Consider the following 72,089-nt stretch of genomic DNA (forward strand, 5'->3'; position numbering starts at 1 on the left):
GACAAGTGATTTTGCATTAAAAAATATTAAATTAAAATTGCACTTATAACGTAGAAGGTAACTATAAAATCGACATAATTACATTATATTATGTTATTAATTAACAGCTATAGATTTTGTTGAATTAGATATATTTTATTTATAATACAGGGTTGCAATAGTCTACAGTGGTAGAATAAATATGTCACAGGGTTACATTATTCTTAAAAAAATCTAAAATTATAGGCATAGACTTTTCAATCAGTTATTTTTTTTATCTCAATAGTTACTAAACTAAATATTAAGATATAGAAATAGTTCTGATCTATATTGGTACCTATTTTTTTAAACTATTTTGACATAGTTCATGTCATGACCAAGTGTATCTTAAATGTATAACTGTATATGTAACTGCCGTCTATATATAAGTACTCGTATATATATGTAACTTATGCTGGTTTAATCCATGGTAGCTATTTATACTAGTATATAAAAAATTGTATTAAACCCCCTGAAAATGAAGACATAGTTTTGAGTTTAAAACTATTTTATTGTTGATATTCTAAGATGTAATAATTGATTAAATTGTTTATCTAACTATAGTTAAATTAAAGAACATATAATAAATACTAATTGAAATAATAGCTGAATTGTATGAGATTAAATATATTATGTAACTACATACTAAATATAAGTACATAACTAACACCTATCAAAAATAATAATTATAATACTAAATAATGTATAATTATAGTAATTAATATTTATTTGAATAATCAATAGATAATAATTATAAATTATTGACTTATCTGCAATAAAAATAAGCGAATTTCTAGAACTTTAAAACCGAATTTTACATTTAACTTTCCATAATATAACTATATTTTTTAATGTTTATATAAACAAAATATATAGATCCACTTCAACGATTCATATTTTTATAACCTTTTTTATTTAATATAAAATATATGTGTAATCTCTTAGAACCCTTTTGACAACTAGTCAATATACTATATAAACAATATAAAAGAAACAAAAACTCTTAGAGATAAGATTAACAAATTAATCGTATTAATGCACTACTCATAGACGTTATTGTCAATTTATTTGAGTTAAATAATATTTAGTCTGTCATAGAAAGCAAAAAGGAACATTTAAACGCACACCGTTCAAACATTATAATGCATTTTGAATCAAAACAAGAAGTTTATGTGAATAACGAACAACTAATTTCTAAAGTTGGTAGTAACAATGTCGATATCATCAGGGAATGGTTATCGAAGCAACTCCATTTACCAAAAATATCAGGTACTCGTAATTTGTAAGAATTTAATTTAAAATTATAAATTACCTGTAAGTGATCAATTACAAAATTCTAGACCTGTAATTTAATTTAACGGATATTGTTAACAATATATATTTTTAAATATGTTTAATTAGATATAAATTATGGATATTAAATACTATTAAAATATTTACAAGTATTATTAGATAGTAACATAATATTAAATCTTCGAAAAAAATAATTAAATTAAGGTTAAAATAAAACGAAGCATAAGATTTATATCATAGGTATAAACATTATATGAAATTTTAAAACTGTATACAACAAAAAAAAAAAAAACAAAAGATCTCATTTCACTTAAAATTTCAAAAACCAATATTGTAATTTATTTTAATCATCAACTTCAATGTAATAAATAATAATATTTAATAATAACACATTTTTATTGAGTAATATTTTAAAACAGTAAAGTTATAAGTACCTATATCGTATTTACCTGAAATTTATTGCTACCATATCGTATTGTTTAATGTTTTTAAAACATATTTGTATTTAATATTTTTTTTTTTTAATTGATATAATTAATGGAAAGCGCAGAAGTTACTCTTCTGTAAAGTAGGTATATAATATTGTACCTTCTCATTTGAGTACGTCACTATAACGATCGGGTCAAAATAAAATTTAACGATATTAATTGTATACGAAAAAATATGTACACATTGCTAATGGTAATTTATTCTTATTTTTTCTTGAACTAAATTTCGCTATAATAACGAATTGCATGTCATCATTCATTACATTTAAATCAAATTTAAATAGATAAATTAAAAACCGTATTTGTAAATATCGCTTTAAAAAATATTTTAGTTCTCAAATGAATAAAAACATAATATTAACAAAAATTATAAATAAAAAATATAAGAACACAAATAATTATTAACAACATTGAATAAAAATGCCGTGTAAAATAACAAAAAATACATTTTATACAGGTATATGCATGAAACGTACAAATAAATAAATAAATAATATATATAATAATACATTTTAAAAATATTATTGTATCAAAATATTTATGCAGACAAGCAATTGGTGATATTTTTGAACTGCTGTCAGTGTAATCTGGAAGCGACAAAAAAAATGATAGACGCATATTATACTATGAGAACTCACAATCCCGACATGTTTCACAATAGGAAGATTTCTGAACTTGAGAAAACTTTCAACATATTGTAAGAACCTGAACCATTGTAGTGCTACTTAACTAGTCTCATACATCTGTGCATTTACCAAAAATACAAAAATAGTATTGTATCGTTTTCATGATTGCAGTTATTTTCACAAAATGCCGTTGCTACCAGATGGCTCCCGAGCGGGATTTTCGCGTCTGCGAGACTTCAACTCTAATCTTTTTAACACATTAGATACTATACGGCTTGTATTCGCAATGTATGACATATGCATCGATGAGGATCCGCTAGCGCCCGGATGGAAATTCGTAATGGACATGACTGGATTCTCAGTTGGTCATTTGACTAAGCTGACCAATTTAACTCTGATGAGAAAATGCTTGGCCTACGTGCAAGTAATCATAAATTAATATTAAATAATAAATTAATTCGAATAAAAATGCAGTAAAACCTGTGTAATATGGAACCTGAATAACGTGGAAACCTGACTTTTATGGAAAAATGTTACGGTCCCGGCGAACCTAATGTAGTTTTAAATACATCGTTCCCTGAATAAAATGGAACCTGTTTAACGTGGAAATGGAAACAATATTTTGTCATGAACCTGTATATAATGGAAATATGTACATGTACTATTTTAAAATTATCAGTCAATGAATATAATCTATAACAATTATATAGATTATTTCGTTGCAATAAGTTTATTTTATCGATAAGTGTCGTAGTAGTGTTCTGACGTATATATATATATATATATGAAATAAATAAATTAATAATAAATAATAAATTACATTTGATAAAGATCTATCGGGAAAATTTTTTTTTTACAATCTGTATTAAATGGAAACCTGTCTAAAATGGAAAAAATATCCGGTCCCAACGGTTTCCATATTACACAGGTTTTACTGTACATGATATTATATCCATATAGAAATTATTAGTAATATATTCAAACTTCACATTTGGTACCTTTTTTTTTTTAATTAGGACACTATGAAATTGTTTCGCCAATTCTGTCTATAAATAACAGAAAATAAATTATTTAAACACTTCTATGGGGAGTTTCTCAAGTGCGTCCGAAATAAGGTATCACCCAAGTGCGCAAGTACCAAGAAAAAAGGTCATATTTTTTATATAACCCTAGTGCGTTCCGGTTCATTTAGAGTTACCCAGGGTGCACCATGAGGAGTTAAACTGGCTTACACCCCAAAAATATTTTTTGATTCTTATTTATAATAATTATATATTTTATTTTAGTTTACACCCTCAAATTATGACAAGTGTACAAATTATTTTTAAAAGTTTTTTTTTATTTATTTATTTTCATTAACCGTTATAAAAGTTAAAATGCAATTTTCCCATCGTTTCCAATACTCCACCACCATAGCTTTAAAAATAAAGTATTATAGTTGTATATATTTTAAACTAACATATTCAATCATTGTCGAATAACTCAAACTTGTATCTTAAAAGGTTTATTTGATAATTTTATCTTATATCTATAGCTGTGGACCGAGGACGCACTCGGGCTATGAAATAGGTAAAAATTAAAAAGGGACGCACTTGGAATATCGGCCCTCTTTTATGTATACATATTATGAATTTTAAAATAAATAAACTTACGACATGCGACCACAGCCAAAACTGATACAAATCGAACTTCAAATATTATATTTAATTGAGTACCAGCTATATTACCAAATTATAAAATAATATATTTTTTTTCTAACATAACAGTTTATAGTCTTAATAGCTTGGAATTATTTTTTATATTACAAACACTTACACTAGTAGCTTAAGCTAAAGGGATGGGTTGATTGGAGGCTCGTAACTACTCCTGAAATAATGAAATTGATATTCCTATAATACGTACGAGTGTACGACCTACCGAGCGAAAATCGAGTTTAGAATACGACCTACCTCTGACAATTATTTATATACGAAATAAATACGGGCAACCTAATCCACTCATGCTTGTTTATCTTTATAATTTTATATGGTAACGTTCTACTAACAGGCAAAATACAATTTTTTTAATTTTTTAAATGATATACAAAAAGTATATTACCAAACATAATTTACAATAAAATAATTGTATGACATTTTTTGTTTTTATTGGTGTTTTGTTGACTGACTGAATATAATCTGTGATAATAAAATAATCTAATTTTATAATTTTTAATTTGACTATTTTTAAACTAATTATTAGTCCGATATGTTATATACTAAACGAAAACGCTAAAATGGTTTTAAAAAATGTCAACTTAGTTTTATGAATATCTTAAATTATGTGATATTTAAAATTGGTAAAGCATGCAATTCTGGATTCAATCTCGGTATAACCCACGTTTAATTGGTAAACCTATAAGTACATACCGTATTACAAGAACTTAGATACGATATACTTAAGCTCTTCAGATATTTTTTGTAAATCAAAAAATAGTTTATTTAATTAACTTGAAAATATTATTTTTGTAGACGGCTCTGCCAATGCGTTTAACAGCCATCATCATGATAAACGCTCCACCATTGACTAACCAATTGATGATGTTTTTAAAACCATTAATGCACAAAGACTTGTATTCACTGGTAAGATTTAATTACAATATTTAAGAGGAAACCACCATTCTAGGAATTAATTATTAGTTATTACATTTGTTTCTGAGATATCATAGAAAATCCGTCAATGATAATTGTTAAAAATGATTGGAACTTGATTATAAAGATAGATTCACTTATGAACTATTTGCTTATTTTAAAAATAATAACATTTTTTTTGGTCATTTTATATCATTTTCTATAGAGTTTATAATTTATGATGACATTGATGACTGAAAAAAATGTATCAAAAACAATTTAATATATACTACAATACGATGCATTTAATTTAATAAACAAGCTACATTATAGTTTAGCTCTGTAATAAAATCATTTTCCAGTTATTATTTACTATAAATATTTATATATATATATTTTTTTTTATGTTCATATTTGACAGACACAGATAACAAAACCTATGTCCGCTTTGATTTTTTTGAGGAAATATTATTTTAATGTCAAACGACAATATTATCTACTAATTAAATACTAATTTTAATTGCAGATTTCAATACACTCAGTGAGTGACATGGACAGTGTTTACCAATCTATTCCGAAAGAATACTTTGCCAGCGATATTGGTGGAAAAGCCCCTTCTTTTGAAGCCCAAAAAGGTATAAGCATGATACCTATACAGAGGTAGGCTGGTTAAGGTGACGGAGAGCAATCGCCTCCCCGGCCCTCGATGATGTCATAGCTATTAATACAAATTGTATAAATAATAAAACCTAGCCATTTGTTTACTTATAAGATTATAAAAATGATAATTGAAAGCACAAGAATTGTGCAATAATGCTGACGCGGGTTTTTAAATTCTAAGAATTCTGTAAATCGAATATTACACTATTGCTGATAAGTGGCGCGCTTGTTATGCTCGTTATATAAAATAAATAATATACATACTTTCATATTTCATGAGAAGTGTTCGAGTCGTTCGAAGTAATACTTCAAGTAAAATGTACTCTACACTACAGAATGAAAATATATTATGCTATCGTACATTCAAACACGTACCTATTCAAGATTCAAGCGTAATAATGACTAATAGTTCACCGCATAGTGTAATGATCGTTGACACTTTTAAATCTTCATAAAATCATAAATATTCTATGGTGCTGAGCAAATTGTTGATTTAATAATTTTGTGCTTAAATGAAGATTGCACTATGAATATTGTTCTAGTTTATTTAATAGTTTAAAGTGTAAAAATAATTGAATTGTCAATTGATATGTCTATTAACTAAAAAAATAAAATATGATATTAGGTAATAGCCAATAGGTTCAGTTAACTACCCGAACCTGTTGATATCCAGTCCGTCCCTCTACCTATAAATACATATATTTAATTACCTATTATATCATCTCTACAGTTCATGCATGAGCATAAAAAATAAGATTAAACTTGAAAACAAAAAATTCTATGTAGGTACCTACATTTTAAAAAGCATACTCTATAAAAGATACATATTTAAATTTAAAATATATGTATTGTACGGACGATATGAAGACATAGATTTTGCAAAAAACTAATTGAAAAAAAAATAAATAATTTCAATGTTTACTAGAATATATTATATTATTATAATAATATTGTTTTATACACAACAAATAATTCATAGACATTTTTACAACTTACCAACTTTTTTTGCAGTGTCCAATATCTCGTTATTCGGCTATAAATGCAAAATAATTGGTACAAAATAAATAATCGATTTTGTTTTTAAATGTTTTTCAGAAGAATCACTGGAACGTTTTAAGACATACGAGAGTTTTTTTGAAGACGACGAGAAATTCAATCGTGTAGACGAAAACAAGCGGATCGATAAGAATAATCAATGTAATTCGTTAGATTATGGACTTGAAGGATCGTTTAAAAAATTAGAATTGGATTAAGAACTATAGTTTTTTTTTTTTTTTTTAAACAAATTTATAATATTGTATCTAATTTATCTGTATAATATGATAAATATAAGTACCTATCTAAATTTTTTTTTTTGCAAATTCATTTATTATACACATTTTATTTTAATAAATACGTCACAACGGCACTATCATAATGATAATAATATGCTGTAATATAAATTAGGTTTATTGATATTCAATTTTTTTCTAAGATTGAAATGATTAAATAATGATCTATATTGACTAAAATTCAACTATCACTGATTATTTACTCCGTCACTCAATAAAATAATATTCACAGAATCCAATGATGTTATCTGCAATACGATGACGTGGGTACCTATGTAATATTTTTCAACTTATAACATTATACGGTCCCTAACCTAATAATAAATATTTATATAAATATACACTCGTTAAAATATATTTAATATATTATATTATATACACATAATAATCTATATATTTATGTCTATTTCCCGGTGAGGAGGAAAAAATTATCCCCCTCCTACCACTAAAACAATTTCACCAATGATGATAATAATAAAATCAATTTCTTTAACACCGACATACTGTTAGTTAGGAAACGAAAATCGTGTACTACAACGCTACCTATTGGCAAAAAACATGATGCTTAAATTTAGTTTTGAAGTTTAAATATCGGTGTTAGATGACGCTACTATTATCTTTTGGTGGTAATCATAGCTGTAAAAAAATACTATCTGATAGTGCTGAACATTCAAAACCTTAATGCATTGTATTTTTTAACGGACGACATCGGTCGTTGCTACCATCTTGAATCTATATAATTTCAAGTCACAACTTGTTTTGGAATCTTGATAGTTGATTCCAACGTTTTGAACGTTTCGTCGGTTATCCAAAAATAAATCTATTTCGACGGACAATAATTAATAATTATAGATATTAGACCATAATATATTTCAATAAATAATAAGTTTGTTGTAAAATGTCAATTTTCTCCGGGCTCGATTAAACGATTGAAAAAAACACGTTTTTATTCAATTTTTTTGTTTATCCTCAATTTACATCAGATCATTGTCCATTTATTTGTAGTTGACGTCCCTAGTTCCTTTCCAGAACGATCCTATTTTGAATTATTTGAATCATTCACTTATATGCCTACACATATCTTGCAAAAATTGTAATTATATCCTAGTACACCATCGTGATTTTTATCTTGTTATTCACATGTGAGTACATAAAACACAATTTTTACTAAGATCTCTAAATCCAATTAATAATTTTATTTCATTAGACAGTTTTATTATATTTCTTCATTGTATTGTTTGTTAGTTTTTTTTTTTGCTAACAAAGTAGGTACCAGTTTAACTTTATTTTTTACTCCGTAGCAAAAAGTAACAGTTTTATTTTTGACGGATTTCTACATTCATTGAAGAATGTCTCAATTCACTTTTGTCAATGATATTAAAAGTGCCATAAGAATGGATGAGCCGATCACCAGTGGTCCAGCTCCACGATGGATGAAGAAAAACACGGAATCAAGGTATGTATTGTATATATGTAGGCTTTAAGAAATGTATTTTATATGTTTTTGTTCAACTATGTTTGCTCTCATAGTTTTTCAAATACGTCAAGAAAAACTAATGATTTAATGTCTGTTAAGAAGACTCCATCAAAAACACCTAATAAATCAAAATCACCAGGTTAGTACCCAATGTTATTAATAATTATAACTTGCATCTATGTCACTGTGATTATCAAAATTAATTTTTTGTATAAACTTAAAACTATTATCATATACAGTAATTTGATTTATATTATTAATATTAATAATTATTTATAATATCAATTGCTTTTATATTTATCTGTCTATTATAAGTAATTCACAGCGTTGTTAAAATTAACCATTAAAAATGAGTAAAAATCATCTAAATAGATTTTTCAAAAGAAATAAATTAAAACCTCGAAAATTAAATGTTAACTCTCCAGAATTATCAATTACTAAAAGTAATAAAAATATATTTACTGTCATACAAGGTAAGGAATGATAATATTGCAAGTTTGCTCATATTCCTAATTATGTTTCATATTAAATTAGAGTAGGTAGGTATATATAATTTGAATGTAACATATTAATAAATTATATAATTTTAAATATGGGCACATCATATCATTAGGTATTTATTATAATTGACTAATTTACCTTGAGTGATTTAAGTTAAGATATTCTTAAACAAATATTGATTTTTTTTTTTAACAATATTTTAAATATTAATATATTATATTTGTACACTATACCTATGTGAGAAAAATAATTATATTTATAAATATTTTAACTTAATAACAATCTATAATCAATTATATGCATTAAAAATATTTGTTTGAATAGCTTCAAGATCAGCAACAAACACACCAGCTAAACCTAAAACACCTGGTGGTGACAGATTCATTCCTTCTCGAATGTCTACAAATTTTGACATAAGTAATTTTAAAGTAAATCACAATTATGTATTATATATTTAAATATATTTAAGATTTTTTTATCTTAACAAGTTACTTAATTCTGTTCTGGTAGATGAACCAAGAAAATGAAAACCTTGACTTAAGTCCGACTCAATCAGACTATAGAAAAGCTATGTCAGAGAATCTCCATGGTTGTGATATAAATAATGTTCGTGTTCTATCCTATCAGAACAAAGCTCCAGCTCCTCCAGATGTATGATAATTAAAAGCTTATTATATGCATAATTATATAATTAATTATTATTTTAGGGTTATCAAAATGCTTTAAAAGTAGTTTATAGTCAATCCAAGACTCCAATGAATATACGAGGAGCAACTCGTTATATACCACATGCACCGGACCGTATTTTAGATGCTCCTGAAATTGTTGATGATTATTGTACAGTATTTCATTAACTGTATCCATAACACTGTAGATAACATTTTAATTTTTACAGACCTAAATTTAATTGACTGGAGTTTTTCCAACATATTGGCTGTTGCCTTAGGCACAAGTGTATATCTTTGGAACGCTGACACAGGAGACATTGATCAACTGTTAGATTTAGAAGGTGCAGACTATGTTACTTCTCTAAATTGGGTACCCAATGGAAATCTTTTAAGTGTTGGAACTGCTTTAGGACCTGTACAAGTATGTGAAATACTTGCTTTTGAACATAGTATGATATTAAACTAGTATTATTTATTGATTTAGTTATGGGATGCATCACAGACAAAACGTCTGCGTATAATGAATAGTCACAGTTCAAGAGTGGGTGCTATGTCTTGGAACAGTCATATACTAACTACAGGTTGCAGAAATGGAGAACTTGTTCACAACGATGTCAGACAGAGAGAACACATTGTTAGTACAATTCAATCCCACACTCAAGAAGTATGTACCAATTCTTATTGAATATATTTTAAATATTTGATCTTGATGTCATATGACATTAAGTATTTAACCTAAATCTATTTTGGTTTCCTGTAGGTTTGTGGTCTTAAATGGTCAACTGATGGCCGTTATTTAGCCAGTGGAGGCAATGATAACTTGCTTAATGTGTACAGTGGCTTACCAGGCCAAACAACTTATCAATCTGAACCAATATACAGTTTCAGGTAATATTTTACACCTTTATAACATTTATTTTATTGTATTTGTAACAAATTGGTTATTGGGTACACATACGCATTGTATTATTAAAAATAAATATTGGGATATTTAGAAATTTTAACAAAAAACAATATATACATTTTCCACGTGTTTACTCTAGTCAACATCAAGCTGCCGTTAAAGCATTGGACTGGTGTCCATGGCAAACCAATGTATTAGCCAGTGGCGGTGGCACAGCTGACCGAACTATCAGATTTTGGAATTGCAATAATGGCCAATGTATCAATTCGGTCAATGCCAACTCACAGGTATGCGCTATTCTGTGGTCAAAAACGTACAGAGAATTGGTATCGGCACATGGTTTTGCAAACAACCAACTTACAATTTGGAAATATCCTTCACTATCCAAGGTGAGTTAATTGATAGTAAAAATTATCTGCATTAAGTATCATTGATTTTTTTATCTTTTTATTTGGTTTTTTTTTTTAAAATTCTATTTCCAAGGTTGCTGAACTCACTGGACATACAAATCGTATTCTGAATTTGGCCATGTCACCAGATGGTTCAACAGTACTCTCAGCTGGTGCAGATGAGACCCTGCGAATGTGGAAATGCTTTTTGCCAGATCCAAACAAAAAGAAAGAACAGAAACATTCTTTTAGACCCACTATATTGGGTCCAGGCCTAAGATAAATATTTTGTTTTATTCTTTCATCTTTGTTAATTATATTTATGTACAATATTTCTGTCAAATTTTTTACTCACGCAATTTAAACTTTTAATTTTATTTAAACAAGACTTTGTAATACTTTTACTCGCATGTGTATATAGATAAACAGATTTTTTTATAAATATTTTCTTTTTGTGTAATATTTTAAACAAGTATTTTTATTATAAGATGAAATGTATTTTCAGAATTAGTGCATAAATTGACTACAAGAATTAATATACTAATACATTTTACATCATAACTTTAATCACTTATAATAATAAACAAGTCTTTGGCTATTTTATTTTTATGTGTGAAATAATATATAATAACAGCATAGTTATATTTAAACTTAAGTAATATTGTAAGTTAACATAAAGGAATAACAAAAATATAAATAGAAGTTAAGTTACAAACAAAAACACATTTAAAATAATGATAAAAAAAAAAAAGAGTAATAATTCGGTTGGTTAGTAATGAGCCGTAAATACGTAATTTCAACTATTTATTATTTAACTAATATTCAAATCTGAATAAGTACAATCCAATGTTTTAAACTAACGTTCTACGGCTAAAAATCCAACACAACCATTTATTTTGTGGTTTGACAAAAGAAATTTTACAAAAATAATTCTCAAAACAAACAACCGCAACAACTACGTGCACTTAGAGATGAGATGTAGATACCTGACTAGTATTTTGTTATGATAAAAATTGTACTGTGACAATTTTTAATTATAAAGATGATTTAAGTTTATAAAAATGACTAGACATATTAAACATGTGTGTTGATTTATCAAAACATCAAGTACAAATGGACTTTAGAGGTAATAATGTAATATAAAATTTTCAATAAAATTGACTCATCTCTAAGTTAACAAATCAAACTACACTGTGAGTTGTATACTAAGATATGAAAAACAATGCCTAAAGTATGTAAAAAAAAAAAAAAAAGTTTAGTGCTAAGATGATTAGATTAATAATGATTGTTAACAAAAATAGCCATCAGTCAGATTGAATTGAAATCAGTAAGTTGCATATCAAAAATAGCATGTTTAGATTAGAGATAACAAATTTTTTTATTTATTTAATTCAATTAAAATTAAAGAAGAAAAATTAACTAGGAAAATCTGACTAATGACTTCACAGTAAATATGTTACAATAAATAACAATTCCTATTACATTCATTCATGTAATATAACCTACAAGTAATTAACAGTAAACACAACAAAAGTTACATCATTAATACATAATATAATAGTATGATAATAGATTGACTAAAATACAATAGAATATATTGTTTTTTTTTTTTTTTATTGAATATTTTTGTCGTTTTAAAATTACCCTGCTGTAATTTACTTATATATAAATATAAAGGCTCGATAGGATGAGCCCTCATATATTAAGCTCCTCTTTTAAGGCACTGTTTACAGTAATTTTATACTTAAGAAACACATTTAAACTTGACTTATTATTAATAATAATTTTTTTTTTAAATGATAATAAAAAATAAAACAAAAAAAGATAAAGATCCACACTTTAAAAACTATAAGTGTTTAAGTCCTTAAAGCTACAAATGTGGGTAAAATAATCTACACAATACTGCCCAGTATTTTCAAAAACAACTAAAGGGAGAAAAATATTAGATAATAATGATAGTGAAAATACCAGTTACACTGAATTACAATTTGATGAATGGTCAATTTGTGTTTGAAGGCTATGGATCATTGACATCAATTTGGCGTTTTCAATGAAAAGTTCTTTAACAATCATATCAGCACTTATGAGTTGTTTTTTCTAAAAAAAAAAAAAAAACAATGTCAATAGATTATTTTTTTTATAAATATGTCTTTAATTGTGATTATAGAAAAAAATATATATGACACGACACTAACTTGTTCATTTCTCATTTGAATTTGTTCTTCAAGTTTATCTTGCGATGACCGCAATAATTTGTGTACCATATCAATCTTTGACTGATGCTCGTTCCATATGGCTAAATTTACATAGATAATCAAATCATTGTACACTCAATAAAACAAAATAAATTATAAAGCAAACAAATTATTATGAGGTACTATGGGTTAAACCAGTGGTCTCCAAACTACGGCCCCCGAATAAGTTTTCACCAGCCCGCCAAATAACGGAAAATATTCTAAAAATATATATACCTAGTTTTCATAGTCGTTATCGCGCACACGAGCAATTATCAGCTGTATTAGCTGTAATTTATAAATTATATACGAAAATTAAATGTATTCATACATTTTGGCCCGCTAAGAGCTTTTTTTATTTTATGTAGCCCTCGGATAAAAAAAGTTTGGAAACCCCTGGGTTAAACAACAAAATATTTACATCATAATCTCATTGAAAAAAAATAAATAATTTTTTATGGTCCACTTAGACCATAGATTCTTAACCTTTTCTGGTCCATGGATCCTTTAGAAGTACAATCCCCACCAAAATTTTTTTATATATATATATATAATTATATATATAAATGCGGGAAAAGCATTATTATTGTTATTTTAAAAATGCTATCGAAAAAAATGTATTTCTAGATGGACCCCGAGTAACCATCTACGGACCCCCAAGGGGTCCATGGAACCTCTGGTTAAGAACCTGACTTAGACTGAAGTATTTAAATAAATTCTGAATTCATTATTATGATCAAAGGATTCACAATCCCTTTCACTCAATTGTTTAATGTTTTTCCTTTAGGACATTTTTTTTAAAGTAAGTTTTCTATAGTTAAGACTAAAATGTATTAAGTAATATTACAAAAAATTTTTCGAAACATTTAACATATTTCAAGTTATTTTTGAATAAAAAACAAATATACAATTAAAATGTTGAAAAATAAAGATGCTACTAATTTTGCATTTTTAAACCATATGTGGCACTCAAATAAAATATTTTTATAGATTTCTTTTTTTTAAGTAGCTAAATATTTGATCTAATTCCAGATTTTTATTTCTTTGGGCTGGTAAATCTTGAGTAACTGTAAAACATTTAATATTAGTTCAACGTCTCTCCCTAATTGGCTATTAATCATTTAATATATAATTTTATAAAATAAATAAAATGTCTAATTTCAATTTAGAATATTTCATAACATGTTTGTTGCGGCTCAATTTTGTATACATATACTCCAGTGCTGGTCAAATTTACAGTATTTATTTTTATGATGCCCATTAGAAAAATAGAAAATTTGAGGTACAGATTGCACACACACATACAGAAATATACACTGAACAATGCTGACAAATAAAAAAATTAAAACGCAATGCTGACCAAATTGAATATAGTAAAAAATAAATGTAAAAATGACATTTTAAAGCGTATAAAATAAAATGTGTCAATCAAAGATGCTATTTTATAATAAGTATAAACTTTAAATTATTATAAAAAAAAAAAAAACCGTCAATACATTACAAAATTATGTGTAATAATTATTAAAAGAACCCAACACAATAGCATTACCATAATAAATTTGTTTTACTAACCATTAGTCAACTTTTGATGTCTGGCCTGTTCATCAAGTAGTCTTTGTTCAAGTTCTTTGCACTTCCTAGCATCTATGGATACCTGATTTACTTGATTAATTTCTTTTCGCATGAAGAAATCTTTATGAGTATTCTGAAACACAATATTAGTTTTCAATACAAGTGACACCATATTATAAATTATTAACCTAATATGTTAATCTATCAGTTTAGCTAAATTTGAGTTATAAGTTATAACAAATGACGTACAGACAAATTTATTTGTTTATTATAATAATGTATACTCCATTTTAAAAGAAAAGATATATTAGGTGATGAATAGTTTCAATCTGGCAGCATGCATCATCCATATAATAGTATAAGTAGTAGTCGACGGAAGAGGAAAAGTTAACAGAAATGTTGTATTTTCTTATAGAATGGAGTATATTATGCTATAGTCGGCGACACAAAAACTGGCGGGTGGCCGCCATCGTACACTGGACCTCACCCAGCCTGTAGACAGTGGTTCTCATTTTACTAATAATTTATCCATTTGTATTTTAATGTAAGTAGGTAAAGTATGTGTTTATTTTTGTATATTAAACTGAACATTTTAAGAACAATACGTAATATTATTATTTTTAATAACTGTAGAATATTGTTTATGTTAATAATAAATAATAAAAAAAAATTGTATATGAATACAAAATAATTGAAAAAGCGGGCAAATGGTTTAATGACCACTATCACGAAAAATCCGTTAGGATTGTTACGGTCACCCATCAGTTTTCATGTCGCCGACTATAATATCTTAGAAGTAATGGTTCTAAAGCATTACACTTTATTTGATACATGAAAATGTAAATAATTTGAATGATATACATAATTGTAATTTTTCAAAAACGAATAAATATACTTTTAGCAGCTGTTTCATAAAAAGTTAACTACTTCATTAATATGGTATGAAATTGATCTGTAAATATAGAAATTGACAATGGGACAAGTGTATACTACATAAAATATGTAAGATTTAAATAATGTTAAAATGTAACACAAGAGCAAAAATCAAAATATTTTAGTATTAAGCATCAACTGTATCTACTTACTGAAAGGACATTAAGATATTCTTGTAATTGCAATATTTCATTTTTAAGTGCACTCCTTCGCTGTAACAAACTTCGGCATTCCATGCCTAATTTTTCACGATTTTTTTTTAAATCAAATTGCTTGTTTTTAAATTCACTATTTGACTAAATATTAAAATAAAATACAAATAAATATAAATTGGAAATCATTTATTAAATATTGAAAAATAAACATACTTTCAAATTGTTGTGGCATTTCTCACATTCTTCTTTAAATTGACAGTTAGGAACTTCGCGGTCAACTTTTTCAACTGGAATAACAATTTGAGATTTCAATTTTTCATTTTCAATTTTGAGCTTTTCCATTTCTTCTTCAATTTTTACACAATAGCTGGAAAATTCTTGTTGAATACAATTGATCTATGAAAATAACATAAATAATTTGAGTAAAAATGTTGGTAAAAAATATTTAGAAAAAATAATTACTTGTTCTTCAAGTTCGACATTTTCATCAATTGAAGGTAATTTATTAATAGTAGTATCTTCTAACATATCACTGTACTCTTTAATCTTGACTTCTAGATTATTCAATTTTTCTTCACTAACTTTTTTCTCCTATATAAACATTTAATTTTAATTTTTTTTTTTTTTTTTAAATACAAATTTGATAAAAAAGTTATAAGCATTGACAATAAAACTATAATACTTTTAATAAATTTATAAGCAAATTACAAATACATTATACATTACAGTTCAATAAAATTAAACTGAATCAACTATCATTAAAAATACTAACCAATTCATTTAGTTTTCGTTCTTCTTCTAATTTTAATGACCAATATTCTTCACATTCAAAGTATTCATTACGCAATGCATCCATACCCGTTTCTAATTCAGCACTTTCATCTTTCAGCCGTTTAGCCTCATCTAGAGCTTTATCTGCCACTTCACATAGTTGATTGTACCTTGATTCCCAATACTTTTCAATTTTTACACACTCATCATGCAAATCCTGATTTTCTAATTTACATTGATTATACATTTGCTTTAATTTTTCAACACTGCCATTTGTTGCTTCTTTCAAAGTAGAACCTATAAATTCTGTTTCCATTGAATTTTCAAATTGCTTATTCAAAGATCTCCTGGTTGGATATTTATTTAAAGGTGAAGAAGTCATAACACTATCTGGAGATTCTTGTATAGATTCTAGAGACTCTTTTTGCTCAACCTGTTGTGAATGACCGGGTTTTGGTTTTTGTTTTATATGTACTAAATAATCGATTAATTCATTTAAATGACATAATTCAATGTGTGGTTGAGTGGATAAAGTTGATTTTATGCTATTTATAAGCATTATTGATGTCTGAGGAGATTCGTGATCTGATTTTTGTAAATTCTCAACCTGCCAAACAACATAAAAATAATATAATAAATTTAAACTATATAATTTTAAATATTTTACTAACTTTATTCCATGATTCCAATTCAGACTCAATTGTATATGTTTCAAATGTATTTGTACAATCACTTCCACCTTCTTCAACAGAAAATTCTGTAGTAAATTCTTTCACTTTGCCAAAACAGTTAGGACTATTTTTTTCCGCCAAGAAATTTCTAACATTACTATCAAACGACCTATCAGTACCTACATTTTCTATCCTAAAAAAACAACCACAAAACTAATATGAATAAATGGCACATTTTTTAACGGTTTAAACTGAATATTGCAGTACATACATTTTAGTTGCTTCAAGCTCTATGACCAGTTCATCATTTTGATCTCTAAGACACTTATTTTCATTTTTCAAACAATCAATTTTTTGCATGAGATCAATAATTTGTTCATTGTTAGATTCCAGTTCTAGTTCCTATAGTTTAGTTAAATACAAAAAAAGGATTAACCTTAAATCAAGTGTAATTTATTTAAGAATACTTAATTTTACTTAATACTCAATATATTTTTAAATTATGTTATAATATAACTACTATATATACATATTTATAAGCTAACATAGGATAATTTAAATTATGGTTGCCAGTCTTAAAAGGTGAGAACAATAAAATATTCACAAAATTAATAAATTAAAGGAAACATTACCTTAAGTTTTAAATGTGGAATTTCTTGTACTTGAACTTCTAATGAAATATTTTTTTGTTTTATATCATCTAATTGTTTATTTAATGCAGTATTTTCACTTTCTAATAAGTTAAGTTGCTAAAAAAAAAAAAATGCATTTTAATTAACACTTAATAAAATTATTAATTAGTTTTCTATACCAAACATACTTTTTTATTATTTAAAAGTTCAGATTGTAATTCGTTTTCATAATTTTGTACTTGTTGTAGTTTATCATTGAGCAAAATATTTTGGTGAAGTAATTGATCTTTTTCTGAACCCCATTGATCAATAAGTGTTTTTCTTTCTTCTTGATGTTTGTGTTCCAGAGCACTAAAATATATTACATTCATCAATTAGAAAATTTGTTAATTAAAGTATACACAAAATTTTTTAAATTTATTCTTACGCAATTTTATTTGCTGAAGATTTTTCCAATCTCATATGATTTTCATCAACTTCTTGCGCAAGCATTACTGCTCTGTTGTTGGCAGTATCAACATCATACTTTAATTTATCTCTTTCACAGTTCATTTGCTCAATAATCATTCTGAAAATAAATTGTATATAAATATTAGTAAAGAAAATAATATCATTTTAAATTGTGTTCTTACTTGAGCCATTTAACCTGATATTCATTTAATAAATTTAAAGCTTTTAGCAAAACAAATGGTGCATTAAATGAATCATATTCTGTTAATGAAGAATCAACAAAATTATTTCGAACTTTATGGAGTTGATTGCTGATAGTAGTTACTAGATCAGGTACATAAACAGAATCCTGGGATGTATCAATTCCTAGTTCTTGTAATAGGTTAACAGATTCTGGTATACCACAGCTTTCCCATAGTTCAATAATAGTGCTTATACTCACCATCCTAATAAAAATCATACATATTAACTTACATTTTATCATTAGTAAATTAATAAATTATATATAACACTAACATCGAGTTTGGTAAATTATCTTCTCTATGATAATATGATGTTGAAGAGACTCCTGATGTTGATGTTTCAGAATTTGGTGATACAGATCGATAATCTAGGCAACTGATTAATTCAAGAACTTCTTTAATTGGTATTCTGTCATTAGAATATTTATCATTGATTTTCTCAAATAATTTTTCATTGCAGTCAAAATGTTGGATTACATCAAATAATTGAGTTTTTGATATAAGTCCATTAGAAGTAATACCCAAGTGTTCACAAGCCAGACTTAAATTGTGTTTATCCATTATCAATCGTTCTTTTAACAAATCTAAAGACAATATTTTATTTTTAACAAGACTTATAAAATTACTATCTGAATAAAAGTGGTTTTCTTAACAACTACTTACCATGCTTATCATCACATTGTGATATGTCTTTATTCTGTGTTTCCTCATCCAATTTAAACTCAGAATTTATCTGTAAATTCACAAATCATAATGTACTTACAGATCTTGAAAATAAATATTTAACTTACATGAACATATTCTAATTTTCGAGGAGTTAATGGTATACTGCTGTTCAAATCTTGAGTTATATCTGATTGATTTAATATAAAGCTGTCTTCTCGAGGCTTAGTTCTGCGGCCATATTTTTTTTCACCAAAAACATATTTAGGAGATATTTCTCTAACTATAATGTGGGAATAAAAACTAAATTATTAAATAACCATATAAAATTAAAAGTATATAAGATAATGATTTGCTTAATAAGGTTGCATTAAGCTATGTTAACGTCCTTCAAAATCAGACTGGAATTGAAAAAACTTTCACTATTGTTATGATATAAACAAGTTTATGATAAATGGTTTCTAATACTTATTGATCTTTATATTATTTATTATTCTGTCATATAGTAATAAACTTTAACATAATATTGTTATCATTTATCAAAAAAATATACAAATATTTAACTCTAAAAGAGTAAGTTGTAAGATTTAAGTCATCTCAATAGTCAAATGTACAAAAACTTTTAATTTTTAATTTTTTTTATATTTTAAGAGACATGAAATTATTTTTTAACCTTATCTGTAATACCATAATATTGTAGGTAAGTATTATAAATTGTAGCAATAATATGATAAAAGTTTTATTTTGTGCAATAATGAATAATACATTATATTTTATAATATATAATATATTTTAATGTCCACTTAACATTCCTAACAAAGAAGTTATTTACATTAATAGGTAATAAATCCAATAATATGCACAAATAAGCCATAAAAGTAATTTAGATAGTAAAATATAATTTTTATAACTAATTTTATACATAGAATTTTAAATAAAATTGCAAATAATTTGATATTAAACATAGAAATTATTTAAATATTTTTATTTATTAAATTATGTACTAATAACTTGATTATAGTAAAATAAAGTACAATTAATATTAAATCATATAATATGTGTATGGTGTATTTATGTAGGTTCTATTTACTTCATTTTTATTGTTTATCAGTATTTTTTTAAAAAACTGACCAAATCAAGTAAACAATTTAAATAGAACTATAAAAAAATTTATATTTTGAATTCAATTTCAATTTTAAAATAATCTAACAACATTTATAAAAAGGAATTTAATAAAATTATCAAGTATACCTACAATTAGACATTTACAGAACATTTTTTTAAATAATTATTAATTCTAATAAATAAAAACATAGGTGGTTAAGATAGGTACAATTACTGTTTATTACTTAACCTATTGATGTTGGTTTATTCCCACAAAATAAACGAATGTCAATAATGTATGATGATAAAAAAAAATAAATAGGCTTATCTGTGTATATTTTATATATAATAATAGATAAGTGAAGTGAAAGGAATGTTGAAAACAAGGTCAAACATACCTACCAGAAGATATAAAAATTAAACAATATTTGAAAAATTTTATAGAACATAATAAACACCACATAATTCTATCAAAAATATTTTAGTTACCTTGTTTATGTAAAAATATATAATTTAACTATGTTCTTACCGGGAGAGATGTCTCTAGAATAAGTTTCATTTTTCGAGTCATTATTGGCCAAATAAACAAGAGCATCACGGAATTGTTCAAATGAAACAGAAGAATTCTGATCCAAGAATGACCATAATTGTTTACGTTGGCTAAAATCCAACTGTAATGTTTCACAAAGAGCATTCACTCCCTTATGATCCAATTCATCATTTTCATCACTATCAAAACTTTTGAATATGTTATACAATTCTTTTTCATATGGTTCTTCCATAACTGTGGGTAAAAATCATCACCAGCGCTAGAGAAAGCATCAAGACTATAAGTTGTGTTAATATCAATAATCATTTTGAATAACACATTTTTTTCTTTTATTGTTGATAAGTTATAACTCATTAACAACAATAAATCAAAACTAGACATTATAAAAAGGAGAATAAATTATAATCAATTGTAAACCAATGTTGGATTATGAGCATATTGAAACTTAATAATTTAATTTATTTCACTGGCAACTGCCACAATATGTCAACAGAGTAGGTTAATTGATAAAGGAATCCTTTCAAATTAATATTAATACAAAGTCCACTCACCAATTAGTAGATGTGATCGTAAATTTATGGTTGTAGTCACTTGATACACGGTGTTACAACAAACGAACATTTATTGCTTTCACACTAATTAATAGAACTCGGAAAACATATTTTCTATTCTCGGCGGCGACGACAAGTATATTGTTATAATTTATAATGATCAGTGATCACACATAAATACAAAATAGCAATCGGAAATTGCTTTTATCAGCCTTTTCTCGAGTGGTAGTGGGGTGGCATGAATAATGTTATCACTATCCAAGGATGTTATAAGCTACAAGCGCAATCTCACTGGCCACACGACATTTTTTGAGGTTACTTCCTTTACAAATTTTGTGAATTTATAAAAATGTAATATACTTAACAAAATACATTTAAAAAAAAAAATAAACAAAATTCTATTCTAAAACAAATCAAACATTATTGTGAATACTTGTTTCAATTTTTAACAAATAGTAATACAACAGTAAGTCTTTTTAACCCTTATTATTATAATTTATAAACTGTAATACTTTTTGACTAACATTTATGGCATCTATTGTTGAATGATAACATTTCTGAAATGTTTTTAAGCATTTAAGTTTTAACTTTTAATTGATAACAAAATTTGTACTTGGTGCTTCAAGCTTCAAGCTTATAATCATTTTAGTTATATAAATTGTGAAGGTGTATGTAACAGTTTACTTATTACTTATTAAGTAGCTCAGCATTATCTTCTACTTAAAGCATTGTATGGCTACTATCTATATAAAATGTACAATTTAAAAACTAAACTCTATAAAATTGATAGTGTGTATTTGGTCTTGAAATCGAGACTTTAAATATCACTTTTAGAAACTGATCAATTTTTATTAAAAAAAATTATATATTAATAATGATATGTATATGTTGTTTTTAAATTTTAATTTGCCTCTGAATTACACAAGTGATAATTCTCAGCTAAATAAATCACCAAAAAAAAAAAATTGTATTAAATTTACTTGCATTTGTTTGTAAGCATTTAAAGTTTAATTTTTAAACCTTGACTTATTCCGTTGATATTCTTTTTTTATAAATATAAATTTATAGAACTAGAAACTTAAACGTAACTATTTTAAAGTTATATAACTTATATTTCTTATAATATTATTCATATCATATCCAATATATTTTTATTTCATTTTATTTTCAGAAAAATAAATCATGCCACAAAATGAATATATGGAACGGCACCGTAAATTATACGGTCGCCGATTGGATTATGAACAACGAATGCGTAAGAAAGAAGCTCGTGAGCCTCATTTACGTTCAGATAAGGCGAAACGTCTTCGTGGTCTAAAAGCTAAATTATATAACAAAGAGCGTCGTAATGAAAAGATTCAAATGAAGAAAAAGATCAAGGAGCATGAAGAAAAATTACAGAAAAAGAAGGAAGAGAAACCCAAAGAAGGTGCATTACCAGTTTATTTACTTGACAGAGATGTTCAATCGAGTGCCAAAGTACTTTCTAATATGATCAAACAGAAACGTAAAGAAAAAGCTGGAAAATGGGATGTACCTATACCCAAAGTGCGTGCTCAATCAGATAATGAAGTATTCAAGGTATTTAGAACAGGCAAATCTAAGAGGAAAGGATGGAAGAGAATGGTAACAAAAGTATGTTATGTTGGAGAAGGTTTTACTCGTAAACCTCCTAAGTTTGAAAGGTTTATAAGGCCAATGGCTTTACGTTTCAATAAGGCTCATGTTACTCATCCTGAACTTAAGGCTACATTTTGTCTACCTATTATTGGTGTAAAAAAGAATCCTAATTCTCCAATGTATACAAATTTAGGAGTTATAACTAAAGGTACTGTTATAGAAGTAAACATTAGTGAGCTAGGTCTGGTAACACAATCTGGTAAAGTAGTATGGGGAAAATATGCACAAGTCACTAATAATCCAGAAAATGATGGATGTATTAATGCTGTACTTTTGGTTTAAGTTCTTATGTTTATTTGCTTCAATTGTAAATAATGAAATAAATATCCATTTTATTACACTCATTGGTTTTTTTTTATAATTAAAATATTCCTTTTGTTTTCTACAAATTGTAAGTTAAAGGTTTGAAATAGCTTATGTGTTATTATTTTGCTTTTGAATTATATATAATGTATTTTGAAAGTTTACCATAGATTGGAAATAAATTACTCTTACAAAAATATTTGTCAGCGCTATCATTTAGTATATATTAACTTTATTCCAAAAGGTCGTTTTCAGAGGCAGGATTAGTGTATGAAGCTAAAAGAAATAGACTTAAGCCTCAGAATACTGAACAATTTTTGTTCGTTCACTATAATTTAAATAAATATTATTAATTAATAATTACTGACAGGGTATGTAATATTAAATACCTATTATAATTTTATATGTTTCTATGTTAATATTTAATGGTAAATCTGTTAATATGTAGGTACTTAGTTTATATTAATATTTCTGTGTTTGGCTAAATAGAATATTATAATAATTACAGGGGTGGACTGAGGGGGCTCCCCCCCCCGATATTTTAAGAAAATTTAAAAATTATTTTATATTATTATGAAAATAAAATATCCTAAGTATTTAAAGTATACAAGTATATCAAATCAATATATGTTAAGGGTTATAGGAACAAAAATGTAAAATAAAACTTCAGCATCTGCATGTTCAAATTATGGAAGAACCTAAGTAAACCACAGCTATATAAAAAAATTAAAACCTAGGTATGAATAGTTATCATGATGGAGTGATGAACTTATTTTAGTAATTTGGACAACGATTCAGTAAAACTGCCATCCGACAGTTTCAATCATCAATCATGACGTGTAATATTATCCTGGGTGGACGAAGGAGATAATAATGGACAATAAGTCGCATGTTAGTATTATAATAGGAGCAATTGAGACCGGGTTTACGATAATATGGCACGGCATACCTTTTTAAGTTACTGTTCGAGATATATTATGATATTTTTTCCCTTGCGATAAGTTCGGCGACTTTATCGTCGCCCTCTTCCCCTCTTGCCTAATGTGGCATCGGCGTTCCCTGACCACTGCTGTTCGTCAATACGACCGTACACTCACTCTCTCGTGCGACCGTCTCCGGGACGTCGCTCGCTTTTGTTCTTACGCGTGTGCGTGGCTAATATAAGGCCATTTTGTGTGCCCGTAGCACTTGTGCCTTTTGGTTTTTGTGCTGGCCTTGTGTGCCGTGTTCTGCCGTCGTCACATTTGCCGCGTGTTGAAGCGACTCCGCATCTTGTACGTGTCGAAATTAATATTATATACACATATATATCATCTATATATATTATATACACGTGGACCCTGAGGTTACGAGCCGGCGTCATAATTGTTATATTAACAATATCAGTGTTCCAGCACACTTATTCCAACGATCATACTGCCTTGGACCAGGTCAGCGACATTTTATTATTATTATTTGTATTGGAAGAATTGGTTGTTATTATTACTATTATTATTATTTCCTTTTTTTTATATTATTTGGGCGCCCTAAATTTATTATTAGTATTATTATATTATGTAATACGTTACACCTCTTTTTAGTATAAAATATATATATTGTAGCACGACGGTGCGTCAACCTAAATTGCGTGTAATTCTTAAAAGTTGTCTAATTGCCCTCTCTTAATACGTAAGGTAAAACAAAATACTCTGGGTGTTATTATATTTGCCATCCTAGGCCAACCGCCCAAGCAGGAGCCTGGTGGAACAGTTACTATACCCGTCATCAGTGGCGGCGGGACATAGTATTATTTGAAGCAATTGCTTCATGTCTAAAAGCCCTTTGGCCAATGCTGCTTGTTAGAGATGGTGGTAAAAATATTTAAAATATACAATACGCTTCAAATCCTCCACAATTTCGCGCAGCCACTGCCCGTCATAATTTATTTTATTTAATAATATTATAGACGTTAATTAAAGGTTTACTAGAATATTTAATCACAAGCCGTTATCAATTACTTTTAATCAAATCCAAATTATAAATTGTTCGAACTCTGTGTTGTGCCATGTTCAAATTATCCGCCGATTCGGCGATTAGCACATCTTCGGATCTTCCTCCCCGTGCCACCGGACTTCGCTATCGACTTTATCGTTTTTATCTATATAATATTACCCATGTGCGATATGATCGCCGCTTGACCGATGCGGGTTCGGTTGGCGTTGTCCGTCGCGCTTTTTGTCCGCAGCGGCCGGCTCGGATATGTCTTTTTTGTGTCGCACATTTTTAAGTCGCGTGTGTGTAAAACGAGTGATAATATATTCACGTAAACGACGGGTGCGTGTTTTTCATTCCTGTTTTCCTTTTTGTGTGCGTGTCGGCCGTGTCGTTCAATGGCGGTCAAATGATTTTGTCATGGGAAGGGATGTGACTGACTTTTTAATATGCATTAATATGCTATTATGGTTAAGACTAATATCAATTTTTTTAATTAAGGTAAATTAGTACTTTATTTATAACTATATATATATATATATATATATATATATACTATAACTATATTTTATAAATATATAATAATTAATAGACTATAGACAATATCTATTACAATTTACAGTAAACTCGACAGTATAAATATGTATCAAGCGCGACCAGTATGACTACAAGACACGACTGTCGACTACACGAGTAACGACTAACGAGTACGAAACCCAAAACACTGTGGTCTGTGTAACAAAATATTCTGACAAATGTAATAATAATCGATGTTTTGGTTAACTATAATGATATTATAGCCACGTATTATTGTATTAAAACGTTTCGGCCGATGGGCTGGGCAAGGGAGGAATATGTTATTATTAAATATTCACGATCACCGAGCTGGGAATTCCCACGTATTTTGTATAAGCAACTAATTAATAAGTAATAATAATAATTAATAATAACAGCCTTGTTCTTAGAATGAGTCTAGAATCTATATAATAGTAATATACGCTCTTAAGCGTTATTTTGAGAAAAAATTAAAACAAAATGTAATACATTAATATTTAATATTATATTAAAGTACAAATAGTACAATATACATAAATGTAATTGTTATGAATATTCAAGAAATTTTCATGGGGGGATCTATCCCCCTCATCGCCACCGTTTGACCGCCATTGGTTTCGTTGCGCGAAACCTCGGTGGTTTTTACGCATAGACCTATGCGGCATAGTGTGTGCCCGCTCGTGCATAACGCCTAAAACTGCGTGGCTGTTATTATTAGATTATTATACTATTATTATTTTATTATAGGTGTGCGCATCACTAGTGGATCTCCGTATATTAAACTCTTGGCGACCAAGTTAAAACTTAAAACTACTGTTTTTTTTTTCTGTTGGACCAGCATTATTCACTCATCAGTGTATCATCAAGCGGAGCTGCCGTAAGCCCGTAAACCAAGTCGTTTTTGGTTGATATTATCATATTATATTCATTGCTGGGGTATTTCCCCTTATTATTATTATTTTTTTATTTTGTGTAATTCCGAGTACGGATATATTATATATTAATGTTCGTTTTATAAATGTACGTTATTACATAATATTGTACATTTTGGGCGCCCTCTCCTATAATCATAATTGTAGAATAATATTACTTATAATTATTATATATGGTACACCTTTTTTAATTATGCCATATATATATATAATATATAACGTTTAGAGTGACCTTTTACTATCTTCAACACACCGCGAGTCGTGGCAGCAGACGGCTGGAATCGTAGGGGTGATCGGGTACAAACTACAATTGTAACATTTTCCATACTATTATTTATTTATGGGAAAATTGAAACTTTTTAGCATTGATCTTGCACTCAACTTATTCAGTAACTTGTAATCTTAAGAAATATGTATAAATTGAACATTAACTTTCATAGACCATAGGTGAATCTGTAAAATCTGATCTGAAAAAAAAAGAAATGTTACAATATTATTGTAGTAATTGTACCCTGTTCTGGGTCAATTGTAACACTATGTTCGGACTTGGTCACCGTGCGCTAGGGCGGCTGAGCCCACTGCCCGTCATTGGTGGCACTGGTGGAGGACGCTTCCTTCACTTCCCGACGCGGGCCCCGGTCTGTCTATTACAGACAACGGATATTACGCCGTTACGTGGTTCGTTGCGCCATGTTGTGGTTGTCGAGTTTGTTAATTATTGTCGATGTTATCGTTGCCGTTCGTTGTTTTTCCGTCTTCGTACGTGAAAAGGAGCAGATCGTTTTTTAGCTAGTTCAGCATTAACCTTTTCTTGTTTTTTTTGTTTTTATTAAACTTGTGGCTGCCGCTAGCTCATACTCCCTTTCAGCCAGTTCAGTGATTTTGTATACCAGTTCGGAACAGTTCGTGTATTGTCAAGTGCGGTAGGTGGATTCAACAGCTCCGCAGTCCACGTGTTTGTGGACTACCTTCTCACCTTTTATTATATAATTTATTACGAGAAGTTCGCCCGCTAAAAGACAAAAGACAAACTGTCGAAAAGACAACGAATAGTTGTAGATATTTCGAATTTTCATCAAACACGTACATTTTAAAATTGTTTTGTAGTTGAAAACGTATAAAATAATCAATTTTTATAGCTAAATATCGAAATTTAATATCAGATTTCTTATTAGGAGTTTACATTGACACCAAAAGAATCCAAAAAATATATAAGTACAATTTTTCTACAGACATTTAAAACCCAAAATTGGACAAATTTATATATTTAAACAATGTAATTAACAATGTTAATTATTTTTTATATTCCTAAATTATTATTCACAGAGATTTTTTTATTTTAATATATTCTTTTAAGTTTGGTGTTATAGATTTATACGTATGACATACGTATGCCATATAATTTCCAAAATATATATATATTAATTTTATGCTAATATAGCTATTAATACTATGAACAGACCGTAAAAATATTGTTGAGGTGACCAGTTACCATATCTTACTCCCTGTTTCCACTTTGCACCCATTTCATCATCTTGTATTTCCCATTCTGGTTTATTGTGTCGTACATCTGATGTATTTATCTCTTCCCCTCTTTTTGTTTTTAACCTTGTTTAATATTTATTTTCCTTTTTCTAAAGCTAATTTATTTATTATTTCTATTGATACGTGTTTTGTTTTGTTTAATTTTTGTTACACATTCAGCCAAACTTTCAAAAATATACATTTTTTTTTTTCAATACAGTTTGAGCACTTCAGTCTTCAGGCATATTTTGTATATTTTTTTTTCAACGGTCAATATTTGTATTTGTTTATACGTTTTAATTTGAATTTTTTTTTAAAAAATGTTTATTGTTAACACAAAATATAATAAAATTAAAAATTGTTCATAAAAAAAAAATTGTATTTTTTATCGTATTATCGAATATATAAATCATTACAAAATTAACAACTTGGTGTTATGAGATAGTTAAAATATCATACACTAAAACGTAATGAATGGTTCAAAAATCGAAACAGTAGAATTATATCATTTGATAAAATAGGTATAGATCACAATTCACGGTTTCAGATAAAACAACTAGTTGACCTTTGAATAAAATATAAAATGTGTACATCATAAAAAATTACCTACGTTGAAAAAATAATAATATCTATTGTAATATGAAGTTTTTTTGAAGTAGCTTTATTCGTTCTAATGCTTCAATTCATAACACATTAAATAAACAATTTATTTCCTTGAAGTAATAAAATTGTATTAGATGGGATTATAATATCGTTGTTGTTATTTGTTGTATGTGCTTGCATACTTGTGTACTTGTACCTATATTATGACTTTCAGTTGTTTAATTATTTAAAAAATATTTATCTTAGAAAAATTTAAGTTGTGTTCAACGTTATCTTATGGCCTATGGGAGACTCAGTCTTCCGCACTGTGTGTAACTAAGTTAAAAATAACGGCAGTAGATGGCGTTGCCATTATCGCCTGGAGATGTCGAAAGCTTATTTTAACGTTCAACTCCAAACGGCTTACAGTTATATTGACAAACTTATTAGTTATTACTCATGTATTTCATAATTAATATTGAAATGAGAAAAAAAAAACATAGGTAAAAATGGTAAACATACTATCCAATGATAAATATTGCTGTTTTACATTATATAAATTTTTTGAAAAGGTGATTTGCAATATTTGCATTATACGCAAATAAACTTTATAAACCAAGTCATGTAACTTGATTATATATTGCATTATTCGTTGGTATAACCACAGGGTAAGATAAAATGTTTAAATGTAATGACTATTATTTTTATTTAATTTTTATTTTTATTAAAAATAAGCAATTTACACAGTTTATGTGGTAAGAGTAAAACATAGACGTGAAAAGTTGAATAAGAAACCACTCATTAACGACACTTAGCTATTTAAGCTAAACAATTCATTTTTTTTTTTTGTGTATGTAATGTTTCGAGGTATGAATTTGTTTTTATATACTTTTGGTTATATTGAAGTCGATAATTGTAGAAGGTCTCGACACCACATCATATTTATCCTACGCTCAGGATTTTATTTGAGTGTTAAAGAGTGTTAAAGTAGAAAGGTTTTTGATAAGAGAATTCTAATGGGATAGAAATTGCTTGTGAAAGTATAAGCAAAAGATTCTTGCTTCTTCATTAATAGTTTTAATATAAGAAATCGTTATGTAAGGTTAGGTTTGGGACATAAGATGGTGCATTAGGGAGTCACCGATAAGCTAAGTTTTGGAAAGTTTTGTATTTTTTTGCAGAATTCCAAAGCTGTATACCACAAGTCCATATAGGTTTGAGGAGAGTTGATAATAATTTTTTAACATTTTTATTAATGTGTCACCCACTATATTTTAGTAAGATAAAATATATATGCTTTTACTAAAAAAAGGCTGAAGAATTTCATAGCAATTATTAGTTATTACATAGAATTTTTATAAATATTGCCCGGATTTAAATAAAAACTTAAAATGCGTGTTTTTATATTTTTTAGGCATTTATTTACTTACCTATCATAATAAATAAATTGATTTTAGATTATCTAAACGTTTTATAATATGTACATTATAAAATATTGTACTTTTTTTTGCACGATTCACATTTTATTTCAATATTATATTCAAACATGATTTTTAAAACATAATTGCATGCTTAAAAGTTGCTTAGTATTTTATAAATACTGAATTAAATATTTAAAATTCAATTTAAATTATATTTTGTAAATTGTAATACAGACTATAGTCTAAAGTAGAAATTTTTATCGATAAAAACTTAATCTTTAAAATATCAATTGTTTTAGAACATTAGTGCCATTTTACTTATTATTACGAATTAAATATCTATATGACTATGTATTTAAACGAATACATATTATGGGTGCTTAGTTCATGTTAAATATTTTAATAAAATCTTTAATAAATTCATCATAATAATCATAATATATTAGTCATAATTCACAATATACTTTCCAATAAGAGTTTTTGTTTTAAATATTGAAATATTTATTTAGCATTTTAGTTGCACGCACAACGATGACTGTAGTCGACAGTCGTAAGTATATATTTATGTTGATGATATGAATAGAATTCAATAATATGGAAATATTTAGCTATGTGCTATAAATTAATAAAATAGCCTGTAGGTATAGATATTAAATAGGTGGTAATAATATAAAATACCTTGAATTGTACATTAATCTCGTACTTAAAAGAAACCTTTGACCTATTAGATCGGACTTCATATATATATATGATTAGGTTAAATTTTTAAATATTATTCTACAAATTATAAACCATGACGTTGTGCCCGTTGTGGTATAATAATAATAATAATAATAATAATAATATTATATTATTGTGTGGTCATCGTTTATCTAATGTTGTTTCGTTCTCTATTAACGTTATAATTTATACATGCTATATAGCGATCAATATAAAAGTATAATGATGGTTAATCATTCTCGTATTATACATTTCATCGATCGTCCGCATGCGCTAATGTTAACTTTATTGGTGGAATGATACAAATAATACTGTTTGGCACAGTATTAATGAAAAAAAATCGTTAAATCAAAAGTTTACACAGTATTGTATCGTTTATAGAGTGTATTATTATAATAATTATTATTACTATTATTATTTGCATTAAAATTTTTACATTTTAATTAATATAACATGATTTAAATATTTTAATATACTTTTATACTGTATTTGTATTATATACGATCGGGGCAATCGTCAATCGCAGTATTATAAAAACGTATTAGAAGTATAAGAAGAATATTGAACAATAAAGTGAGTTGTACATAATAATTTAAATTGATTATCAATAATAATAAATTAAATTTAAGTTTTGTTTTATCGATTTTACTATAGAAGTCAGTAATATGCTGAACTAGTTTATTAGTATTTATATTATAAATTTATGCCGTTCTACAATAAAACAACTTTTAATATTTAAAATATTGTATTAGTTATATCTACATTGATTGTAATTTGTAACATGATATCAGTAGCTGATTGATGATATATCGTATTTTACATTATATAGTGTAATAATTTGCTTATCAGTTATCAATACATTTTTATATTATACAAATCATAAATAGTATACCATATATTACAATTTACAAACATGCATAAAATAATGTAGAAAATACAGACATGTCGTTTCGATAGAAATTAAATGTATATTATAATGTTTAATATTCTATTCATTATATTTGTGGGATTGTTTTGAATCCTTTTAGAATATCAATATAATTAATGCGTATTGATTTAAAGTTTAAACAAAATAATTGTAATTATACACATTACACGGATTATTTCATTCGTTGAACTAGGTTCCCTTATTTTTATTTATTTTCCATCTTTTTACTTTAAAAATTTTCAAAAAATAAGCTCTAGTGTTTTAACCCATAACTATAGGTAAGTTTTATTGTATTATTTTATTATATAACATACATGATTTGTAATATTGGTGTATATAAGTATACTGTCCATGTGACCAGGTGTATAGTTAAGTGTGTTAAACATATTTCGAGTCAGCACAATATTAGTATAGTTTGCCATTTGGAGCTTATAAATTTTATTTATTTAATATGCTTTATTGTTTGAACCATACACATTAACTAACATTTTATAATATTTTATACCAGTAGTGTTTTAATAATTTTCAATGTTAATAATTAAACATTATAGTTATAGTGTACATAATGATTTTTTGTCTAAACTCATTATATAAACAAAAATTTAGTAATTTCATAATTTTTTTGAATTATTAAACATAAATATGTAACTTTAAATGTAACTAAGTAACTGTAACTTTAACTTGTTATCAGTTAAGTGCAAATTTATAAAGTATTTTAATTCAATATTTTAATGTAACTTTTAACCAGTTACAACTAATCTAGTAACTTGCACATCCTCGAGGACTTGAAGTGTTATCTTGGATTGATACCTAGATCTACACATAATTAGAGAACTACAAGATCTACAAATTCTCCATTTATAACACTCTTTTTTTAAACCACTTTCAAAAAGTCACTCTAAATTAAATAATGTTAGAAATGTTTAATATAGGTTTAATACTAGTCACATATCACGCCATCAGTTTTGGAAGCTGCGTCAAATACTTATAATATCAACAAAATAAAAATAAAAATATGTCATATTGTGTAAAAACTAGAAATTTTTTTAATACAATAATTATCATTTATTTTACAAAAAATGTTTGCAGTTATTTACCTACCTATATTATTTATTATATAATATTTAAACTAAATAATTATTTAAATATTTTAACATAGTTTATCGTGCACTGCACTACCGTTGATATAATTTGATTATATCGTGGGGCGCTTAACTTAGATAATTATTACCTATTCGTTGTTTACATAAACGTATTGTCAATTGTGCTACACATTAATACACACATACACACACATTATAGGTACAATTATTTTTTAACGCTTAAATGAATGATTCCACTGTTTTTATATTTTTATTAATGCTGATCTATTCATATTACTTTATAAAATTTAATTTAAAAATTACAATATCACCGAGTAAATTTTAAATAATGGATGTAAATACATGATTTTAATTTTAAAGTCACACAATTAATCAGAAAATATTAAAATAATAAATTATAATTTAACTATTATTTTAATACATACAATCTATTTGTCCTTGTCTCCTACTAATTATTTTTCTTTTTACATTGATATAATTATTATTTTAACGTTTATTGACTATTAGCATCAGTCATTAGTTCTATTAGTACAAAAATAGGCACGAGTAATGTAAGTACCGCCATTATGTTTAATAATTTAGTTTTATAGTACCATTTTAGTAGTAAAGTTATTGGTTAGTAAACCTAAAAGTGGATGGCTTGAGTAAAGTTTTACATTATGTATTCATTAATACTTTTTTTTTCTAAAGTACCTTTAATAGTAATTTGTAGGAAATAAATTGTTGTCAACTTATTATATTTATAAATGTATAATATTATTATTTAAAAAAATGTTTAACCACAACACATTTTGAGTAAGTCTTATCTTATTGAATTAACAAACTAATACATGGTGTAACATAATATAACAGGTAAGTACCTACGTATTCGACAAAATACTAAATGGTAGTAATGCATACATTTTGACAAGCTTGATTTCATCTCGATAGATGTATTTTTATGTTAAATTTATTCCAAATGACATAATAAAGTAGTTTACTTTCTTATTATGTGAAAATATAATTATTAGAGTACGAAAATTAATTGTAAAATGCATGTCCTATAAGATGGAGGATGCCAGATTTATTTTATGTAATAAATATTGAACTAATCAGATTTATAAAATATCAAAAAATTAAAATTTCAATGTATAATCCAGTTTTAATCATCTAAAACCTAAGTACACATTAATTTTAAAAATATTACATTAGTATAATATTAGCTTACAGTATATACTATATTATCTTAGTAATATTATATATTTATATACCATGTATAAATCTACAGAATGATTCATCTAGTTATACACATGCTTTTCCATGATCTGTAACTATTATCTTTTAATAATTGATTTATTCATACTCATATATTTTGAAATTTTTAATTTAATCAAAATTCGTGTTTTTAATTATATAGTTTTTTTTTATACAATTAAAATAGTATCTTGTTTACTGTATAATTTTAAAATTTGTATTTTTTTAGTCTAAATCAAAATTCAAACGCGTTCTTTCTGATTTGTAAAATTTTTTTTTTTTTACTAATTTTAATTATTATGATTTTTGAATTATCCCTTACCATCTTCTAATTTTTTTGGCATATATCTAAATTTTAAAATTTAGTAACTTAAAAATTACTTGTTAGAATATATCAATTTATGTACACTGAAGTTTTCAAATCAACTACTTATCATTACATTCATATTATTAGTTAAAAAAATTTGGTTTTTATTTAAAAATAAATAATTTTAACGTCAAAGAACATTAATTTTTAAATGGTATAGAAAATCTAAACGTTAAAAAATATAATTCTTAAGAGTTAGTTATACTTAAAATTTCAAAAAATAAGAATTTTAATGTATTAATTATTAAGGGAATATGGGGATGATCGTTTTTGGTAAATCACTCTGTCTATATATAAATATAAATACAATATATCATAATAATATTATAATATACGTAATTCGTAGTTAAAAAATGAACGTGATATGTGTTATGATGACTTTTTAGTTTCATTCATACATATTTAAATATTTTATAATATAATATTTTAATATCTAGTTATTCCATGTAATGTACCTATGAATCATAGGGTATAATGATTTATAAAATATAACTTTAACGTATATATTTAAAATATAAAATTTGCCGAGAAAAACAGCCATGTCATGCAATACTTGTATAATATTTTTTTATTTTTGATGATAAAATGTATTACTTATTATTCACTATTCAGTATAATATATAATATTTTGTTAATAGTTTAAATCACTGTAGCTACTAGCTAGTATATGTTATCATTTCAGCATGGAGTATTTGTTACCGAATCGCTGTACTTCGATGAAACGACTTGATGGGAAAACGGTTGTTGTTACAGGATGTAACACAGGAATCGGAAGAGAAACGGCAGCGGAATTTTACAAAAGAGGTAAGATTGATAATATGTAATTGTCACCACACTTTTAGCACCTAAATCATGATCTTTAGTTAACAACCATCAATAGTAATCGTTGATCATCGATGTGTTATCGTGTAACTGTGTAAGTCACAATGTAGGCTGACAAAAGGTGCCGATGTGCTGTATTCGACGAGTTTTGGTCGGCTTAGTTTTTTAATCTTAAATGGAATATAGTAGATTATTCGTTAAGCCAGTGAAACTATGTATTATAACAATAATTTAAATTAATTTTTACTGAATGCTGATATTATTTTTTCATACAATACATAAAATAATGAAGATTAATATTAATTTTTATTATAGTTTGATTTTATTTCAGTTGACTGAAGAAGCATTTTATTTTAATACGATATTATACGAGATTTTTTTTAACCAGTGGGAAAAAAATATGTAAATAGTATTTGTATGTAAATTGCTATTTACATTTTAGTTGTGCAAAAAAATTTGTCTTCATACTGTTATAAACATACCTATAATACTAATGTCCTATAGTTACCTATGTTTCACCACAATAACGATCTTGTAAATTTAGGTGCTCGAGTGATAATGGCATGTAGAAGCGCGTCTAGGACACAAGACGCAATAGATAGCATCAAAAATCAGACTGAAGGAGATAAAAACGTCGGAGAGTTGGTTTTTAAATATTTGGAATTGTCGTTTTTAGCATCCGTTAGGAAATGTGCGAAAGAAATATTGTATACCGAGAAAAGAATTGATATTCTAGTAAATAATGCGGGTGAGTATAGTTATCATATAGGTACATTATATTGTAATATAATATTATATACAGTTGTTAAGATTTTTAATATTTCGCATGTGGATGACAATAATGATATTATATATTATTATCCAAAAATTATAAATCAATAATTGTACTTAAATTTGTGTGCAGGCATAATGATGTGTCCGAAAACATTGTCAGAGAACGGAATCGAACTTCATTTGGCAACCAATCATTTGGGTCATTTTCTGTTTACGCTATTGTTACTACCCAGAATACTGAAGTCCGCTCCAGCTAGGATAATCAACGTGACTTCATTAGCTCATACGTGTATGATAATTGTATTATTTATATTACAATTTTTATATTACCACGATTAACAAAAGTAACAATTCAATTTTGATAATGTATTATTTTTGCATCGATGCCCTTACTCGTGTATAGCCGTATAGGTATATACAATTATTTAAAAACTCAAATCCTGTACTAATTAAAATTTTATAAAACTTATGTTTACATATAACTTTACTAGGTTAGAAAATATTAACAAATGGAAATGATTTATCTGTGATGAGTTACTAAAATAAAATTACAATTAAATAACTTCCAAACTTTTTTATAGATATGGGTATTTTTTATTACCTATACTTAATAACATTTCTGGGAGCTTTGAAGTTTTAGTCATACTCGAATATTAATATTAATTATCAATATGTGTACAATTTCGGATTTTAAAATGTACGTCTAATTGTAAAGCATAAATCATTATTTTAATGGTGTGTATATTGTACAGGGGGTGATCAGAAAATGCATTTTGATGACATAAATCTGGACAAGAACTATACACCCAGCGGGGCGTATGGCCGCTCCAAACTGGCTAACATTTTGTTTACTGTGGAACTGGCCAAACGTTTAAATGGTAAGTTCGGTAACCAGTATCCACAATAGCTTACAAATTGGACGACGAAATCGTATTTCGTCAACAGAAAATATACCAAAATTTTTTATTGTACAGGTACTGGAGTGACGGTATACGCAGTCAATCCAGGTGTCGTTCACACCAAACTTAGCCGGTTTGTTGATCAAACTATCTTCCCTGGCGCTTCGTGGTTGTACAACAGTTTTACAAAAATCGTTGTTAAGACACCCCAACAGGGCGCTCAGACCACATTACATTGCGCTTTGGACGAGAAATGTGCTAGTGAAAGTGGTTTATATTATAGGTGATTTGATGACGTATATATAAATGTTCTTCTTAGATTAATTTTTATACCTACAAGTGTGCATTTTATTTTTATCTATCTTAAATTTCGTTTCATGTAACGTACAATATAGGTACATACACGGTTCCTCTATAGTAACATAAAAAATGATTTTTATATCCAAGTAATTTTTTTTTAATGTTATTTTTTTCAGTGACTGCAAGGTATCTGAACCGGATCCCGCTGTCAAAGACGAAAAGGTTAGCGCAGAGTTGTGGGACACTAGCTGCTTATTAGTTAAATTAGACCCTTTGATAGATCCTTTCCAACCGGAGAAAGATAACTTATCGATTTAAAACTGTTTTAGTCAGGTGTTTTCTAGAACAATATTGTACACAGACATTGCGTTATTTTTAATGTTTTATTTTTCAAATATATAAATAATAGTTACGCACTTATTCTATCTTATAATAAATTATAATCGATGATACGTGCAATTATTTCAGATGATATATAAAATGTATATGAATGTTTTAGTTTATTATCTTACAATTATACATTTCATAATACAAGTATATCACATTAATGGCGTAATTACGGGTACAAGGTATTAACATAGAGATAGAAATCTCCCTTCAAATTTTTTATTTGAATTATGCTGATTTACACATGGTACAAAATAAAAACGTTGGTTTAATAATTACGAAGTAATAAAATCGCTCTCTTTACGATAATTAACTTTGTAATACAAAAATTAAAACTATTCGTATATAATATAACTGTAATTTTTCATAATTTTGGGTCAGTCTAGTAAATAATCTTTGATCAAATAATAAAATAATAAATTAAATTTCATATAAATAATTGTTCTCAGTATTAAAACAGTGCTTATTTTGTTAGTAAATAAAATTTTTTTTTGTGTGTACCTTATGAAACTATGTTTTCTTTCAACAATCTCTACAGCCTACACTTAACGTCCCTTTTCCTTTTAGAGAAAATCATAACTACGTTACTATTGTGATTAAATAATAAACCTGTTATTTCCGTAAAAATTTCATCATTATAATTTATAAATATTGTTGTGGTCAATCAAAATAAAGCAAAAATGGAAAATTTTATGGATAACAATATGGTCATTGTGGTCGCTAAAAACATTATGAATATGATTCGCTCGAAAGCGACTATGACGATATCCCATAACGTGGTCGTTGTTTCGTGTACTTTGGTGAGTCTGTGGTCTAACTGGTTATAAACGAGGCTCCGTATGGAATCCAATTTTGGTAATACCAAGAGTTTCGTCACGATAGGCGTGGTCAGGAATCTAGTTAACGCAAACGGAGGATGACCGCTGGTCGATTTACGATTGTGCACCGTTATGAGCAACGATGATATTAATGCGTCCATAGATATCAGGAGAATCAGTTTCAAGTATCCAAGCACTAGAATAAAAATATCCTACATATTATCTGAATTTTGTATATTATTGTAAGCACTAAACGTATATGACACTTTTATGTAGCTTGATTTGTTTGTGGTAAATGTAATAATAAAAAATGCATTTTTTGAAATTTGAAATTTACAAAAAAAATAAATGTAAATTTATTAAATTATTTTTAATAATAAAATATTGTGTATAAACATATTTTAGTTTTATTGTTTTTAGAGCAACTTTAATGTCATTGATATCATACTTTGATAATTATATTCGGGTATAACCAACAATAAAATGTCATAATTGGAAAAATATTATCATTGGGTAAATGTATTCATTTTAAAATAAATCGTTCAACTAAAATTATATTAAAATGAATGAATTAACTAATTCATTAGCTTTTATTAAACAGATTACATAAAATAATATACTTACTCAAGTCTGGTGGAAATTTAACAAAAACCGGTACATATTTCGTCATATATACAGTAATCAATGTTGAAAATATTATTGAAATGCAAATTATTGTAATTTTCGATGAGAAATTCGGCATTACACCGAAAGATGACAACCATACACAACTGATCACTAAAAAAAAGAAAAATATTTTATAACCGCATTTCTATTTGAATATTTTTTCTTGTGAATCTTTAGAATTTTTATTTATTTATTTATTTTTTTTAATTTTCTGATCCGATGAATAAATAATCGTCTAAATTTGGCCAAGTAATTAGAAGTACAAAACTAATATTTAAGTTTAAAAAAAATTAAGAAAATCATACGTATTAATGGAGCATAAAACAATTTCTCGAGAATCTTCGTGTTTCTCGATATTTCCAACTCAAGTTTCAATGCGTTTTGCGTGGAATCATCTTCGGAATTGCTGATGCTGTTCATGGATGCCACAATATCATCCCATGGGGTTTTGTCTTCTACATATGAGCTTGTCATCCTATTAAGTTTCCAATCCGAATGAGATACTTGTGAACATTCCTGTTGTGACAATACCAAACATATACCTCAGTTTTATAATAATATAATATTATAATATATATTTTAAGCTTACTACAACTAGGTAACCATATTTATTATACGTAGGTGTGTTCGTGGCATGTTTACGTGATTACTTACAGACTTTTGATTATCTTTAATTTCATAAAAGACATTAGATACTTTATGCGACCATGTGCTTAACAATAAAGTACACTTATGTTTATCCCATGGCCACAATGTCAAATCAATGTCACATTTGGTTTTTATGTCAAATTTAGGTCTCCATATGACTAGGCCATTATTGTCCACAGATATTTTCGATTCAGAATACATACTCGCAGCCGGATCCATGGCGCTAAAAACGGAAATCAACAGCGATTAAAAATTATCTATAATAGTTATACTTAGTTATATTATATGTATACATTAATTAATAATTTATACTTGTGTAATACGAGTTCGGGTTGCCATAATTCGTAGTTCGATAAATGCAATCTGGAAATATTTTTATAATTTTGAGGGTTCCAATTGATACTGTTGTCCGTCCATTCCTTTATAGATAATGATTTAAAAATAATGTATTATTTACATTTTTTATAATATTCTATCTTAGTTAATTTAGTAAAATTAATATTGAAAAAAATATATATATTAATATATTATATCTTAATAATTGATAAGAAAACTAATCGATTATTTATATATGGTAGATCATTATTTGGAGATTGATGAAAACGAACAGTGTTATAAACAATATTTTGCTTTAACTAATTTTTCATTAAAAATATACTCACTAATTGAATACGAAAACATACTTACAAAAGTGGCGATACCTTGAAGTGTGAGCGTCGAAGTCATGACGTCCTTTAATATAAAAAAATCAGAAAAAATACACATACAATGTATAAAACGTACCTATTAAGCATTAGGTATGTTTATTATTGTAATTCAAAAATAAATCATTCATTATTCGAATATAATGCTTACCAAATGTATGAACTTAAAGTTATTTATTATCGCTACGTTTAAGACTTGCTGCGGATTCGTCGTCGGATCACTTACAAATGATCCACGTTTTTTCAGTACATCTCTTTTGAGTTGTTCCGTGTATGTTAAGAATTTTCTAGTATAATCAACCCTCTCTGAAACGCAACACATTTTCGTTAGCATTGAAATAAAACAGTTATTACTTTTGTCTATTCATATATTTTATAATAACCTGTCATATTCATAATTGTTTTTGATATCACTGCAAACGGGTCAGGTTTACACTTAAACATCCATTTGCAAACTACTACGCCCCAAGAGCTGAAGCTATAATACTTGACCGGTATCGGCTCCGGGTCTGTCCAAAAAATAAACGGCAAACTTTCACCGTATCTGCCAACTTCGATTAGTCCGGACTGTCTAGTTACGCGTACCCAAAAACCGACGGGTTTGTATCTATCAAGAATTTTTCCCGTGGCAACTGTGACCACCGACGTCAGTTTGCTACGTGTGCACAGACGAAAATAGATACGTACGGTTAAGTTTATGATATTAAATCTGGGCGGTGGTCGTTTGGGCGAAGGTAATAATTTTTACCAAAAAAATAATAGTCCATTTGGGCGACTATCATTTGTACCGTTTGGGCGAGTGAAATTATTTTTACCTGCGTGCGAGGTAAAAACTGGGTGACAGATAGATACTGATGATATTATTGCAATATTGCTAATCGTTATTAATCACTATTATCGAAAATAAGAATACGATTCAGACACGCAGTCCAAGTTGTACATAATAACACTGTAGTGTGCTATGTGTAGTGTCTTGAATAATATTTTCATGTACAAATATTTAAAAATTAATTTTAACAATAATAGTCAGTTGTAAGTTTTTTTATTTTTTTACATTTATCTAAAATGGATTTAAAAATCGAACATATTTTAACTACGAAAAAAGGTAAAAGATGTATAGCTATCGAACAGTTCAAGTACACGGAATCAAATATTCTTCAAAATGAAACAATTCGATTTCGTTGTACAAACAAAAAATGTAAAGTAAGTGTCTTAATTGATAGTCATTTAAAAAATATATTAGAGATGACAACACATTTACATAATCATGAGCCAAGTACAAAAAGATCTTTAGCTATAGATATAATTCGAAGTTCTTCTAAAAAAAAAAGTTACTGAACAAATACATGAAAAACCTAATAAAATTATTAGGAAAGAATTATTAGTAGATAAGTCAGGACTTCAGGATGAACTTAACTATTCTGATATTGATTTAATTAGGCGATCAATTTATCGTAGTCGTAAACAACAGTACCCAATATTACCAAAATCGCAAAAAGAGTCATTTGATCAATTATATGATATGCAATCAACAATTAAATACAATGATCAGCAATTTTGTTTTATAAATCAACAAAAGTCAATTGTAATTATAACGTGTCGTAACAATTTACAATTCCTGTGTAAATCTAAAAATGTCTTTGGAGACGGGACATTTTCGTATTGTCCCAAGTTTTTTTGTCAACTATATACATTACATGTCTATACTTACAATTATTATGTACCAGTAGCATATATATTTTTAACATTAAAATCAAAAAACAATTATTTAAATATGTGGTTTAAAATATCTAAGTTATTTTATTATTAATTATTCATATTTTATATGATTTTGACTGTAAATTACTTATATTTTATATGACTTTGACTTATTATTAATTATTTATGCGTTATATTATTTTTGGCTGTAGACTCCTTATACTTTATATGATTTTTGACCAAATATTTACATTTTATATGATTTTTGACCAAATATTTACATTTTATATGATTTTTGACTTATTATTATTAATTATTCATATTTTATATAATTTTGTTTAATTAATTGTTGAGTGTATATTATAAGCATTTTTATACCGCTTAAACAGTATTTTTAATTGAATAATTCTCGCCCAAACAGTAGTTTTAGTTGACTAAACCCTCGCCCAAACGGTATATAGTTATTCGCCCAAACGGACTATATTTTGGGTCGATTCGCCCAAACGGTCTACGCCCTTAAATCTTGCTAGACTATAAAGTACACTGTAAAAGTGTACCTACCCGTTGAATTTTCGTATATCGCAAAAGGTGTTCGATCCTCCTCCAATAACGATTTCATATCCGAATGACGATGGTTCCCTGGCTAACATGACGTGTGCATCACTTGCTCCTTGCACGTAAAACTTAAGCATCGCGGTGCCTGTAGCGGAAGAATTTGCCGTTGGAATCTCAGTGTCGTTGTACTCGTACCAATTTTGATACCCGTAGCCTACCGTAAGAACGGTTGTACATTTTTCACCTATTTGTTTAGATGATGAGTTGAAACATATGCAAAAACGTTTGGACATATTAATATTATACCTTATTAAAGCAGCAGAAAATCGGTATCGAATTGTTAGCAGTGTCAGATGTGTATTTATAATATTTTATATGTAAGCTGACCATTAATTTATAGCCACTGCATGTGTAATGATATACTTACTGTTAATGTTCTGCTGCAAACCATGACTGGATACCGACAGAACGAGTAAAAAACTCAAAATTTGAAACATAACTCATAAGACGTTCCGAAAAATTTCGTTTTAAATCTGTTATGGATTTCGCTCGGTATATAATATTTACGTTACGTGTGATATGTGCGTAACATGTTATTTGAATACTAAACACATAACTAATACAGTGTGTAGCCTGTCTCGCACAGCCACATCCTGTATTCATATTATATTAAACTTAAATATATGTTATTCATTTACCACCGATAAACATTTGGTATATGTATAATATGCGTATAAACAATGTCCGGTAAACGAACGCGATGACAATAATATTTTCCTAAATAAAATTGATAATAGCACATATAAACTGAAGTGTACAGCTATAATCGAAATATTCGTCGTATTATTATAATGTGGTAGAAATATTAAAAAATAAAAACACGATCTATATAATACGTGAAAATAAAAATTGATTTATTTATTTTAATATAATATATATATTACAATACAAATACATAAATAGTATATGAGACCCAATTATCTGTAACAAATTTGTTATTATTCATGGATATATTAGTTTAATGTACAACAATAATTCATATACACGTTCAAATTATTTTGTTATTGATAAGCAACAATTTTTTTCCCATAGTTTAAGACACTTATGTGAAATAAAAATATAAACATCTGTACAATTAGTGTATACTAATCTATATCTAGGTAATAAATAGTTAATATTAATAATTCGGTATTGAAACGAAGATAATTTTTATTATTTTTAAGTACCAACAGGTTTAATAACACTTATTAGCGTGAATCATAGTTTATGAAAGATATGTATATTTGGAATTTAAAATAAGGTAAGATGAATTAAATTCATTTAATTAAATCTTACTTTGGTTAGATTAAGTTAGGCATAATAAGAAAATTCTAAAACTATTGAGTAAAATTAATCAAATCATGTAAAGATTAAATTTACTTTGATTGTCCTCTTATAAATGATCGAATACAATATTATAACTTTTGTAATGTGTTAAAATTTTGAATAATCTTTATCACATTCAACAAATATACACAACATAGAAAATATTAATGTCACGAAATACACTATCCAAAAGTTGCTGAAACAATTTTGAAATATTCTTTTATTTTCTTAAAATTTTTGAAATTTGAATAATTATGTACTATAAAATATATTACGAGTAGTATTTGTAGTTATAAAAATTTGTGTTTATATTATTTTCATTATTTATGTCAACAATGCAGTTAGATTTCTATACCATATATGGTATAGATATCTGTGGACACAAAGTAGCGATAGTTTTTAATATATAAACATTTTTTATAGCTAGATATCGTTGAATTTTATTGTTAATAAAAATTAATTTATACCATAAAACCTATTGTTTCTATACTTATAATTGAACTTATTGATTTGGCTGGTTAACTTGTCTTCCTACTTAGTGTTGAATAAATGATATGTTGTGATATTAAATATAAGAATTATTAGTAATTACAATGATCTAAATACATACATTGTACTTTAAAATTCTGAATTATTATCATTTTTAAATGATTGAATTAACTATGCATATTAAAAATGGATCAAAATGGTAGTGTAAATTTTATAATAAGTCTATTCTATCTTAAAATGACAATCATTTGGTTTTAACTAAATTTATGATTTATTTAATGTTAAGTATGTACATTTTCCTGAACGTGTAACTAAAAAAGTTGGGTGAGTGGTTAACAGTACTTATCCAAGAACTAAAATTATTGAATAATAGACAATGATGACGAAAATTTTAATTAAAAAAAAAATTAAATTATTGAAGAATTTAGATATTTAGATATTTTATTTTATTTTTTTTTTAAATTCTAATGTTTTCATTCTTTTAGTTTTTTTTAAATAAATTTTGATTTTAAGTGATGATATACCAAATATTACAGCAATTATTTTAAACCATGCGGTGATAGTTTTAGAAGTTTGTCCGATTTCAGATGAATATATTATATGTTATAATATATATAGTAGAAACCTATATAGTATATCATGTATACGAACGGGAAAAAGTGAGTTTTATTTAATCCAGTCGCCGGGTAGTCGGGTCGACCAATGCACTCCAATTTCGTTTTACTCGTATTTGGATGGAGGTGTATATGTATATATATATTGTTACATGATATAAAATTTGGACGGAAATAATTATCCACCGGAATAAAAGCCGACCAGTCGTAATTTATCGGTCCCTTGGTGGTGGTGGTAGCGGTGGTGCGCATACGGTCGAAATTTTAACGACATCCCCGTCGAGCTTATATAATACAGTAGGTTAAGGTTAATATATACATATATATATATATATATATATATATATATATTTGGTAAGTTTAATTATTCAGAATCGGCACTGACCGCCGCCGCGCTGCCTTTGCTCCACATGGCAGCGACCCGTAAACGCGTGAAGAAGTTATGTTATTATCGCGGAAAGCAGTCGTAAATCACGTGCGGCCGACTTCGGTTACCCATAAGGGACTTTTGAGCTCAGTGTTAATCAACTGCGTGTGTGAACATATTATTATAATATATATACAAGTTCACGGCGATGTGGTCGGTTCCGTTCGGGTCTAGTCGAAATGCTGCACATGGGTGTATTCGAATTTTCACTTACCGTTATATGATATACGGTACAGAATATTATGATATATAGATAGAGCAAAATGATAGTATACAACCACACACAACACACACACACACACACACACACATACTTTTCTACATTATGGGTCGTAGTTTAACCATATATCTTGGTGAGAAGAGACGCGTTGTATCATAACAATATTATCATATAATATATTATTTTGTTATCGTTTATATAATATAGTGTCTTGTTCAAGCAACAACGGGACAAATTGAAATATAATTGAATCATATCTATTTCAGAGAAAAATATATATGATATATGAAAATTAGTACACATATAATTTATAACTGTTACATGAAGGCTTAAGGGTAGGTAGCTGAAGATTTAGTTTGCTGTGAATTATGGGGTAAACCGTAAACTAAACAATAGTATATTTTAATATATTAATATACATATTTTTAATGAGATAATATACCTAATATGTTTAAGACATTTATTAGTTGTATTACACTTTATATAGTATAGAGCGAAATTGTAACCATAAGTATGTGCTACACAATGCAAAAATGTATTACTATTAAAGTCATTAAGTTATAAGTCTATATGATTATAACCGGTGTGTCACTTTAAAGAAAAAGAATGCAGTTTGGATTTTAATGTTATTTATAATACTCTTTGGTCAACACTCTTGATGATTAAAGAATGCCGCCATTTATTTGAACTTAAGGTAAAGCGTCATTTTGAAACTTACTACTATACGTATAGCATTATAGTGTGTATTAATACATATGTATAATAGAACAAAGTACATTTAAAAAACACGTTTTCGCTTTGGTAGCCATACTATATAGCATTTTTTTTTTCATGTGAAATCTTGATTATATACTGAACTCGTGGAACATGATTTCATACGAAACGACAACTTACAATATACGTGATCAGGCAAGGCAGATCCCGCCGAGTGTATACACTATGCATACACATCGCCTCGTGACAGTGCGAATAATAAATAATAAATAGTGGTGTGTATACGCTTGCGGAAGCTCAGCTCATCGGAATTGCTAATGTCCGGTAGTCTCTTAGCCCTCTTAGTCATCCGAAAGGGTTCTGCGTCCACGGCTAGCAATAAATCATATCAGCCGGCCGAATGTCCATTTGTTTTTGTGCTCGCAATTTAACACGCATAACATATTGGGTGCATAGTGTCTCGAGGGTAAGATTGCGTTCTATTTTCCGAAAAGTATTATTTTTTTATTTTTTTAGAATAATTTACAGTTATATTTCCGCCAATGAAATTTTGGTCCTTGTCTATCTTATGATTTTTTTTAATTTGTACAGAAATTTACGACTCAATATATATACATGGTACGTCATTCAAGGTTTTGTTAAATTAAAATACAATATCACGGAAACTATTACAAGCTTATAAATACGAGTACGTCATAATTTTTAACACGCAGCGATGAAAATCGGACGTATTTGATATTTGTTGTTTTTTTCCAAGAGAGATTTCACAATCGACTTAAGTATATAGATAATGCTTAAAAGCTTTATTGCGTAAAGGTATTGCTTGGCGACGCGGTTGATTTGACCGGGAAAAACTCGCATCACACGCGCACACACGTAATATTTATTTCGCGAATTAAGAAGAATAAAATATATATACGAAGTTTAGTTCACGGTTGACCGATAGGGGACAAAAGCAGCTTAAGCACTCTACGCCGTATCTCGTGTATAATATATATTTTATATAATATTATATATGTTATAATGTACGCTTATATTGGACAGACTAGCGACAGCGGCAGCCGCACGAGATTAGACGGGCACCGTTTTTGGACACGTTTCTTCCATTTTAAAACAAACCGTTTTAAAAAGAGATTAGAGTTTTCAATTTTTCTTGTGGAATTTTCCATAAGTAGCAGTCGTCGTTGGATTGTAATCGAAAAACTAACTGGTGCTTTTTTGATCCTCCCAATCCGTCAACGTTTTAATATAAGACCACGTTTCACATATCGCCGTATATACAATATTGCAGTTCAATAACAATGCATTGTACGATCTACAACTTTCGATACGTTTTTACCCGAACGGATACGCAACTATTAACTTTTTATAGTATTCAAATTATACATACGTATTTATTCATTATTTTTTGCGTAGGTACGGTTCATAAAATTAATACTTGTACAAAGGTCATTTCATTTATATAGCGCGCAGTAACAACCTTTAAATGTAATATAATTTTACGTCTATCACAAAGTGACACCAATCATATAATTTCGATAGAAAATCAATAAAATATACTATAAGTATAATACAAAGACTATTAGGACCTAACAAAATATCTTAAAGCTTAAATTCAAAATTTTTGAACGAAATAAGAGCTTACATATCCAGTGCACGAGGAACGACTCAAACACGAGTTTTGCTTACAGACGCATATTCAAGGAAAAATGAACCAAGCCACTTGTATTCATACAACAATTATTTTTTTTTTTAATTTAAACTAAATGTCATTATAATATATATATATATAAATAATACATAATACATATATACATATATACATACATATTATATATATATAAATTAAAAAGTTGAATATTTATCTTCTTTAATCGAGATTCTTGTGTTGAAGGTTAGTGGGTACTAGGTACTATTACTATGTGTAATAAATAACTGAAATTAATAACATTTATAAACAAATCCATAAAATATGTATATGTTAGAAGTTAATACTAATATATTCTAAAAGGAAGCTTAGTATTGTTAAATTTACATATCTTGTAAGTTAAGGTAAAGTATAAATAATAAAATTATTTAAACACTATAGTTACTGAATGCTGACAGTAATTATTTCTAATAATTTGAAATGAACTATCAACATTAGACTACTATTGAAATATTCAGTGGTACTTTCGCGTAATGAATTCCATAGAATAAGATTTTGTATTTAGCATAATATTTTTGTGAACCACGACCAAATTAGAACTGAGTTTAAGTAATTCTACTTAACAAAATTCTCTATAGAGAGATTTATTTTTTGTTTGCTGTTGAGACTTTTTGATGTGGAATGTTAATTATCCTATAACCAGAGTATTCGATAGCAAAAACTACAAGTATTGAAATCCACGATCTCCGTCTCTTTTCAAGTTTTCGACATTCACCCGAATTACTAGCACTGCAGTAATTCCATAACATTCAAACGCGGCAAATACAAAATACTTAATATATAAAATATATTATGAAGCCCCCTGTATATATTTATGTACAAAAGGACTCGTAAATTTGCGACGCGAACAACAATAATAATAGATCGTCGATGATATAGCGGAGTTATAGTAGTCTTCCGGTCGGCTCGGCGTCTGTGGTCCGCTCGTGGGACATGAATATATTTTCGACTTGGGATTTTATCGCCCGCCATATCGTTTTTTCACGATCGCGTCCTCTCCGAGCAGTATGTAAATTTGGACATTGAGTCGCCTATACGCACGTATATTTATAGGGAATACGGTGTGTATTATATGATATATTGCGTGTATATTTATATACGTATATTGCAGAGTATTATAGTATACATATCTATACCGTTCTCGCAAAACGACCAAGCATTTGGACGGTACGACGGTGAAATATCATCACAGCCGAAAAACCCTCCACGACCACGATGAAGTCGTCACCCAGAATGACGTATATTACGGGCTGATATTTTTCGTCGTACGCATTTATTATACACAAACACACACATACAATAAAATATACGTATAAATTACACGAGACCCTCTTCACTTTTGCCGTTTGTTTTCGACCGCGAGGACATTGCCAAATGGTTCGGACGCCATATAATATTATATGCGTATAGTGTATACACATAATATTAAGCAGACACTGTTGACGTGTCATGTATATTATATATTATATAATGTAATAATCTATACTCGTGTATTTACGTATAGGTCTTCAAAACGCATAAAAACTACTGAAGGGCCGGTAAATCGCCGAGCTGCGTGGTCGACGCCCGTCAGAAATAGAAATTGTGATAGATATAATACTATTACATTTAGATATTTTAGGGTGCTAAGTTTCACCAGGGTTGTACTATAAATCTAATAATAACAACAATATATGTGAATTCTCGATCAGTCGACAGTCGTATTCACGATCTACCGATAGTGTATTCACATAACTATTATTTGGATGGGAGGTACAGATCTGTAGAAAAAAACAAACCTATCATTTATGTCCAAAAAGTCGTTTTTTGGTTTATTCATAATGCCTTAAAAATAAATGTGCATGCAAAAGATATAGACTATACACTGAATTACTGAATAATTATGATAAATAATAAAAAGTAAAATATATGCGTATATTATATTTAATACACTTTATTTTAAAATGTACAAAATTAATTAATAAAATACAATTTCTATTTGCTTTTGGCTAATTCTTCAATTACTTCCTCTAAATTAATAGAAATGTTTTTATGCATTGCCAGTTAAGCAAAACATTGTTATAATTGAAAAAGTAAAACGCTAAAAATATATTCGAATTTTGTGTTATCTGTGATAAAAATGTTATAATGTTTATTTAAAATGTGCTCGGTGAATTGATGTTGATAATTCACAATGCACATAGTTAAGAGTGGTACATCGTAGTTGGTAAAATGTTTTTTCACAAATGAGTTACAGCTATAAGTTATACATTTATTATTATTATGTTATTCTGTTGTATGGTTGAGTGATAGTTGTTACTATTGTAGTATCACTAATTGTTAAATTCGCTATTTAATTATAAGTCGATTAAAGATACTATACTATACTTAATAAAATTACTTTCAAGCATATATTTTGATAGCTCTATAAATAAAAAAAAAGACTATAGGGATCAGACGCCCACACCTCCTTCATTGTATACTCCCTGTGAGCGAATATAAATTGTTATTATCGCTTATATTATTATTTAGAGGTGCAATAAGTTCATTGTCGCCGACGTCTACAAGTGAAATTAACGACTCTGCAAGCGGTAACGTTTACCAGTCGTGGCAGTTCTTGAATTACGGACCTGTTCATTTACTTGTAAATATACACGACGATAGTCGTTCATAATAATTATTATTCATATTAAATTAATTTAATATACACGAACGTCAAGCAGATCGGTAGGTGACAAAAACCGGGTGCTTTAGATGCACACTTTTCACGTAAACACGCCACAGAGATAATTACACATCGGCTTACAATATCATTATCTCCTTTATAATATTTTATATACCTAATAAATTAATGTGTGAGATTGATATATGAATTTATTGTGAGCTCATTCGTTCTTTCTTCGTCGCAGATGCAATCTAACCATTAGAATTTGGTCACAAAACACTTTTCTCGATTTTTGTTGGTTATTCGACCGTGTCTCGATAAAATGTACGAAAATGTAAAACGTTTATTAAGTAAACTGAATATTATGTACAGTAATAACGAAGTGCATTGTGTGCCATGGAGTTTTGGATCTCCTAAATCCTAATATATGTTTTAAAAAACTGCGACTGTGTACTTATTACAATATAATATAATATTATATTATAGGGCACTATTTCGTTAATGACGAGCAAAGAAGTCAAATAACAATACAGCCTGTGTAAGACAATACGACGACAATTTGAACGCACGGCAGCGGTCCCTGCGGTGTATATGCGCGCAGCTCGCAGACGGATGTGTATTAATTAAAACGTTTTGTTTGCCATACCGAGGTGGCGCCCCCCGGGCTGAAGAGATAGTTGATTTTGGGAACGGCGGAAACCCTTTTTGAGAGAAACGCAAACAACTTTCAAAATATGATTGCAGCCGTATTATTATTATAAAGCATCATGTACATAAATAATATACGTACTGCTGAAAACTGTATCAAAAACTCCTCATCTGTTGTCGAGCAAAGGAAAACCGAGCAAATATTTTTCTTTAGATATTTTTGGTTTTAATTCGCATGTACATATATACGCCTGGAATTCGTTCGCAATTAACGTGTATTGTACGCAGGCATTGTAAGTCAAAGTTGATTACCGACTTTATTTGATTCAGAAGTAAAAAGTACTTATTATTATTATTAAAACATGACTACACAAATTTACTTCGAGAAAAAAAAACCTATGTAATACATCAAGATATAATAACGATATTAAATAATTATATACTCTGATTTTCGTTTCAACGAATATCATAGGTAATCATAAAAAATCAAGAGAAATTTTCAGCACGTGGTTACAAAACCGTGTTCGTGTTTAATTTTCCAATGCGAGGCAATAAACTAGATCATTTGGAAACGATTCTTGTTGCTATGAGAATAAAATATCTAGTAACTTGTGTAGGTACTTAAAACGAATTTAGATATCAAATTAAGTGTTCAATAACCAAAATCTAAATATTAGATTATTTAGGATTCAGTGTTGACGTGTACAACACGTTTTCTGTGTTATTTATAAATAGGAAAAGTCATTGTTTAGCTAACTTTTTAAAATAGTTAAATATACCATTGAAGTTATTAATTATTAAACTATAACTTGATTGAAAATATAAATTAATTTGACTTTTAGTTTATAGTTATATGATTAAAAATAAAATTCATTCTCTTATGCTTTAATATTTGTTTTGATTTATTTTATAAAATGATAAACCCAATATTTTATTGTACCTAATATTCAGGCATGACTCATGTTTTATAGAGTTTATAAATCAATTATATAATTAATTGGAAGAAGTTATAAATAAATATGTAAAATAAATGTAAAAGTTTCAATTGATATAATAATAAAATATATTACTAAAAACAATATAATATGTCTTTGTGATGTCTTATTTTTAAATCTATTGATTCATATTAAAATTAATTTTAAATGTTATATTTATTCATCACAAAAAAATTTAATAATTTTACTATATTAAGTATAAAAAAAAAAAAAAAAAATAGCGATTTAAATATATATATTTTTTAATCTAATAATTACAAACTCTTTTATGTTATCTAAAATATTATATATATTCTAGTATGAAATGTTTTAATGATAAAATATAATTCATATTAAAATGTTAATAAATCAATAAATATGGAATAAATTGTACAACAAAATTATATTTACAAATAGAATTAAATATAAAATATTATTCAGTAGAATAGTAAAAATATATTTTTGCAGGCCAGCATGCAATTTTGGACTTTTATCAGTGTTTTTAAACTATTTTTAATCATAATAATATATTTATTATATTCTTGGTGAAAATCGGAAAAATTTTAAAGACTAACACAATTTTTAGTATAGTATTGTTTCTTATGATTTGATGTTATTATAATGCTATACATGTTTTTTTTTTTTTTTATATCAAATAAAAAATTTAACTGCACATAATGGTACTGGAAAAAAAATGATGTTTTAGTTTCGACAATTAAACAATTAAATAAAATATAATTCATTATTTATAAGCATCTACAATTAAATGAAGGGGTGATGAGATTCATATTGTTATGATTCCTGAATTATAAATTAATTGCTGTTTTAATCCACTCAATTATCTCATCAAAATTTTAAATACTTATACAGTTATATATAATTAATGTATTTATTCCATATTTAGTATTTTTTAAAAAACATTAAAAACCTAATATTACATATAACATATTGTCGTTATTATATTTTAGATAATGCACAATGTATTTATAAGTATATTTTTACGTCAAACTTAAAATTAAAAAAAAAAAAAAACAATTAAGTATAAATGTTATTCTAATATCAGTATATTTATTCTTTATGGCAATGTCTTGTGTAGTGTATAATGTGTTTTACACAGTACTTAATACATAAATAAAATATATTTTAATGAAGACGTATGTTTAATTTAAATATTATTGATTTTAGAAATCATTGTTAAGCTATCTAATTTAGATAATTTTATTTTTTTATTAATTGGAATCGGAAATACTAAACTAGTTAACATTAATTTATTTTATTTTATTATATTAGAAAATATTTTTCTTATTTATAACAACACTAATTTTAGATGATTAAGTTAAGGGACATTTGATAATAAAAAAAGTCAACTTCTAAATCATTATGCTGTACTACTATTCTATTTTCATTAGTTTATTTACCATTGGTAAATTATTTATCTATGTGATTAAAGATATAATAACTGAATAGCATATTATGAGATCAATTTATTTTATACTCTTATTGCAGTATGAAAATTGCTCAATGATCTAATTTATCATAACATCCTGAAAGCGCTATTATACACGCAATAACCAATTTAAAAACATTAAGAATAATCGAGCAATGATTTTTTTTTGCAAATTGATAAATCAAAAACAAAATTTATCAAAGATAATATAATCGATTTCTTTGTTAATTGCAATTAATTATAGTATAATAAGTCGTATTATTAATCTAGTGAAAATAATTAAATATAAGCCAATAACTATGTAGTTAAATTAAAAAAAAAAGTAATTAAAAATATATTACATTACCTAAAGGCTATATTTATAATACATATTATGTTCATATTTTTATTAATTGACTGTGGTCTATACGCGATTATTAATAGTTAAAATGTTAACTATGTCTAACTTCTAACTATTTACTTAATCGTTATCCGTTATGATGAGACTAATTATGATGGTATTATAAAATAGTTGTGATAAGCTACAGTGATTTAAAATTAATATTATTTAAATATTATTGAGCTTAATCATATCCTAACTTATAGAAATAACATATTCAACTTCTAATGTTTTAGAAATATTCAGAAAATTTAACAATAAACAATTTAGAACAATTTAATTAAAAATATAATAAAAATGAACAAGTTTACACATCTTTAAATAGGTAATTAAAACCTAAAAAAACATATAGCTATTGTTTATATTTAAAACAATATGTATTAAACATTATTATAAATGTTTTGCTATATTATGTATTTTTTATATCGAGTTTTTAAATGAATGGTTTTATTCGTAAGATTCGTAAGGACATAAAATACAACACTCTATATTATAATATCATATTTTATATTTTAATGAAAACTTTAATATGTATACTGTCCGTTTTAATAATATTTTCTTAATATACCGATGAAATAGAATACAGCACAATGGAAAGAGAAAAATATATTTTTTTGCTGATTTATTACACAGCTATTATCGAAGTATTAAAAATTCTGTATAGAAATTAAGAGACCGGAATACAGCAAAAAAATAATTACCTTTCTTTTGTACAGTAAGCTAACAGAAATTCATTCATCTACGATATCTTTTATGTACAATACCTACTTGTCTCAAGGTATAATGAAACGTTAAAGATTATAAAACAAATAATTGTAATACGAGTATTTTTTATTTTTGGGTGGGAGATATTTTTACTATATGCACGCCGAAGCGCAATGAACATTGACATTTTAACGAGAAAAAAAGTAATTAATGTGGCCACTTTGTTTTTAATTTCTAAAACAATCCTTTTTACAAAACTACATTATATGTGTCGTCCAGAAATTTTAACTCAAAATCGATGAAAATACATACGTAATGTACAGCAATATAACCCTATGCAATAATTATTTGATTATACGCAGTTATGAGTTAATATAATAATAAAATAATAATTTCGGTAGTTTTAAAGAAAATTAAATTTTTTTATCTAAGAGTGCACAGTATTATTAGTGTCTCCTGGCTCCTGCAATAAAAGTTGAAATTTTTACATAGAATATTGTTATTTGTTACTGTAGCTAGATCATTATACAGACTTATTAGTTATTATAACTCTTTTTGTTATCTATTATGTGTAGTAAGGTATATCTGAATACTGCAGTTAAAATAATATTGAATTGTACCGTATGTATTTATTTTTATTATAGTCGGATATGAGTCATAACTTTGATTGTGTTAATAACGGATATTTTATGGACGAGTTATGGACATTTTCTTTTACGTTATATAATATTAGTTTGTAGGGTGTGAACAAAACAGATCAAGTCATCGTTTCTAAATTAAATAACAATAAAACATATTATTGTTTACAAAATATTCTATAATGGATTTACTTCATATATATGTAAAGTGTTGTTAAAAAAAATCCTTATTTACAGAAATCACAGTGTTGAATAAATATAATAGAATTGAAAAAATAACTTAAAACGAATTTCTTATTTATTTTGTATAATATTTTTTCTCACAATCTACTAATTTATAACAAAAGTCATCATTAGATAAGATTTTTTATTTTATCAATTCTATATTATATTGTTATGCATTGCTATAAGCCTATATATTTTTAATACAATTTGTAGTTTCATCAGTGCAGATTCTAATAACTATATAGGTACTGATTTCTTGTGATAATTTCAAATGTTTGTATTGAAAGTAGGAAAAACAGCATTTTAGAATAATACCTACTACTTAGGCGCTCAAAATGTACTCAATTTCTATGTGGTTACTGGTTTAATAATATTTAAATCACACATTAAATACTTTTAAACGTATTTGAATATTGATATAAAAATATTCAACAACACTCTACCTTACATTTATACAATTAACAATCCATAAATACAAAACATACGGAATGTTCAATCACACATATAGTATAATATAATATAATATATATGACGTAGTTACTGCAGCGAACATAATATTAAACGTATGATGTGATGGGCGTTGTAAAAACTGCCTTTGGTTTGACGTTTTAATTATTTCGCGGACGTAGATTTTTTTTTATATTTTGTTTTGTTTTTTTCCACGCCCCGTATACCGCGGTACGAATCAACCGATCTTCAATTATTATTGTCTACACGTTGATTAATGCGCTCGTTTTTATTTTGTCATCACAAGTCTCTTGGGCTTACCGCTGCTGTATACATAATATTATTGTATAGGTACCTATTATAATATAGTATACGAACATATGACTATTATATTACATTTTTTACGCCACCCGTTATGGGCGTGCTCCTATGTATTGTATATTTTTATTACTATACACAAGGCCTGTTCCCTGCGAACGTTATCAACCATTCACCCGCGATGTATTCGCCGAAAGGACCGTTGACATTTCGATTTCGACGACGAACGCAGTCGGCACATGTCGTCACGGCCATTGGATTGCATAATAGATATGAGAAAAATTCATGGATGAACAAATAAATTCAATGCTCGTTTTGTTGTTATTATATACGAAAACCGCGCGCTGCACACGTGAGACGGAACCCTTTTCTTGACGCTAACGCCACCGCCTCCGCCGTCGCGACCGCACCGTCGCTGCGCGTGCAGTACTCGAAAAGGTTCCTCTATATTACTATTATATACGCACGTAAACGGCATTTTGCCCCTTCGGTACCAAAAAAAAAAAGACAACCGATTCATGGAAAATATTAACGATCCGGAAAATAAAACCCAGACTTTATTATTTTTAGGAAACGGAAATAGTTGGCGTTCTTTTCCCTCCATAGAGAGAGAGAGAGAGAGAGATAAAGAGGACATGATGTTTTAAGCGCTGTGAAATATGTGTTCGACGATAACACATAATATAATATATATATAATGTAAATACATCATATAATATAACAAACTACATAGTATAATAATACTATTACGATTATCTCGGGCGTGAAATCATTTTGAAACATTAAAATCGTAGTCGATACGATACCTTTCCAATATTTAATCATTATTTAAAAATTTTTTCGAAAAATACATAGTATTCATCATTATCACAACGGCACCTCATTGTCGTCGTCGATGTGCAATTGCAGCTCACTTGGTTTACCAGCTTTTCCTCAAACGATTTTATTATGAGTCGGATTTTCACATTTTATTATGTGCACACATTCCGTGTATAAATAAAACTGTGGCGTGTGTCATGATAAATTATCACGGCGGTGGCGACGTGTTTTATCGGCCGTCTGTTCTCATGCATGTAAGTGCACAACACGTAGTCGGAACTGTGATATTATCGTGTAGTTACCGGAAGCGTAGGAAATAAAAAAACAAATCTCCGTCGTTTCCACACCGCCGCCGTGGCCAAAGAAGTTTGCCAAGTCTTCTTAACTAACGCGTAGTGTTTCTTTAATTGCTCATAGTTTCCTCCTAAAGTCTCAGGAAATGTGCGATGTCGAGGCGATCGTCGCGTATATCATTGTATTATTATGTGCGTGTACGTCATACCATTCGCGTACGACCGCATAAACTTGGTGATTAATTCACGAAGTCGGCGTCTTGGAAATCCGAATACTATAATGTTGTCGGGTCGGTGGTTCGGGCATAATCGTCGTTATTGCCGTGAGTTATATAAGCCCATAAACCCACGGCGGACAACGGTGGATGTCGTGTGTCTTATACAACAATATAATGATAATAATAACAAGCCGAACGGCGATGCGCAATAACTCTGCGATAACGCGTCCAGAAACAAAATACCATATATTACTATTTATACAATATCTACTGAATTATTTATCAAGCATGCTAACCCTAATTTTTTTCTTTTTATAATGAATTTATTTAAACTCTAATTTTTGAAATTTTTATTAGACTTAAGTTTTAGGTTCTTTGTAGCATACCTATCTACTTGAGTACTTTATGCTTCCAAATACAGACTGAATATAGTGTCTTTCATATACTTATATGTTTTGTCCATCCCATCCCTAAGTATTGCAACTTTGAACTTTATTACTTTTAGAATAATTGATTAATATTACATGATTTTATTTTAACATATTCACATATTATTTATGAACTAGAGTTTGTTTATTATACACAATATAGACATTAGACATATTATATCGATTAAGTTTGTGATCATTTAACCTAAAACAGACACACTTGGTAGGTAACTAAAAGTTTTACAAATTATAACAATTGTGACACTCTGATATTTTAATCATAGCTAATTTTCCAAAATATTAATTATATTAATTAAAAATTTGGTAAATTACAAAACATAATAATGAAACTCGCATACAACTTGTATGTCTCAGAATTTGAATATATTCCTTGTACCTATGTTGAGTGTTCTATGTTACAATGTATTATTCGTTTAGTAAGTTTTCGTCGTCGATGTTTGACGCCGCGGTATTAAATCTTCGGTACGGTAATAAACCGTAATCGTTCCCTTGTTTCATTACGGTATTATTTCTCGGGTAAACTAAGCGTACTTTATTACCATCGTTCTTTATTACACCTCGAGAATAGAATAGAAATTAGGCGAAAGCACACGTAGACGCAGTAATCTTTTTTTCGTATTTTTTAAACATCGTATGCAATAAAAGTCTCTTTTTAACAGCACCGGGTTATTTTTTTTTTTTCATTAAGTTTATCACTGAGAATGTCAATAAATTTGCGCGGACTTAATTTTTCCCTCTCATTTGCGCCGATGATACTCTACGCAGAAAAAGAAGAAAGGCATACTTCTAGTACATGCATTTCGTGTTTTTGTTTTTATTAGTCTGTTTTTTTTTTTCAAATAAAAGCTCACGTAGTATTAAACCCTTTTTTCGTTCATTATTAAAATTTGTGCCAGCGTTAAAAAGTCTCCGGGCTCTTCACTCCCTTACTACCCACCCTTCAAATTAAAACGAAAGCAATAAAAATATCCAATGCGTTTATATTACATCCGTTTTTAAGTTTTTTTTTGTTTTAATGAAAACAGAACGATTGTTTACTTTGTAACTAATCGGTTTGAAGTTGTATTAGATTGACACAATATTAACTTCATTGAATTTATTTCACTATCCGTTATCAAGGTACTTATGTAGCTGTTTATATGTATATATTGTATGTAAAATAATGTACATATTAATAAATTTCTTTTGCTCTCAATGTTAATAAATTGTAAAAAAAACTAATGAAAATGTCATTATATTATTATGTTGCAATTATACTAACGCATAAAAAATAATAGTATTTAGTAGCGTATTGTTTGGTAGAACCTACGATAATCGTAAATCGTAAATAAAAAAGGCGTCCAACATCGTAGTCAATACTTACATATTTGTATTGTCATAAGTAATGATGTATTTAGATTTGATCAATGAAGTTTAGATTTTTAAAATAATAATTTTATTTTTCATAAAAAAATTGTAAATTTAAAAAAAAGTTATTTTTAAGAATATTAATGATGTTCAACATATATTGAGAAACAGTTCTATCCGGTCATTTCAAAATGATTAAATCTTAAAAAAAAATGGGAGTTTTTTTTAATTTTACTTATTGTAAGCCTATCATAAACATGTCTTCAACAGGACCGAGTTTTTTTTTTTATTTCCAGAGTATTAACCGCCTAAATCCTAAATTTTAATTACGTCGCATCTACCCTAAGACTTGGGTTATTAGTGTTAATTAATTCGGCTTGAGCTTGTTGGGAAGATTGGGGTGGGGGAAGGGTCGACTAATAGTTGAACTACTGGAATTACCGGGCACGTCACTCGTCTTCCCATGGGAGTTTTCCAAACATACCGGAGTGCGGGTAACCCTTTCGTTGTGTACGGTTATATATACGTATATAATAGTTGATACAAAAGCTTATTAATTGGGAATTGGCCCCCCTGTAGTTCACATGTCGGCATTTCTAAAGCTCACGATCGGATCTCGTTATGACCGTGTTCCATACATAAAATATATTATATATATATATATATATATATATATATATATATATATATATATATGTATATGTATATATGAATACACATTACGAGTATTTAAACACGTGTATATAATATTATGCACATTATTGTATACACACACATGTTATATTATGTATATGTATAATTGATATTTTTTTTTATCATTATACTGCTAATACTGAACTATATTTATGAGAGAGAAATGTTTTGTGCGTATTTTAACCAACATAATAATTTGTTTTAGACGCATTAGCATCTGCAACGAATCGATAGTGTTTCATTTTGTGTTAAATTTTTTATTAAACGTTTAATGTGAATTTAATTTATATGTTTTGTCGTTTTGTGTAATATGATAGTAGTTTAGCTACTTTATAATCCATGATTACAAAAATTACTTAGGCGATTTATTAAAAAAAAATCTTGAATTCAATTTGGAAAACGCTCAGAAAGTTAAATGAATGCTTTATTAATATTTATTTTAGAAAAATGTTTTTTATCTAACTAATTTATTTTGCTATATAGTGATGATTAAAACAAAAAATTAACTATATAATTTTAATTTGTGAAAAGTTAAAAAGAGTTTAGAAAATAAATACGAATTGGTTAAACAAAATAAACCAATTGTAATTTTTGCAATAAAAATTTGTTTTTATATATGTTACGGTAAATGATGTTAAATGGAAATTAACGTTATTCACCGGTTATTAACGTTATTTACCAAATATACAGGTAATTATCGTTATAAACTGGATAATCACGTTAATGACCAAATACACAGGTAATTGATGTTATAAACCAGATAAGCGCATGAATCTCAAATACTACAATTTGAAAAATTATGTAAATACCCAGATATTTTTAAAAATAGAATAAATGCATTATTATTTTTATTTATTTTAACAAGTTTTACTCCCATGACATTTAATATAACATAATTTTTCAGCCCCAAGGTAGGCACAATGCTTATTATTATTACAACTAGTCTTGCAATGACAACGCTGGTACTTTCGAGGGCTCGCAACCGAATTATTACTAGGTAGCTACTTCCCTCAGTGTCAACTGTCTACCATCTGCTAATTTTATCACATTGTCCATGTCTAATAGATTTTATTTGCAAACAGCTATTTTTGACATGTGAAATAATATTTAAGAAAACTATATTCCGTACTTATAAAATAATAAAACAAATTTTAATTTTAATAGTATATTTTTTCATTAAGAATTAACTTACAGAGTTTGTATAAATCATGTTCAACTTGAGTGACAACTTTACTGATAGTATATTTTGCATAGAACCACGAGCTCTATCAACGTTTGGTATAAATACACATACAGTTAAGCCTATTTCAAGCTGAGGAAACTTTTCTTTAGAAAATTTCATCATTTCCTCTCCTTGTTTTTCTAAATTTTTTTTTGAATTTTTACATGCAATACAAATATTTTCTTGACAATCATCAAAAAAATATTTAAAATAATTTTCAAATATTTATATTTTAGTTTTATTTTTGTTATATTTAAAATTCGGAAATTTATCGTTAAATAATTAAAAAATATTTAAGTACCAAGTTCCGAATTTTTTTCTGCGATTTCTATGATTTAATTTCCGATTTTGTCTTCTTTGATGATTGGTTCTTTGGTTATTTTTTTAAATCTTCCGCAATAACCTCTTTTATTTTATAATCAGATCAAAATTTCCCAAATCATACGGTTATTAACGTTATTCACTAGAAAATAACGATAATTCCCACATTCGTAGGTAAATAACGTTAATAACCGGCGAATAACGTTAATTTCTGATATAACATCATTTACCGTAACATATACTTAAAATAATTACTAGATATAATATTAATATTATTTTATAATCATAAATTCAGAGTTTTATTTGTATAAAAACAAAACGTTATGTCATGCTGCGAAGCGTGTGTGAATAAAAAAATAATATAAAGTTTATCAGGCACTAACGACGTAAAACAGTGTAAAAAAGGGGCGTATAGAAAGTACATGGATGTCCATTAGCTACTATACATCCGTGTGACGACGACGTGACCGGAATGCGTTCTAATCGTTTCCCGCGTATCATCATTTTTCACACATATCATACTATTCAAACTGATTTTTAAAAAGCTCATCATCCGTTGGCATCGGACGCGCAAACGTATGCAAAGTCGAAGGTAAGTCCTGTGGGGGCGTAAATGGGTGTACAGTATGTCATGCAATGTGTATAATATATAATATGTTATATGTTTATAAAATATATGTGTGTATATGTGACGGGATGACGAGCCGGTCGTGTATACAAACCATTAACCGACCGATAAAAAACGAATTTAACTTTTGAACCCGGAATAACACCAAGACATTTCTGGGCGATGACGGAAAAAAACTGTTATAAATGAAGATTGATTGTGGGGCGCTGAAAAGATGACCGCCAAGGCGTGTGCTGGCCAACTTTTCCCCCATAAACGATATATACATAAATATAGATAATATACGACTAGAGCGTTGTGGTAAAGGGTCTTGCGGTGACAATATAGCGATGACCTGAACTTGTTGGATCGAGGCAATAAAACTGAAGAAAAAAAAACGTCTGACCCTCCTAAGATTGTATTATGTATATATATAATATTATTATAACGGTCAAGTATTTTTCTTCAACCGTATTACATTTATATTATATTACTGTATAATCCCCAGACGTTAGTCTACTACAGTCGTGACCTGAGATCTATGGTATAGGATAAAATATGTCTTTTATTTTAAAACACAGCGTGTTCTACCTCTAGATTGTTCTTCTTTAGGGGTTTCAGACCTCAGGGATACTGATAATTGTACCGATTCCGACCTATCCATAAATTTAATAATTTTAAATTAGATTAAGGTATTGTAAGCATTATTTTTTAATTCTTTCAGGTACAAAAAAAAAAAAAAAAAATTCGATTGACTGAAAACGAATAATGGATATTATTACGATTTAAAACGTTTCCGTTGCGTAAAAGAAACGTACGTTTAAATTACTCGTGTGCTGAACTCTTCATGCATTTTTGATTCACCCAATCCTGTGCTGAATAAAACATAAAACCATTGGAAAAATAATTTTGAACCAAGTAGAAACAAATTACAATTTATCGTCTCAATTTAAATATAATTTATACGTAATATAATTTATTAATATGCTTTTAAATTGAAAATTTAGCAACAATTTAATTTTATTTCGCATAAAATGTCGAAATAATGTATTTATATTTGATAAATATGTAATTTTTTTTAAATTTCCAAACAAAACGTATGAATTATGGCTGTCGTCTACTAAAATGTATACATTGTGTAAATTGTAAATAAAAAAAATCATCAAATGAAACGAAGCAATTGTAATATGTCAGTTGCAAATCTAGTTTACAAACTAATTACGACAATTCAAATGGTTATTGATAAAACGAGGACGATAGCGAAGTTTCTGTCGGCGTGCAAATATTCATGTTATTGTTATTGTTATTTATTTATTTTTTGGTTTGAAAACAGCGGCGAAAAAATGATTGAAAAGATAACTTCGTTATACGAAACCATGGCTTCCTTTAATTCGACGTCAATATGTTTGCATATTTTATGCACGGGTCCCGAGCAGAATATACCCGGCGTGTGTGTTTGCTCCGAGTTTTTCGTTCTGAAACAATCATTCGAGCGATGTTTCAACGCGGCAATAAAAAAAAATAAATAAATAAAAGCTCGTACGCGCGGGCGTTCAATCCTCCGGGCGATGTGTTGCGGTACAGTAGCTGCAGCAGGTATGTAAATTTTCATTTCACATTATTACGTCTAATATACCACCGGGTCGCATATGAAGCGCTGAAACCTTATAACAAAAATATCATCGTATTATATTATTTTTTTTTTTTTCGTCAGTCGTGATGTTGGGCGGAGGAGGGGCAGAAAAAAAACAGAAAAATGAAAAATATGGGGGAATACGAAATTACTTGGGCAAATGAAGTCGGTGTGCGGTAGAGCTTATCTGCGCACGGCGTGTATGTGTGTATGTATGTGCGTATAATACGTAGAATATTATATTGTACCGCGTATGTGTGTTTTCTCGTTTTTTATTTTATTTTTGTTCCTCGCTATACATGTCCCCCCGCGCGCATAATATAATATAGTAAGTCCAGAACGGTTTAACTCGGACGGGAACGATTTCGGATCCACCGTTTGACAAATGATAAACATTTATCAAATCGAATATTTCGTTGTTTATTAAAATAAAATAGCTATTTGGACCGCACCATCTCCGTTGGCGTCATCACCACCACTACCACTATAATCACCATCATCATCATCATCATCAATCCGGTCGTATGTTATGGTATCGTCTCCGGGTATTTTTCATTTTTATGATTCAATTCGTTTTTATTCTTCGCCGTCCTGTATCACGTATATTATAATATTTTCTCAAATATTATATAATATTATACAGTTTTACGAGAATTTCAAAACTTTTCTGAATTGTTTAAACCTAAATATTATTATGCACACACTATATATAATACTATATAGATTTATTTGACAATAATTGCGACAACTTCCATTTCAATGTGAGTATATAATATACGTATATATTTTATAATATATTATTTATATTCAGAAATAATTAGATAATTCAATTATGCTGTGTAGGTATATGAATAATAATAATATTTCTGGTGAAATAATTTTCTTAAAAGGCATAAGTGCACATATGTATCGTATGTTGCAAAAAAAAAGATTCTTTTTTCGCCCTTTTCCTCATTTCATGTTTTACCAAATTAAAATTATTTGACATACGTGAATAAAATCATGTATCATGTGTTCGATTTGTACTTATATTTGTATACGCTACAGCATACGCACTACTATTTATATTCCAATGATTCACCAGGTTCAAAGATTTGTAAAAGTACCTAATACGTTAATATCACACATCTGTATCTGAAAAAATACAATAACAATGTTATATTTTATTAAAATATTCAATAGGTACGTTTGTTTTATACGTATATGCTTATTTTAATTTAACTATTTAAGATACAAAAGTATTAGGCATGCATCTATATAATACACAATTATTTGAATCTATAGTAAAAAATGTATTTTTATAAAGGTACATTATATACCTATTATGAATAATTATAATATTTTATTTCTGTTTAATCATTTTCATATTTTATACTCTCTCCGCTTAATAATAAAAACACAATACGTGTTTACATTGGACAATAATTATGTATACATATTTTTTTGTTTAACTCAAATTACATAATATTATTATGATATAATTATAACCATAGCGCGGGTGACATAATTTTGATCGTAATACTTAAATTATTGGTAAATTACATTTTAAATGTTATATTGACAGCGTATAAAATATGTTTTATTATAATATGCATTCGTATTCGGTAGTCAAACTCACTGTCGAAATCCTTGTTCATTAAAAATAAATTATTTCAAAAACCGTTTTAAATTTATTGTCAAATCCCCCGTGAACCCATTAAGTAAATTAAATTAAGCGTATTCTCCACATTGAAAAATATAATCGGGTCGACGAAAATAACTACCGTAAAACTACCTAATACCTACTGATATGACAAATTAAATTTTGTTACCTTGGATTTATATTATTATTTATTACATAATTTATGTTGGCTAAAACTTCACTGAATTTGTGTGTATGCATATTTACTATTATATCATTATAGAATAGATTATGTAATTTATATTTTTATAAATTTATATAAGCAACAATAAAGGTAAATATAAATAAATTAGCTGAAATCTGGTATGAGATTATTTTTAGTTAAGGTTTTTTTTTGTTTTTTTTTGTTTATAAAAACTAATACTTAATTTTTTAAGCATTTAGGTATCTAAGGTAAATGGGTAACTTTCTAAAATACTTAAAAAATTGAATATTGATAAAATAGGATTTTCGAACTTAAATAGTTTGATGTGGTAGGTAAATGTTAACAAAGATATAGATTATGACCAAAACAAATTATAAATATTTTTTAATATTTAGATTAGGGTCATTTAAAGCCTGGAAACTTGTAATCATTACAATTGTGTCACTAAATGGTTGTGAGTTGTGACTATTACTAATGTATAAATATTTAAAATAATAAATGCTAAATGTTGTGTGATAAAATTATTATTATTTAATAGTTTAATTATAATGTTAACAATTTTAATTTTATAAATTTAGTATAGTAACTTTATTTTATATTATTAATTCTACACATTTTTTATGTATAGCTATTTTAATTTTAAGTCTAAACATAGAATTGCATGTTTTATATTTGTATTGCTTAAATATTAGTGATTATGGTTCCATTTTAATGTTAACTTGTGACACAAATTGTTACATTTAGTGTTTTCTGTATAAAATTTAAAGAATTGGTGACTGGTAACTTATTGATCGTCTTGTTTTCTCTTCTTCATACACATAAAACACTATATGGTATAAATATCGCAGTTAATATTTTAGTATAGTTTTATTATTATTTATAAAGATAAAATTAGGTACTACTCATACTTTTAAATCATTATCTAAGAATTTCAATAAAGCGGTTTCAATAGTTAAAATGTATTATAAATATAAACGTGGATTTGTAATAATATTTCTTTGATAAATAATATGGTTTACTTATTTCTATAGACTTTAATACGTGCTAATTATTTAGTCGATAATTTTATTTTGATTTTATATAAAGTTATTGTCATATTTATTTGTGTGGGGTATTGGGAGTATAAAACAAATATATTACACACCTGTGTCATTGGTATAGTGGTACTATCATTACTATGTGATCCATTTAAGTGTCTACATTCATTATTTAAAAAATATATGTTTTACATAATTTAATGTCATTATATTTTTTTTCTGAATGACAACATATTATATTTGTCATCTTATATTTCCAAAACAAAATATGTTTTTAAATATTTTGATACACAAACAAGTTTGACTAGTACGTAGTAATAGAAATATTTATTTATTGAACTAAGTTAAATATTGGTAAGGGACTCCGGATCTCGGATCTCGGATAATTTACCTATAATAGCATATATAACTGCAAGTTAGTAACTTCTAAAATTACTATAGAGTATAATGTCGAAGAGTTCTAAAAAATATTCTGCTTCTAGATTAAAAATGAATGTTGTTATTAAATTAAATGATAACAAAAAAAAAAAAAATTTAAAATATATTACTATGTATATTAAGTAATGAAATAAAATGATATAAAAACAATATTTAAAAATAAGTTAAGACTTTGAATGAAGACACTTGAAAGTTGAAGGATCACTTAATAATAGTATAATAAATGTTATATTTAATAATAATAACAAACTGTAAACGTCGGTAATAATTACTACTTATTGACTGTTGGCAGGTTTCCTGGTGACCTGAGTAGCTAGAAGTTAAAATGGATTGACAGTTCTCGACGTCTCGTACGTTCATAATAATATTATGTTTCGTTAAGTGTGTGTAATATCGTATAGATATACTCAATACTTAATAGGTACAAGTTATTATGAACACACAAAAGCACGGGCTTGATGTTTTACTAAAAGCAAAATACACATACACTGTTAATGGAATACTTACTTTATATTCTGTCTTGTATATCTGTGCAAATTATACGTTTACGAGTTTTCGACGCATATTACGAGCAATATGAGCTGCATGATTCAAACTGTTATTATTAAAAAAAATTCAAAATGGCTCGGAAGTTATAGGATTTAAAATAGAAATAATGTGTAAACTAAAATTCTGATCATGTAACATTTATTTTTTTTAAATTTCAAGAAAAAATAAATAAATAAGAATTATCATGTTTGTATTTTTACTACCTCATGTATTGCTATATCAACAATTAATTTATTAAAGAAATTAAAAAGTAAAAAGAAAAATCTGAGTATCTTGTGTGTGAAGAATTTTATATCGGCGATAACAAATATTAATACTGTAAAATAACTATTAGGTATCTAAAATAATATTAATAAAAATATATTTTCAATATTTATGATGTGTAAAAATATTTAAATTATAACATCAAATCATCATTTTTTTTTTAATATGCATACAAATATTTTCTTTTGCATAAATATAACTATTAATTATATTAAATCATATTATTTGAGATAATGCACCAACAATTTTTTTCTTTGTTTCAAATAAAATATAAATTACGAACATAGAGGTATTAATAAATGTATATAATACATATTTTTTAATATTGCTATACGATTCGGCATAGCCTATTATCATAATTTAGGTCACTATAATAAATTATTCACGATGATTTTAAATTTAATATTATTTTACCATTTGAATTAATCGATTACAGATTTCCAAGTAAATCATTCACTAAACTAAACACACGATACATTTACAAGGTGGTAATGAGCATTACCTATTATTATTTATACTTCGTTATAAATAATTATGTTGTCAATCGGCGTTTGAAATAGTATATAACCATGATGATGCAGTATTTAAAAAAGTCTTCTCATTTAATATGTATCACACTACTATGTTATATAATAATAAATATGTGATACGATAATTTGACAACATTCAATGTATTTTTTCTTTTGTTATACTAACTGCGGAACCACAGTTTTCACCCCAAACGATACATTTTCATATCATTTTAGTTAGTATTCGACCATGCGAAATGGTTACAAGCAAAAACGGTTTCACAGCCAATCTGTTTATTTTTTTTACAACACATATGGGGGATTCTGTCCATAGACAAATCGAATAACGACCCCAAAGTATTTTTTCTGTACCAAAATAGATAATGACGTTCTATAGTCGTTTCTGGAGATTATATTTTATTATACTGATGGAATCGGACGATGACTCGAACGTTTTCTTTATATTTTCCCGTAAACTTTTTTGATCTCACCAATAGGGTGTGCTTGATGAACCGAGTATAAACGGCCGCCCGCCTACCAATGGTGATTTGTCAAAGTCCTCGTAGGCTCAGTAAACTTCCGGGTGTAATATTAGTAGCGTGATGTATAATATATTTTCGATGAAAATGTGACATCTTTATGTTTTCAATCATATTGATTGTGCAAATTCCATTATTGAATTAGTGTAGATGTAGTTGAATCATCGTGGAGATTTTACTACGGTTAATTATTATGAATATAACAAAAATTAAATACTTATACTTTGAATAGACAAAAAACTATATTGGTGAATTTGAAATTGTTTAATATTTCTAATTTGAGTCATACATTCGTTTAATAAAATCTATATTGGTTTACAAGTATAAATTACGATTATATTAGCCGTGCTATTACCTATTCGTAGGTAGGTAATACTGGTATTAGGTATAGACGGTATCATGGTAATATGGTATACATAATATATTAACTATTGCCTGAAAATAAAATAATAGTACTAAGTTATTTTCATACATTAACATAATAATGTATATAAAATAATTATGTCTAAAAAATAAAAATCCACTATACCTATAGCTAATTTACTATACAAGTTGCCTTTTGAACAATGTTATTAGTTGACATCAACGAAAATCATTTTTTTTTTTTTTGTTTTATTTTATATTGGTATTCAACTTTTCATCATTCAAATCATCTGAGTGATTTGCATTTGGATGTTGCGTGTACAGCAGTTCACAATTGCATAAAACAACCCTTTATTTATAACGTAAACCAAAAACAATTTGGCCTATAGCAATATAATAATTGATAAAATTATTATTCAAAAACCAATGCATCTAATGAACCATGGGTATTAATGATTTTATAGATGTTGTCAAAATAAAATATATATATATATATATATAAAGGTACTTAATATAATGATAAATATATTATATTATAATATTGTTGTTATCTACTACAGTCGATACTATAAATACTGCATAGTATATGCAACCTATTGACTACTGCCATTATAGCAGTATAGAACGATAAGTGATAACTATTAAACACGCTACGAATGGTTTATAATTTTATTAAGAGCGTTGAATATTATATTTTACGAATAAGCACAAATATTATTAATGGTGACTAAATGATGAAAATACATAATATGAATTTAATATTTTAGAACGATAAATCACTATTTATGACATAAACAGTGGCGTAGTGGTATGATGAAAAATTTCTTAACTTGAGGCAAAACAAAAAAAATGAAAACGTTATTCAAAATATAGATTTTTATGTTATAATTTCTTAATTAAAACAATAATATTATAATTTTTGTACTTCAAACATTTATTATGTACTTAGATATCTATTTTAGAATTAAAATGATGACTTTAAAAAAAATTTTTTTTGGCACACTTTTGATGCGAGCCTATTTTGTTATAGATAAAATTATTTTAAAATTTTATTTAAGTACCATATCCGTCAATATCTAATTAAGCAACTGCAGTATAAAGACAATTCACTCTGAATTATAGGTAAAAGTTCCGAATATCACGACTATGGTTATAAATCAGTGTGATTTTCACCACGGTGTGCATTAAATACGTTAATATGTAGAAACGGCATGTGCGTAATAATAATATAATAGTAACTAATGTGGTGTAATTTTTATCCGATGCGTTTTCGTGTTCCTGTATTTACCATTATACCAGCTATTAAAGCTAATAGCTATAGATTTATGCGTGCGGTTCAGGAAAAACATAATTTCTTCTAACGCATTGGGGGAAAAAAAAAATAACATTATTATTATTGTTATTAATAATAATCGGTCGGACGACTATACGCGGGAGGGTAATGATTATATACGCGTATGTATAAAATATGAATGTGCTCATAGCAATATATTATAACACGAGTAGACCGCCACCCGGTTGCCGCGGCAGTCCGAGAACAGATTGATACGTTACGCCACCGCCGCCGTTGGTGCGCTCCGTCATCATTAACTTTATGATAATGCCCGCGGGCCGGTCCCGAAATTCGCCGCGAGACGTGTACAAAGCGCCAGGCAAATCGAATCAATGGCTTGGAGTGGAGCAATGTAGTGCGACCGTATTCATAAATATAATAATATATGCAGTACTTATGTATATATATATATATATATTATATATATATATTTATAGATATTCGCAACGGAATAATATATATATGTATAATATATTATATAGTGTGTAACCGACCGCTGCCTGTGATGGATGCGCGACCCGGAGTCCCGTCGACGGCCAGGACTGATGAAACGTGAACTGATAAATGACCTCGTCCTCTTCCTCTTCC

General features: G+C 27.4%; 6 protein-coding genes across 11 annotated transcripts; 4 read left to right on the forward strand and 2 right to left on the reverse strand.

The window, feature by feature from the left end:
• The first annotated feature begins 1,101 nt into the window (after positions 1-1,101).
• Positions 1,102-6,983, forward strand: LOC112590919. The gene is made up of 6 exons (XM_025334532.1): positions 1,102-1,287; positions 2,346-2,496; positions 2,597-2,849; positions 4,933-5,043; positions 5,558-5,666; positions 6,787-6,983. The coding sequence occupies exons 1-6, from the start codon at positions 1,161-1,163 to the stop codon at positions 6,942-6,944; spliced, it is 909 nt and encodes a 302-aa protein (XP_025190317.1). The 5' UTR covers positions 1,102-1,160; the 3' UTR covers positions 6,945-6,983.
• Positions 6,984-7,708: 725 nt separating this feature from the next.
• Positions 7,709-11,337, forward strand: LOC112590936 (cell division cycle protein 20 homolog). 2 transcript variants are annotated; one of them, XM_025334554.1, is made up of 11 exons: positions 7,709-8,164; positions 8,324-8,478; positions 8,553-8,638; positions 9,325-9,428; positions 9,511-9,651; positions 9,708-9,837; positions 9,896-10,089; positions 10,153-10,332; positions 10,429-10,556; positions 10,712-10,961; positions 11,056-11,337. In XM_025334554.1, exons 2-11 carry the CDS (start codon positions 8,372-8,374, stop codon positions 11,242-11,244), a joined length of 1,509 nt encoding a protein of 502 aa, XP_025190339.1. In that variant the 5' UTR covers positions 7,709-8,164; positions 8,324-8,371; the 3' UTR covers positions 11,245-11,337. The 2 variants fall into 2 exon arrangements, with proteins under 2 accessions (XP_025190339.1, XP_025190340.1); XM_025334555.1 differs by lacking the exons at positions 7,709-8,164; positions 8,324-8,478; positions 8,553-8,638 and having other exon boundaries at positions 9,328-9,417.
• Positions 11,338-12,563: 1,226 nt separating this feature from the next.
• On the reverse strand, positions 12,564-21,667 carry LOC112590935 (blastoderm-specific protein 25D). Of its 2 annotated transcripts, none has more exons than XM_025334552.1 (18): positions 21,490-21,667; positions 20,918-21,197; positions 19,413-19,567; positions 19,285-19,354; positions 18,896-19,205; positions 18,562-18,825; positions 18,357-18,497; positions 18,118-18,280; positions 17,930-18,046; positions 17,569-17,699; positions 17,298-17,490; positions 16,628-17,233; positions 16,318-16,446; positions 16,069-16,251; positions 15,853-15,996; positions 14,768-14,900; positions 13,157-13,257; positions 12,564-13,058 (listed from the first exon to the last, which is right to left on the reverse strand). In XM_025334552.1, the coding sequence occupies exons 2-18, from the start codon at positions 21,168-21,170 to the stop codon at positions 12,933-12,935; spliced, it is 3,219 nt and encodes a 1,072-aa protein (XP_025190337.1). In that variant the 5' UTR covers positions 21,171-21,197; positions 21,490-21,667; the 3' UTR covers positions 12,564-12,932. The 2 variants fall into 2 exon arrangements, with proteins under 2 accessions (XP_025190337.1, XP_025190338.1); XM_025334553.1 differs by having other exon boundaries at positions 20,918-21,215.
• Positions 21,668-21,815: 148 nt separating this feature from the next.
• LOC112590916 (ribosome biogenesis protein NSA2 homolog) lies at positions 21,816-23,513 on the forward strand. The gene is made up of 2 exons (XM_025334529.1): positions 21,816-21,955; positions 22,661-23,513. Exon 2 carries the CDS (start codon positions 22,672-22,674, stop codon positions 23,449-23,451), a length of 780 nt encoding a protein of 259 aa, XP_025190314.1. The 5' UTR covers positions 21,816-21,955; positions 22,661-22,671; the 3' UTR covers positions 23,452-23,513.
• Positions 23,514-24,540: 1,027 nt separating this feature from the next.
• On the forward strand, positions 24,541-37,944 carry LOC112590898 (retinol dehydrogenase 11-like). 4 transcript variants are annotated; one of them, XM_025334498.1, is made up of 7 exons: positions 24,541-24,902; positions 35,491-35,612; positions 36,175-36,378; positions 36,535-36,693; positions 37,157-37,282; positions 37,379-37,586; positions 37,780-37,944. In XM_025334498.1, the coding sequence occupies exons 2-7, from the start codon at positions 35,492-35,494 to the stop codon at positions 37,919-37,921; spliced, it is 960 nt and encodes a 319-aa protein (XP_025190283.1). In that variant the 5' UTR covers positions 24,541-24,902; position 35,491; the 3' UTR covers positions 37,922-37,944. The 4 variants fall into 4 exon arrangements, with proteins under 4 accessions (XP_025190283.1, XP_025190281.1, XP_025190282.1 ...); XM_025334496.1 differs by lacking the exon at positions 24,541-24,902 and adding an exon at positions 31,411-31,750; XM_025334497.1 differs by lacking the exon at positions 24,541-24,902 and adding an exon at positions 32,222-32,383.
• Positions 37,945-38,648: 704 nt separating this feature from the next.
• Positions 38,649-43,717, reverse strand: LOC112590897 (neuronal acetylcholine receptor subunit beta-4). The gene is made up of 10 exons (XM_025334495.1): positions 43,507-43,717; positions 43,086-43,323; positions 41,210-41,481; positions 40,978-41,132; positions 40,810-40,854; positions 40,435-40,541; positions 40,129-40,345; positions 39,780-39,990; positions 39,433-39,585; positions 38,649-39,004 (listed from the first exon to the last, which is right to left on the reverse strand). The coding sequence occupies exons 1-10, from the start codon at positions 43,574-43,576 to the stop codon at positions 38,655-38,657; spliced, it is 1,818 nt and encodes a 605-aa protein (XP_025190280.1). The 5' UTR covers positions 43,577-43,717; the 3' UTR covers positions 38,649-38,654.
• Between the last annotated feature and the right edge of the window lie 28,372 nt (positions 43,718-72,089).

The sequence above is a fragment of the Melanaphis sacchari genome, unplaced genomic scaffold (genome assembly GCF_002803265.2).
Source record: "Melanaphis sacchari strain LSU unplaced genomic scaffold, SCAv2.0 Contig122_pilon_pilon, whole genome shotgun sequence".
In the NCBI taxonomy this organism is placed as follows: domain Eukaryota; kingdom Metazoa; phylum Arthropoda; class Insecta; order Hemiptera; family Aphididae; genus Melanaphis; species Melanaphis sacchari.

Bases quoted from the DNA above. Each gene is read 5' to 3' on its own strand.
- LOC112590935 (XM_025334552.1), bottom strand. From the start codon at position 21,170: ATGGAAGAACCATATGAAAAAGAATTGTATAACATATTCAAAAGTTTT. The intron at 18,047-18,117 runs GTATGTTTGGTA...TTTTTTTTTTAG, and splicing joins AACTTTTAAATAATAAAAAA to CAACTTAACTTATTAGAAAG. The intron at 16,252-16,317 runs GTAATTATTTTT...TTATTTTCATAG, and splicing joins ATGTCGAACTTGAAGAACAA to ATCAATTGTATTCAACAAGA.
- LOC112590919 (XM_025334532.1), top strand. From the start codon at position 1,161: ATGCATTTTGAATCAAAACAAGAAGTTTATGTGAATAACGAACAACTA. The intron at 1,288-2,345 runs GTACTCGTAATT...ATATTTATGCAG, and splicing joins CCATTTACCAAAAATATCAG to ACAAGCAATTGGTGATATTT. The intron at 2,497-2,596 runs GTAAGAACCTGA...TCATGATTGCAG, and splicing joins GAGAAAACTTTCAACATATT to TTATTTTCACAAAATGCCGT.
- LOC112590936 (XM_025334554.1), top strand. From the start codon at position 8,372: ATGTCTCAATTCACTTTTGTCAATGATATTAAAAGTGCCATAAGAATG. The intron at 8,639-9,324 runs GTTAGTACCCAA...TTGTTTGAATAG, and splicing joins TAATAAATCAAAATCACCAG to CTTCAAGATCAGCAACAAAC. The intron at 9,429-9,510 runs GTAAATCACAAT...CTGTTCTGGTAG, and splicing joins TTGACATAAGTAATTTTAAA to ATGAACCAAGAAAATGAAAA.
- LOC112590898 (XM_025334498.1), top strand. From the start codon at position 35,492: ATGGAGTATTTGTTACCGAATCGCTGTACTTCGATGAAACGACTTGAT. The intron at 36,694-37,156 runs GTATGATAATTG...TATATTGTACAG, and splicing joins GACTTCATTAGCTCATACGT to GGGGTGATCAGAAAATGCAT. The intron at 37,587-37,779 runs GTGATTTGATGA...TATTTTTTTCAG, and splicing joins GAAAGTGGTTTATATTATAG to TGACTGCAAGGTATCTGAAC.
- LOC112590897 (XM_025334495.1), bottom strand. From the start codon at position 43,576: ATGTTTCAAATTTTGAGTTTTTTACTCGTTCTGTCGGTATCCAGTCAT. The intron at 40,542-40,809 runs GTAAGTATGTTT...TTATCTATAAAG, and splicing joins TTCAAGGTATCGCCACTTTT to GAATGGACGGACAACAGTAT. The intron at 39,005-39,432 runs GTAAGTATATTA...TTTTTATTCTAG, and splicing joins TAAATTTCCACCAGACTTGA to TGCTTGGATACTTGAAACTG.
- LOC112590916 (XM_025334529.1), top strand. From the start codon at position 22,672: ATGCCACAAAATGAATATATGGAACGGCACCGTAAATTATACGGTCGC.